This window comes from Ruditapes philippinarum, unplaced genomic scaffold (assembly GCF_026571515.1).
Source record: "Ruditapes philippinarum isolate M1 unplaced genomic scaffold, ASM2657151v2 ctg5430_1_1_1_1, whole genome shotgun sequence".
Classification (NCBI taxonomy): Eukaryota; Metazoa; Mollusca; class Bivalvia; order Venerida; family Veneridae; genus Ruditapes; species Ruditapes philippinarum.
Genome location: NW_026859273.1, coordinates 6,226 through 78,314, shown reverse-complemented (window position 1 = coordinate 78,314; position 72,089 = coordinate 6,226). Strand labels below are relative to the sequence as shown.

General features: G+C 31.6%; 1 protein-coding gene across 1 annotated transcript; it reads left to right on the top strand.

Annotated features, from left to right (window-relative positions):
- The first annotated feature begins 48,338 nt into the window (after positions 1–48,338).
- Positions 48,339–53,741, top strand: LOC132755936 (uncharacterized). Its single transcript, XM_060746876.1, has 3 exons — positions 48,339–48,873; positions 52,238–52,354; positions 53,479–53,741. The coding sequence occupies exons 1-3, from the start codon at positions 48,342–48,344 to the stop codon at positions 53,658–53,660; spliced, it is 831 nt and encodes a 276-aa protein (XP_060602859.1). The 5' UTR covers positions 48,339–48,341; the 3' UTR covers positions 53,661–53,741.
- The last annotated feature ends 18,348 nt before the right edge of the window (positions 53,742–72,089 follow it).

The window sequence follows — 72,089 nt, the reverse complement described above, 5'->3', positions numbered from 1 at the left end:
TGTCCTAGTATCACATCTTAATTTCATTTTCCGAGCATTATTTCAGGCAAGAAGAACCATCAACTTTCCGTGAGCGAGCCGGGTAGCTTCTTCACATAAAACGTTTATATCACTTCCATTAGATATTTTTTAAACTGATATGGTTTCTTACTTGTTTATTAAACCGAACTATTGGTGATATTAATTTTTATAGTATTCTAAATAAAGACTTGTAGATTGCTTAACACAAAACTGGTATCATCAGATTTCCTATTTGACCTGATAAGATACGTATAAACAATTTAAAATGATGAAAAATCCTTAGAGTTATTTTTCTATTAATGTACTATTTCATGTCAAAAAGCATTAATTTTACTAAATTTCGTTGATCAAGTCTTTAAGTTGTTCAAGTTTTTAATTGAAAGTGGTCGTTATCTTGGTCTTCAAAGGAAAGATCGTTATTTATTTCTCAGTATTGTTATGTTAAATTAAATATACGAAGTACTGAAGATGAGATGTACGTCTTAAATACAGACATGAACAACAGTAATATCTTTAAGCTGTTATAATAGTAGATGTGAATACGAAGATTTTTGTATTTAATGGAATGTTCGAATGACGATAAAATAAGATCGGTTGCTTTTTTTATATGCCGCTACGACACATGAAATGTATAATAACATGACACAACAATAAATGTATGATGTTAATATATCAAATTTGCTGTATTGTGGGCTGGAGGCTTTTATTGACAAATAAAATAGTTGTTGTTGTTGTTGTTGTAAAAATGTATATATATTTTTATACATTTATCGTTCTATCTTAATTACAATTCATTTGATATCCATGATATTTTATGACCCTGGCACACCTATAATCTGCATTCAAATATATCAAATGTCTATCAGATATGCTGTGAGGAGTCATGTGTGGTGACTGTTACTGTATACCCAGGGGATGCAATTCCATTATCAGGGTTGGTGTTATAATTCTGGAAAATCTAATCGCTATCCCTCATGTCCTATACACGAACGACATATAAGTAATTAAACGCATATTTCAGAGTCTGCAGCTGCAAAAATCTAGGAAATCCGACGCATGTTCGTAAACAACCATCAACACATTCAACCTTTGTACCTTTTTCAATCTTTTATGCATATTTCCAGAAATGTTGTCCCGCTATCGTTACCCAAGTCGTTGACAGTTACATATTCAAATTGTTTTGTAAGTAAGTGAAATAAGAATAAATAATCTGATAATACTTCCTCCTGTGCTCCTGACCGCTGGTCCTTGCTGCTTGGTCGTGTGGGGGTTGCGTTAATTGAACACCACCTTTCCTTGTTGATCTTGATTACCATATTTTAGCAAAGCATTTCAGCGAGAAACAATAAAACTGTCCAGCTTATGCTCGAGATAGGTTTTAGTCCAAGATATGAAATATCGATATAAAGGGCCAAAACATTACCTTCTAAAAGTGTAAATACTTTATGCAACACCATGTTAAAATTTAAATGCAAATTTTCATTTCCGCTTAACACTACAGTGCACAGCGTCCCATAGTTTTATTGAAGTCCATCCGTATCCCCTTACTATCTTTATTCTATGTCAATACCCTGACATCTTTGCTATGGAAATAAATTACCCTTTTAGTGTTAATTTTATGGTTACGAATTTCTACAATATAATTATTTTCTTCGATTGTGATTGTTTTTGTTCCCTGGTGCGTACTTGTGGTGATCTAAATGTGCTCCTGACATTCTAAGGCAAATCTTTATAACAAAAAAAAAGCATAGATGCATCGAAAACTTGCTTTTATTAAGTAATCAATATTGCGTTTATAATGTGATTATTTCTAGTTGGAGTATATGTCATTTTGTAACCTGCAATTTTCCTGCCATATAACGTGACATATGTGTTGATTTGGCATAACCTCAGATCTCCTTTCAAAATTCCATTTTATTTAGTTCCGCCCATTGTTTTCTCGTTTAGAGCACACGCATTCTTTTACTTGGGGACCATACGCCGCTTTTCATGGAATGACGCTACTGTGTCACATTGAAAGTTCCATGATAACCGCCGTATGAACACATCTGCGGATGTTTCTAAATTCAAAATTATCACCATTTTTGTGTTGAAGTATATTGAATTCTACCTAAGCCGGTGCTAGGGGGCGTGGGCGGTAACTTGCACTTTCCAGTATCGTACATGAACAGGTTCAGTCAAACCGAGCCTGCAACATTTTACAATTTTGCCGTGTTGGACTTTCTTTAGGGATTCGTTTTTTTCTCTATTTAATAAAAACAATAATTTTTAGAGGTTTTTCAGAGGTTATCAAGCAGGGTGTAACAGCTGTCTACAGACAAATTTAAAAAGCAAGGAACATATCCTGGGTGTGATGTTACAGTATTTAACCAAGGAAATTCTTGAACCATCCGACAAGAGAAAAACCAAACATAAGGAACTAAACTTACTGAAAAACACAACAATTACATCAAACTAAACGATGTTAAAGGCTCAGCATTATCTCTGATTGAATATTCGGTCTCTACAGGGCACAGTCAACGCTGATGTGGCGCGAAAATAGAAAAGAGAATGCCTGCAGAGCATTCAATACGGCACAATTATCAGACTCTGTTAGATGTGCCTCATAATGGCTTGTTTTAGAAATTGCAAGCTACCGGCCACGCCCCTAGCATTTGTTTAAGCAAAATTTAAAATGTTTTGGTATTTTATATATATTTTTTGAATTCCTGAACATCAGCATGTGTTCATACTACGGGTGTCGTGGAATCTTTAATGTGAAGCGGCATATGATAGTCATCTAAATAAACGTGCATGCCTTAACGAGAAAACAATGGATAAAACTAAATAAAATGCAAATTTGGAAGGGGTTTGAGCTTTAAACACACTTTTATTTAGTTGAGAATTGTTTAATTTCTATGGATAAATATGCAAAACAAACGCATCAGAAAACATATAAAGCTTTCTAACTAGTATCTGTAAATACTTTCAATAATATGTTATGCATAATTATTATCTTACATTTACATACATTCAGAAACGGTTTACTTTTGCACTTTCACAAATTGATAATACCATATATCGAACAATTATTGGATACTTCTTATCTTTTGATAAAATTCAGAAATGAACTCTAATTAAGTTATAAAAAATACAGAATGCAAAAGTACATCAAAAAGCAATCTTTCTTATTTGTTAAAAACATTGTATATAGATATTAGAAATAAAAGTGCACCTATACATGTTCAATTCGAATTTATTCTGGTGAATTTATCTTGTTTCCATTAATTCCATACGCTTTTTGTTACAAATATTCAAATATTGTGAAATGTTTTCCATCATTCATACTTACAAATCGGATCTTATAATTTCTAAAGCTGACAATAATCTTACATAATACAATGTAATTTAAATATACCCCTTTGAATAGATATGTCTAATTATAAACGAATAAATTTGTTTTAATTTTTGAAAAACTTACAAGGGAAAAGAAAATGAAATAAATCTAGCGGCACCAGGAATATATTTTTGCATGTTGTTATATCTGTCCATTGAAACAGTATGAAACAAATGGAATAGCATAGACTCCTCTAAGAATTAGCGAAGCTCTAAAAAAGCCGACAGGAAAACATACGATAATCATAAACGGTTTATTCACTGAAGCTAATAATACCTAGCAAAATTACTTAAAAAAGAAAGAAAAATTCTGGATCGTTCAAAAGTAGGGAATAAAGTAATTTAGTTTTAGCATTGTATTACATATATTTAATGCGCGGGTTCGACAAATTATACAATCGTAACTCGTTAAAGTAAAATAATAATAACACTTATTGTAGGTATTATTTCGTTATTGGGTAAAATATCTGGTTCATTATCTAGATTCCAAGAAACTACAGCTGTCTTGTATTTGTCAGAACTACATAAATGTGTACCATCAGCTTTAAACTGACGACTATAAAACAGCTTATCTATCATAATTACTTTTATTTTCATTTAGAAAAATGCAGTCATTTTTGCGTTTACAAAAAAGAAGAGAAAAAAACCAAAACAAATCAAGACATGCAACATGCAACTTTAACTTTGAATTGCTCAATGTCGCCATTCATTACAAGCGTCATATTGCATCACAATGTAACTCCCCATTGTCACTATGTCACTTTGCATTGCCGCTCTGCCACTCTGCTTGTATTTCTGCTAAACACGAAACTCAGTAATTCGATGCGACGCTCGACAATGGGAAACAAATGTTACTTTCACAATTCGTAACTTCCGCGTTCATAAACGTTTCTCCTCAATTAGTTTTAAATTTTTCTACCCTTAACTATCTAATGAATATAAAAACATCACCATCTTACTGAAAATGAGTTGCTTCTTAAAACTAAACATGATTTATAAGACTGTCTATTACTAGTATTGTCATATTTGTATCAGGCACAAGGAAAATCAACTCGTGAAATACTGATCAGCTGCACATGTCCTTTATTTTAATCCCGCCATGAAAAATAAAAGTTAACGGTTCAACCTATTGTCTACCTTTGTCTTAAATAAAGCTTGTTGGAAATCTGAGATATTCTTTAATCATTAAACTGGAAACTTCGCTTTGAATTAAACACACAACAGATTTTAAGATAAATATGTTTAACAAACGATAACGCAAAGTGGTATAATTAAATTATTGCTTTGCATTGTCGTGGTCACTTCGCACTGCTGAGTGTCGCTTTGCATTTTCAAGCTTGGTTTGTCAAGTATTGCAGTTTAGGGAGAAAATGTCGCATTGATTTGTCTTTTGTCTCTGCACATTGGCGAGCGTCTTATCTAATTGTGGAGTGTCGGGTTTTAAATCTGCAACGTACGACATTATAAATAGTACGCTGTTTTAATATACACTACAAAACACTCACGGAAAGATCATTTTGTCACTTGACTTGAATTATTATTAAATCAGAGATATATTATTATGTTGCAGTTAAAAATGAAATCATATCATATGCAAATAGAATTGAGGAAAAGGGAATCTCTATAAAGAACGCACAACACGGAAAAAAAAGAAAATGTTGCAGGCTCGTTTTGATCTAACCAGCTCATGGACGGTAATGAAATGTTACCATGCACGCCTCCTGTCACCGGCTTAGGCATTCTTATACGTGAAAATATTGAAAGTTTTATATTTATACATGAAAATGTTGAATGTTTGAATTTAGAAACATTAGCAGATGTGTTTCAAACAGGTTTGAACTATATGTTTTAAATTGACTCATTTTGAATCATTTTCAGTCTTTTCAGCTTCTAGGTGCTTTATTCTGTTTGCCATTTGCATTTTATGTGCAACTATATCTTCAGATTCATCACGTGTATCAAGGTATACATCAGACTTATATCTATTTTTTACGAGTTTTATTTCTAGAAATGCATTCGGAGACATTACCGTTTTAATTTTTACGAAATTATCAAAATGTATCAATATTGATAAGGATTATTTTATATTTATATACATTCCTGAACACAAATGTGCTTAATATTAAAAGAATGGGTTTTTAGTGAATTATCAGTGTTGATGCAAAAGTTTTAAATCACCAGTGCTAGAATATATTTACAACGTGGTTAAACATGACTCGCGTGCTTTAAAAAATGATTGTACAGGAATACTTTAAACAACTTTTACTCGTTGAGTTTAAATTCATACAGAATATAATAAAGAGCGTTAGGCGAAAATTATATACAGTGTACAAACAATCGCTTTCATCACAGACGAAAATATATAGATAAGCATTTAAATGTTGGCCACAATGTGTTTAAATATCATCAACAACAAAAAAACAAGAAAGAAAACAAATACAAATACATTCAAACGCATAGTTGTCTTCTTAGATTAACGAAGGTAATTCAGTTCTAATTCTCATATTATTTAAATTAAGGTAATGAATTGAAACATAAGTTATTTACTACAAGAATAACAATAAATTACGTACCCAATTAGTAATGATAAATGAATGAGCATTGATGTCTTTATTACTTTCGCTGTAAATTGAAACATTTTTGCATTTTCATAATGACGCATTGTCATGAAAGAGACTAAAACATTGTATGTTAGAAAAGTAAAAGACAAACTAATAAACGTGACGTGCAATTTAAAACATTTAACGATACGATAACAGGTAAAATATATATATCACTGAATTCTATATACTACACACAAGTTGCTTTTTTTCAGCGAGTGTTTAGTATTTAATTGACGTCCTGGAATATAATAACGTTTTGTGATGCTCAAATTATTAATACAGAAATTGACAAAAGTGACTGACATCAACGAAACGCGGCATTTATTGTTTATATAATGTATGGCAAACATTTAGAATGTGATACTTTGTATATTTAAACAGTCATGAAAGTCACCACTTGAAACAGCACTTTTAAAATAATTAATACATTTACAGATATTCAATGGTGAGCGATATCACTCATTTTTTCTGATGAGGGTTGTACGTTAATAGATAAATAAACGATCACATTTCAAGATAAACTTTATTCAAAGAGACATTATTTTCATGTTCATTTTGTTTGTTTTAAGTAAGGTGAACACAAGCGCTACCATTCATACACTTAATGTTAGCAAGAGTTCTAAAATAACTTACTAATTGTGCGATAGGAGTAGAAAAAAAAAATTTAATAAGGTTGAGTTTGATTTAGCTTGTTATAATTTGTTAAAGGGATAAAATGAAAGCAGCTCATGAAGAATACTGGTCATGTCCCTTAAAATTAGACTTTAGCAGTGTGATGTAGAACATAGTAGATCTGAAATTTTAGTGCAGTTCATTCGACGTTTATTATAGATTATCAAATCACCAAAATATTACACTTTCATGGCAGATTAGAAAACTGTATGTGCTCTAAATTTGGAGAATGGAAGATAAAGTATAACTTGAATACGCAGCCTCCGCCCCCTTCACTATTATATCGGAGAATATGCTTAAAGGAGCAGCAATCAATATATAACAGTTTTAGAACGTTTAAGAAGGGCAAAGATCACTGTATCATGCAAATGAAAAACACAAACCTTTTTTTGTAAAGCATACAACCTATCAAAACAGTGATTAATTTTTGTTAAGGGTAAAAATAATATTTCTAGGGCCACAAAAACACAAAAGCGAAAATGCCATGTTCTTTTGTTTACTTTTTACTTTTAAAAATATAATTTAGCTTTATTATTGTTTTGTTTATTTGGTGGGTTTGCTACATTTATACTTTAAAAAATCAAATATTTATGAATTCATATTACTATAAGCAATAAAAGATTCCTGTTCCAGGCATATGCTTACTTCAAATCAGTAGTAAAATGTCATGTAAAGTCCGAGTCATAATGAACATTATCATAATTATCATCAGGTTTAAAATTTAAAATCATATGTAAATGTATATAGAAGAAGCGAACTGCTTTCGACGCCTTGTTTTACAATATCCATTTAGTGACTCCTTTAAACATGTTTTGTGTATTCCATTTGACAATTATTAAGACAGTCCCTATCGACAGCTACATATTATAAGGCACTTGAATTCAATTTTGATTTCCAAGAGCATTTTAAAAGGTTTCAATGTTTTCATGATGGAAAAATATGAAACGAATCCGAATAAAGCATATTTTCCCTGCACAGATGCACTCAAATCAATACATTTAATAATTATTAATATCCTGTAAATTTTAATTAAAAACAAAGGTTTCCGATCAGCTGCATTGCATTCAATACCTGTGATTAATTAAATTATTGTAAATTTCATTTTTAATGTTGTTGATTCGTTTGATTAAACATGAAACGCATGCAAAAGCAAAAAGGAAAGGAAGAAAAATGAGAAAAAGTGATGTTCACAGGATGCAACCTCCGACGCAATCTACTGTCATCGGAAGGGTACCTAAAAAGGCAATGAATAAAAAGTTATAAAGGGTGCAGAAGGAGGGAGAACTTGCCAGTAATAACTATTAACAACTAGTGAGACTATTGTCAATATAAGTAGAAGCATATTGTTTGTAGATATTAAGATATTTTCAAAGATATGGTTAAAGTACGAGTATGTCAGAGTTTAACATTTCAAAATATCATCTTTCTCTTTAAAGGAATAATATAGAGAAAACGGAAACTCTAAACAACGACAAAAACGGCACAACACGTTGCTAATGAACTTATTTTACCTGTTTTAGTATGACTTATAAAATACTGATACACGTTTCCACAAGTCTTAGAATTAAAAGGGGCAATGGGTTTTGTAACCAATTTCATTATTTTGTTAATATCAATATCTCATTTCCTGAATAAAATACCATGTTCTTGTTATTATTCATCATAGGTCGACATATTTTCTTTGATGTTTTATAAGATGTAGAATTGCATTCTTCATTAACTTTACATTTTCTTATTGTTTTATCAATCCTGCAGATGTTAGGGAGTGGTAGCATATTTTAATAGAAGCAATAAAACATGTTAAATGATTAGTTCATTAAACGTAGTTGAATGTCTGATGTGATGCACATCACCTGGCATATGTATGTCTAGTAAAATATTTTGACGTTTTACCAAATCATGTCAAAAACGATTGACAGATAATTATTGGAATCATTGAAAATCATGTATGATATTTATGCATAATATTATATTGATGGATCAGAATTTGAATATAATTTCTATGGATCTTTTACCAATCTGAAGGAAAAGAAATCAAATTGATAATGAACTTACATTTAACTGCACGAGAATGACAACATTAAATTATGTACTGACATAAATTACAGTTAACGGAATGAATAAGTTATGTCTAGTTTGATAAATGAATCAGAGCTTCGTTAATTCATTTCCCTACAGAATTATCCCTTTATTGGACTTTTGCGTACCGTTGACATCGCTTTCATTTTTGCTAAACTAATGTGTTAATATTTGAATTGATATTTAGAGGTTCAAAATCGTCTAACATTGAGAGAGAAATAGCTCTATTTACAGATTGTTACAATATTTAAAATCAACAAATTCTAATAAAGTTCACGGACACAGTCAATTATTAAGCAAACACGACTCTATTATTCAGTGAAATAGCACAACAGGTGTATGTTTGCCACAATTCCGAATTGTAACAATAATCCTGTCAGTTATTTATATAATAATAGCTGTTTTAGAAAAGTTCAAAGCCACGTATTCACATCAGATTAAAATTTTTGTGTTCTCTTCGAACAAAAAGTTGCAATGCCCTTGAAGAATCTGCTAATCAAAGGTTACTTGATGCGACAGCAAATTCGCCTTTATCGTGAGTGGGAATTTCTTTCTCTGGTAATTATAATGATCGTAATTTGCTTCTGACAATCAGAAGCCAAAAAGAATGCAACGGATCATCTCAAATGCATTTAAATGATGCCATTCTTAAAGAAAGGATTATGTTGAAAATAAGACACTTTTTAATCGAAATAGGATTTAAAAGCAATCGTTTTATCTAATAATGAGTAATTTCATTTCTAAAGTTGAATTGTATATTATTACATCACATAATCTGATAGATTATTAAGCTCTATGAAGTTTGCTAAACCCCTTGATTTATTTTTATTGTTTTCAATCAAATTAAACTTTAATGTAAAACGTCAAAAAGCAGTTTGTATTTGGGGTTGTTTCTGTCTCTAGAACCTGAAATCATCGTTTTTACGCAAATGGTAGATATTATTCAGTCAATCAATATAACACTCAAATAATCAAATCAATGTTTAATGTTGCAATTATCGGTTATTCAATTTCTTTCAGAATGGCATGGAAATGGCCAACCTTTTAAAACTCCTAAATTGGCCAATGAGGGAAACCTGATGAATCATATAACTAAGAATTACGGTCTGTATTCAAGTGTTGTATTGCTTTAAAAATTGTACAGTCATCATAGCTTTTGTGAATGTTGTACAAATAAATCCTACCGTTGAGATTTTTACATCGCTTTATTTTTTATCAATAGATACTCTATGTAGTTACGATACAAAGGACTATATTTTTTCAACAAAAAAAAATCAATATTTCTTTAAGTTGCCATGACCCGAGTGTCATATAATATTATGCAATTGAACGTACATGGTTCTTTCGTTGCAGGTTTGGATTTTCGCTAACATTAATGGCAACCTGACTTTGTACGATCACCTGAGGCAGGGATTATTTCTCATAGCATCTTACAAAGTCAGGTTGCCACTAATATTAGTGAAAATTAAAACTTACAACGAGAGAAGCAATACCTTTTCATTACAAGATAAACCTATATCAAAAGAGCATCATTCTTGTATGTCACCAATATGATCATATTTTAAAGTATCTCGACTGTAGAAAGTCGTACTTAATGTAAAAATGGACAAATAACCTTTTTTGTGGACGTTTCATTGTGTTTCGTTGTTAGCATTAAATTCTATTGATTACTGAAAATTATCCAAATTAATTCATATTGTTTGTATATGTAAGGCTTCTGAAATACGAGTCACGTCAACTGGTAATCGTCTTTTGTATAACTGTACTTCAGTTCTAAAGATAAATGTATTTAATCAATCATTATAATTATGATATATTTAAACTAAGGATTAGAATTTCATTAATTAATACTGTCTTTTGATGACTTTAGTCAAGTTTTGATTTACAGTGAAGTGATATTTGCTTTTAAGTAAATGAGTTGAAATTTACACGGATTGTGTTTGAAGTTTCGTTCAAATAAGATCTACCAAATCCTTTGTGGAGTGTAGAGCTTGGAAGTTCGTCAGATATTTTATCATTTTAAAAAGAAATTTTACAATAATGATAATGAAACATTTTATTTTTCTGAAAAAAACCCATAAAACTATTGGATATCTAAATTGGCATTTCACTAGTACATTAATTTTATAAAAGTTGTCATCAAATGTTCTTCCTGCTAATACGTGATAATTGAAAATGATATGCTGACAGTCAGTAAATTTTGATTTACATTTTTAATCCTGTTTATTTGCATGATAATAAAGAAAAGTTGTATTGTATACATTATATTATCTACAATGCAGAAAAAAGGGAAAAATAACCAAAGGCTCCAATAAAATGAGATCGCTTTTTTGACAGGTCTAAGTTTTGCGACATTATAAATATTTGAGTATATGTTTGACAGTATCGTCTATTTTTGTGAGAAGAAGTCATATTAATGCTTAAGTTACAATTGAGTGCAAAAGTAAATTATGAAACATTTAATCACTTAAACCTAACAAAAAATAAAATATCAAACTGGTCGGAGATCGAAGAAGTGTGTACATATAAGGAAAGCAAACACCATTTTAATTGTATCTTCTACCAATATACACGATTTTACAAACACGTTTTGTTTTCGAAACAGAATGAGTAAAACAATCATATCTCATTGCTTTAAATGAAATTGCTAAATTATTTTATTCAGTGATTATCATCTTAGAATATGCTGGATTCGAATGTCAATATTTAAATTCAATTCACATATTATAAAATTTAAACCTGATCGTCATTGCCACATTGTTGGTTAAGTATTTCACGTGGACGACATGCGACTTGTTACTAAGTGGACGTTTTGTTAGTAAAAACAATACGCCATTATCTATGACACAGATTAAATAATGTACTAACTTTTAAACATTGACTTTCGTTGCTAAGGATGAGTAACTTGCAATGCAGTCTAGTAAACAATGTTGTTTGAAAATAAGCAATCAAAATAAAATATAGTAATTATCTTACAAAATGTAACTAATCAAATAAATGTGCTATACCATAAAAAACATTCAAGAATCGTTTATAATTCTGATTAGTGTGAGTAAACATTGCTCGCGAGGAGGACAAACGAAAACGGATGATGACACAAGCGCAAAGGAATGAAGGGGTGGACCTACTAGTTAACACATGGCATTTTGTTCTGTCAATACTTGTGCAACTAGGGGAGATGTAAGATGGTTCCTTAAAATAATATTATACCATGCATTTAAACTATTTCCTCCGGCGTTTCCAATATGTACGATCATAATTGCGTTGAACTATAAAGTTACAGTTCAAAACGAATAATGGGTCACTTTTCTGTTTGTATGTTTGCACAAATACCAATATAGAAACATTCATTTACTATTAGCGATGGTATTAACGTCAACTCTTTTGACAGTATAGTGTAAATTGCGTTTGAGTAGTTATGTCGAAATGTAACTCTTTGTCAATTTGCGCTTTTACTTCTCAAAGCTTTCAAGTGTGTACTTATGGTAACCGAAGCTATGAAAGGAAATTTAATTAATATCTTTTTCTTTTTCATAATTGCTGTTCGTTATAATTATAGCATTATTCAAATAAATCACTTGTTATTACATTCCCTGAATGATTCTAGAGATTTTTTAAAAAAAGTGCAAATTCGTGATGTATTTGTATCATTTGAAGCATTTGTATGAAAACTGGAATTAATCAATTTTTATCATTTCAAGAATGTTATTACCTGCCCTTTTCATAATTGATGGTATTGTAATTACAATAATTTCTTGATTCTTGTATGCTATCTGTTTTTGTTTTCGCTTGTTACAGTTTTTGTTTTAGTTCGAATGTGTTGGAAGCTATACGCTGATAGACACACTCTCGAAATCTATTCCTGGAACCAACCAATGTTAAGCAAATGATTTTGCTCATGGAAACGAGTTTGAACCTATGCGCCCAGCATCAGTTAGATTGATTGTCCTAGTGTTAACCAATGTCTTACCTTACTTTATGTCTGCTACACAAAACACTTAGTATACAAACTATAATAGAACGTCCCAAAGATCAAAGTCATCTACTAAATCAGTGATTTCAGTTTACGTAACTATTTCAACAATGCTTTTTATTAGAATTGTAATCATTCATTACTGGAGGGACATTAGAACTAACCATTTAATACGAATACAAACAAGTTTGTTCAAAATTACGATTTTTTTATTTCCGTATAAAATGACATTTAACTATCGGCTTTAATCTTCAAAATTTAATCTTCCAAATATGGTGAATTTCACTCATTTACATTCAGCTGTATATTTCATGTAATAAAGTTATGCCAAACAAAAGATTGCCTTGTTATTAAAGTCAAGTTCATGAAATTTTTAACTTTTCATCTGCGTTGTGAAATACATTTTGGAATTCAATGTTTCTTTTGCATGGGTATCCGTTCTTCAACAGACATTTGTGAATTGTTTGATTGTGTATTGATAACGAAATACAAAGTTATATTTCCGTATTGCATTTGTCAATACTACAGATGTTTAGAAGTGGAAACATATTTTTATAGTAACAATAAAACATAATTGAAATGATGAAGTTAATTAGGCCCATCAAAGTGCTTAAGCACCTGGCTCAAAGTGATTATGCGAGAAAGACTAACAATAAAAGTGATCTTTTATTTTATATAAGCAATAATTAAATGATAATAAGAGATCAATTCCATTCAGTTCATTGTGCAAAGTTAATAATGCTTGTTCTCAAATTAATTTTGATAATATATGCAAATTTATAATGATGATAACATTTTGTTTTAATTGGTTTGTATTTTTTTTAAAGTTGATAAGTTACTGCGAGTCCCTTTAGAAGAAACTGATAATTTATATAGTGTCCTCAATGTGTATAATCACACGTTTGAAAATTCTTTCAAACAAGATATATAAGTTCATTTTATGAGTGCTGAATAAAAGGAAAATCATTATTGATTGTTAATTGCAATTCTAACACGACCCGCATTTTTCCCTATTGAACATAGAAGAACAGAAAGTGTGTGTTATTATGCAACAGATGCACAGTTTGACGTTCTATATTTAGACATGTGACGTAATCATTATACATGTGACGATAAACCACTAAAAATCCGACGCGCTGAAAATAAGTACGAAACAAATCAGGCGAAATTTTGCTTAACTATCAAGTACGGCAACATTTATTTGTTGATGTCGTGTTAGAATCGAAATAATATATCCCAAACAGTGATTTTATCGCTTGATAACATCACTGTTTGTCGTTCGGATGCGCATCATTATATCACTCGGGCTACGCCTTCGTGATATAATTCCTCGCATACGAACTCCAAACAGTGATGTTATTGAGCGGTAAAATCACTGTTTGGGATATATTATTTCTTAATTAACGAATAAACTGTTTTTTATGCAATGCCGTTGGGGACATTTCAACTTCATGAATTCCCGACTTCATCCTTCATAAATTCACAATCATAACTTCGTGAATTCACGTTTTCAAGATACAAATTCACGGATCACACTGATCTAAAATAAGAGAAAAGGCATTCTTGATTAATCTCGCCATGTTATGAATAAGCATTGAATAAAAATGACGGCAACTGTTTTTTGTTTGTTTCTTTGTTTATATCAAAAAAGGTAAATATTTTACAAGACTGAATAATCAGAACACAAATAAACATATGAAAACTTGTCATTGAGTAATTAAACTATAGAAGAAGAGATATGATAGTTCATCTGCGTAAAAAAGGATCAAAATTTCTTTAACTGTATCATATGCGATATTAAACGATTTCAAAACAATATATAAACCAATAATGCATACCTTTTGCGAGGTAAAAAGTAAAAATGAAATAAACACAATATCTTTGTTGTATTCTGTCTTAGCTGGATTTAACTGCGAGCTGACATTAACTAGTTTCTGGTCAAGATGTGCTAATCATAGGCCTTTTACCAACCTAATCAACCACATGTCATTTCACATGGGTCTGCATGTGAACTATTTCATTGTTATTCTGAAAAGTATTGAAAAATTCTTATTACCTTTTTTACAATGACACAAAACCCAAGCACTAAATATACGCTTAAAACATAAATCAATTATATTTAATCTTTATGAGTAAAGTAGTAGAAATTAATCTTATTCAATCTTGGATTTATGTGTGTGTGTTTTCTTTTCTTTTTTCCCTTTATATATTTGTTCGCCAATTTTGATTTGCGTTTACTGCAATAATAGACTGCATTCAGCCTAGTAAAAGTTAATATCATGCTATTTTATGCTATTATAATTTGACACACATTAAGTTTTATAGAATTCTGCCCCACTGAACAGAATAATAGCGCTGTAAGATAATTTTTTGGTTGCGTTTCATAAACGTTGCTATCCCATATAGATGTTTAGTCTCGTATTTAAAGAAAGCAAAACTTAATAATTATAGTTTCCATGTATTTATTGATTAAATAAACCAACAAAAATGCAATGCACTTTAAGGCAAATTAATTTTTTTTAAAAGTAAAGATTGGTTCTTAAACCGTTCTGTCTTACGATTTTTTTAATGTTTACTCTCTTAAAACATACTTACCTTACGTTTGCCGATAAGATAAATATACAGTTTGAAACAGAATTCGGTTTGTTTGTATAAGGTCTGTGGAATCTGTAAATTTACTTTGGCGGAAGGAAATCTTCACAGGTCTGGTTGCGGAATAACAATGCGTTTGTACCTCATTTCAATACAAAAAATTTGATAAAACAATAAAAAAAAACACATTGTTATGTCTATCTCAATGCGTCCATAGTCTGTGTAATATTGAACTGACATTCATTATTTTGCTTAAGGTACAAACCTTAATTAAAAACTTACACAAAATCCGTCTACGACAAATAAAAGAAATAAGTTTAGTCTTTCTATATAATATAAAACGTTGACTAAATAGATAAAAGAGCTGACATAATATCGCAGTATTATGAAAAACATTAATAAACCATAACAATTAAAGGGCTTATTTGATAAAAAATAATTAGTATAAAAACGTAGTTTCAAGAAATATACTATTTTGAAATCGCACTTGATTAGGATATTTTAGATGAAAGAGTATAATTGATTACAATCAATCACTTTTAGTGTGTTTGTATGTTGACTTTTATACACTTTCCCAATTTTGGGTTTCAGATTTCGCTTTTGAAAAAATTGTTTTCTTGTGATTTTAACTTAAAAATTTTTGAAAGTGTATTTTTAAAAGTTGTTTTTGGGCCCAAATTTTTAGAAAATGAAACCCATATAATTTTCAATTTTGCTTTTCTGAAAAGCTATAAGTTTTTTACGTTTTTTATTAAATGGAAACAGTAGGGTGAACTTTTTTCGGTTGCCCAAAAATAGCTTTTTTTCGTGCGTCCTTTTTTTCGTGTAACGTGCTTTTGGCGTATACCCGTGCAACGTGCGTTTGTTTGAAACGCTTTCTCAAGCGTGCATCGTTTACAAGCGTTTAACGTTTATCGTTTTCCGTGTATCGTTTTTCGTTTATCGTGCGTCTGAAAGCGTGCGTTTCTTATTCCCAGAAACGTTTAGCGTGCGTCTGCGTTCGTCTAAGCGCTTAAGTACTGTGTTTTGCGTCTGTTTCTCTTGAAAAGTAAAAGAATTTCTTAGATAGATATATTATGTAAATTTGTTGTTTCTTAAACATGTAAGAGATGTTCTGTGTCCCTGTCAAAGAATAGAAATATTATATAAAGAAGTATTATTGTGATATTTACATTAAAATACTGGTCAGATTTCTACATGCTTAAAGCCGAAGATCAATTAGTTTTAATCCTATTTTACATACGCATAAGATATAATTACTAATTAATTGCAACATTTTTGATATTCAATTTCAGCAAACAGATGTTTATATGCGTACCAATATATATTAGATACGAGGTTCGTCAGACATCAAATGATGTGATCAGACTAGCACCCCACCCCCTTTACAAGTTCATCTTCTGACTTTTCATCAAAGACTGTCCGAACCCTATCCGAATACTATTTAGGGTGATAATTATTTTAGACAGTTCCTTCCTATTTTTCTTGACGGATTTATATTGATATGTAACAGCCTGGCAGGCACTCGAACCCCTGACACTCGGAATACGATTCCGCGGCTCTTGAGTTCCTCTGAGCTATTCGGCCGCTTACACGTTTTACTTGTTTAAATACTGAATAGTTATAAACCTACTGTGTATGCAAATATTGTTTCGAATTTCCCATGCTTACTTAGCATTGTGAATTAATTTCTAGCTGGGCTATACAAATGTTTGTCAGTCACAGGGTGAGAAAAAAGTGCACCCTGACATGTACTCGAACCCGTGACCATCTAAATACTGTACCGCAGCTGTACCGACATTTGTTAATAGTTTCATTATTTGTACATGTATAGTGAACATTTTACTAATTATACATTGTACATTGTACTATTTCTATATTTTTGTACAAATAAAAATAACTAGATATTTTTCTAGATAAAAAAATCTATGGTGGCTAAAATATAGCATGTTGAACTTTTTAGACATGTAATCACAACAGACAGGCTAAGCCACCCTTTACAAAATTCCCCTATCTGTCAGCTCATAATCAAGCCATAGACTACTATTTTTGTATGTGGCCTGGGCTTTTACTGGTCACTTACAAACCATATAACACTGATAGCGAACTGATGCCCAGGCTGGTCTGGATCCATGCTGGTCGCAAACCCATTATGTTGCTTTTATCGTGACAGGGCTCAAATATATCTTAATCTTATATGAGGTCCATAATATAACCCACTTTGATAAACATATATAGCTTTCTTGATTCTGTATATTATCTAAAATCACTTTTAAGGTTTATCAATCCGTTACAATCATTACTTAACATAATACCCCTTTGAGGTACCCAAGATGAGCCAGTGTCGCCCTTTGCTAACTTAAAAGTATATAACCTATCCATATATAACCATATAATTCTTTGAAGATTTTTCTCAGCTGAGTAAGATAGGTATGCTGTAGTCCCAAGTCACTTGTTTAAGCCTCGGTCTCACTTACTCCCGGCAGAGCCCAGGACCATCCCGGTAAGTTAGATGAATTTATTGTTGCGGTCACACTTACCCCGGCAGCACTAAGGTAGTTCCCTACTAACCACCCAGGATGCGCTCCGGATCATCCAGGCAGAGCCCAGGTGAAGCTACGGTTCATGCCAGTGCTTCCCCGGTCGTTCCCGGATGACGCCGGAAGAGCCCCGGTTGACCCAGGCAGAGCCCCGGTCGATCCAGGCAGAGCCCAGGCAGAGCCAAGGACGATCCAGGCAGAGCCCCGGTAGAACCCGGTGGATTGAAAACACCCGAAAATGATAACATTGATACATATTTTTTATTTAATATAATATCTAGTGTTCCAGAATAGTAATTCTTGATGATTTTCTGAAAAATCCTTATGCCATACTGGATAGAAAGGAAATGGGAAGGCTTTTGATACAAACAAGTTCAATCATCGCAAATTGTCCTTATTCTTTTGAAATGATCCGGGCTTTGCCGGGGCTCTACCGGGATCAACCGTAGCTCTACCTTTATCCTCCGGGGCTCTGCCTGTTACAGTTACCGGGGCTCTGCCGGCATATACCGGGGCTCTACCGTAGCTCTACCGGCTATATCATACCCCGGATCATCCCCGGTTTGTGCCGGCAGAGCTACGGTGCTTTCCCGGTATAACCCCGGTCGTTCCCGGCTGAGCTAAGGATGAAGCCGGCAAAGCTATACCTTCCCGGATCATCCCGGACCACCCTGGTGATATTAGATATTTTATTCCATCCGGGGTCGAATGCCGGATGTTCCCGGATCATCCCGGATCATCCAAGACGTTGCCGGCAGAGTTACGGATGTACCCCGGTTGTTCCCGGTCGTACCCCGGTCGTTCCAGGATCACCCCGGACGTCTAACGGGGCTCTGCCTGGATGTAAGTGAGACTGTAGCTTTAACTTCCCTCAAGTAAGTTATAAACCTAGACATAACTGATAAAATTCTAACTATAATATTCTTAATATATAAATTTACATAAACCCTTTTTGCATACTAATATATCTTTTGGGACCTGTACAATTTCAATTGATTGTAATTTTAATTTTCCTACAATATCAATTTTATGCTTCATAGGTAGGTCAGTTCATTAAAAAAAGGCATAATACAAGATCCCTATGAAAAGTAATGTAATTGATAACTCAATCCAAATCAACTTTATTAATTAAAAGCTTTCATTAGATGACTTAAAAAAGAATATTTCAATAATTGTCCAGGAAAAACATAAATGTTATAGTAAATTTTATCTGGACCCCAACTATTAAAGAAAGCAGTGCCACATAAAATGTTGATACACCGGGTAATTTTACCTTAAACTTAACCTCTTAGGAAATGATACAGAATTTTTTATATAACATAAATCTATTATATTAATTAACAAACATATGTAATTGACTAAAATAAGGTAGTCCTAACAAATTTCATTACAAAATATGAGAATTATGGCAAATCTCCTAAGAAGCCTAAATGTCCAAGATAGTGCACTAAATCACAACAAAATATGAAAATTTTACCTAATTAAAAGAGCCTTAGAAATTAAACAAAGCTACAAGAGGAACATTAATCTATCATATTAATTAACAAACGTATCTAATTGACTAAAGTAAGATAGTCCAACCAAATTTCATTACAAAATATAAGAGTTATTGCAAATTTCCTAAGATACCTTACTGTCTAAGATAGAACTGCACCAATTCACTACAAAATGGGGATTTTTACCTTATTATATCAGCCTAGGAAATGAAACAGAATTATAAATGCAACATAAATCTATTATATTAATTAACAAGCATATCTAATTGATTAAAATAAGAATATCTCAATAAATTACATTGAATATTCAAAAAATTATGGCTTATTTCCTATGATGTATAACTATACAAGCTAACACACTAATTCATTAAAAATGGGAGTAATATTACCTGATTATAACCTCATGGTAAATGAATCAAAGTTATATAAGCAACATAGTATTATTATATTAAGTTAAACCTACATCAAATTGACTTATATAAAAAAATCTCAACAAATTTCATTGCAAATTAAGAAATAATGGCTAATTTTCTATAATGCCTTATTAATAACTTTACCACACTAAATCATTGAAAATTTGGGTAAGTTTACCTTGTTATAACCTTTTGGTCACTGAAACAAAGTAAGTAAAGCCAAATAATGTTATACTATCAAGTAACTACTACATCTAATTGACTAAAATAAGAAAACCCCATTGAATTATATTGACAATGAAGAGAGATAAGGTAAATTTTCTATGATGCCTATTTGTTCAAGCAAATACATTACATATTTAAAAATAGGGGTAATTTTCCCTTATTATAACCTCCTAGGAAATGAAACCAAGTTAGTAAGGCAACATATCGCTATAATATTGAGTAACAATTACATCTGTTTGATTGATATTGAAAAAATCCACCAAATTTCATTGAAAAATAAAAAAAAGGTATGGCAAATGTCCTATAATGCAGACAGAGGTGTTCAGATCCACTATCAGTAAGGAAGTGTTCCCTTCCCTGTCAGGGACCATTACTGACATGGTATATGGAATCACAAAAAAGATACTGTAAAACTGATTTTTTCATTTTTACAGCTCTGAACTATTCACTAATGAGGGGACATAAGATATGTTAGTTAACATAAACCCGTTTAAAATACATGAATGGCTAGCTATCATTTAACCCTTTCGCTGCCAGAGGGTTATTGTTTTATTGTTCACCTATTTGCCAGAGGATTGTTCTAAGAAATTACTATATTATTAATTAATATAATTATTATTATTTGTTATAAGTATTATAATAATTATATATGTTTCCAAATCTGTTAGTATAATAATAATTATTGTCGATGGTATAATTTTCTTAATATTTATTATTATTTCTATTATCATTATTATTAATTTATTATTATAACTATTATTTTTATAGAAACGGCTAAAGATGTCCATATGGCAAATACGCCGAAAATAACAGGGACGGCTTAAGCCGTCCCTATGGCAGTGAAAGGGTTAATCAAATCACTAAACGATCTAGCTTAGAAGTTGTTAAAAATTTATATGATAAGGATATTTTATTAACGTTTAGAAACGATTTCTATTTTGCATGAGTGTTAGCGTGCGTATATCGTGTAGCGTATTTCGTTTTGCATGCGTTTGCGTATTTCGTTTCATAAAGGGTGTGTGTAACGTGTGTTCGTACAGCATGTAACGTGCATGCGTTTTTTTCGCAACGTGCGTTTTGCGTGTAAACTGAAACGTTCACCCTACTGTATCACATACACAAAATAAAGACCGTTTAAAGTGAAATAAGAGTAGTTGTTTTTCATTTACACACCTATAGTATAACGCTACCATTTAGCCATCTTTACATAATGTTTTTATAACGCTAATGAGGTCATGTCAAATTATATGCATGGATGTGCAATACCATATTTACTGAGTGGCAAAATCAGCACTGGTGTGTGATAAAGCATATTGATACGGGGAAGTCAAAAACCCGAGGGCCGGCCGGGTTTTGACTAAAATGCCCGGCTATAGACTACATGTGTATATTTAAAAGAAAATCAAATAAAAAACAATTAAAAAATATGTAGAATTCTATACCTATCAATGAAATTTTCAGTGTCAGTTCTAGTCGGGGGCCACCATTTACAATGTAACTCAATGATAAAAGGCGGGGTATTCTGATAACGGAACAAATCTCAACTTTTCGGATAAATAATAAACGTCGAGTGTTCCGGGTGAAAAGGGAAGCGGTGCATGTAATACCGAATGACAATTTTAAAACGGAAAGAAAGAAAGGAATTTTTAACGACTTCCCTGTTCATAGGCTTTGCCTAATTTCATATTACATATTAAGCGCAGGTCAATAAGTTTCAATTCTAAGTGATATGAAAAATATTTTCTGTTGTGCTGTCTTTGTAAATCCAATAATTTTCCTCATTTTTTTCCTGTTGATTACAGTTTCAGACCTAAAATAAAATTGCGTTCTTAATATTTATATAGATCTATACTAATATATTGTAATGTCCTAGAAATTTTACCTTTTTTAGTGATTTCGCTGATTATTTCTACTTTCACTTTCGTTTTGAGAAGCTTTTACTGGCGACAAGACAGTAAATCATATGCGGTGTCCTAATGGAACATACAGGACATCAACTTAAATCTACGTATTGTGCCAGCAATTTAATCATTCTTGATTCTGGAAGCTTTTCCTTTAAATTAATGTTATCCATTTCCCTCAATGTTATCCGTGGTAGAATCCTGTGTTTTTAATCTGTTTTCGTGACTTCTGTCAAAATAGTTAATTCCTTTATTTTACACTCAAGATTATATAGTTCGATTGTTTATGATGCAGCCTCACTTAATATATAGATTTGCCACATAAATCCATCTGAATTTAATTGTTACCACTGTATATTTATAAAAATTTGCAATGAATTTTTCAATGTCGGCCATTTTGGACTATTACGTAGAGATTACGTAGTGAATGCAAGGGATAGTTCTTTATCCGATTGCGCATAAGAAGGAACACTTTACATTAACTTTTTTACTTTCGATATTAGCGCATGATAGCTTATAAATATATCTAAAAATCATTTGTTGAGGCTGTGACAAAACTTTATTTCGGTGCTAGGTTGAGTGCATTTCAGTTCTTACATAAACTCGTTTAAAATACATTTCTAGCTACCTTACAGTATAGATCTATATGATAATCAAAATTTATGGCTTAAACGTTCTAGCTAAAGTTGTTAAAAACTTAAAATGATTACGATGTTTTAATAAAGGTTTAGAAACGTTTTCATTTTGCGTGCGTTTTAGCGTGCGTATATCGTTTAGCGTATTTCGTTTAGCGTATATCGTTTTGCGTGCGTCTGCGTATTTCGTTTCGTTTTGCGTGCGTATAACGTGCGTTCGTATAGCGTGTAACGTGCGTTCGTATAGCGTGTAACGTGCGTTTTGCGTGTAAACTGACACGTTCACCCTACTGTAACTAGAGTTCTGGAAGTACAGATAAAAGGTTATTATCAGATTGAATTCCATCCCTCTTTCTATTAGTTTTTTTTTAAATTTAAAATAGAGTAGCAGGTATACTTAGTGAATGTAGAGTGACTTAAACTAGATGTGAATAAATATTCAAGATACCTTATTCGGGTTGGATTACTCTGTTTGAATCAATTACACAATTTTGTCGTTTTGTTTGTTCTTTAGGGATTCTTTATTTATCTTTATTCTATGTAACGATTAAACATCTCCTGGATGAAAACCATACAGTTATTGTACCTCGGTCAATGAATAACAAGCAAAAGAATAACCGTAGTTTCAAACTTAAAATATATTCATACTAATCTTATTAACATACAAAAAATATGTTAGTTTTGCTTAGATAGCAATGAAGAAACATGCTTTCTTAACATTTATCTCGTACGTAAACAGTTAAATTGAAATAAAACATGGTTGTATATAAGATATTGGATTTTGTTGAACACAGAGATTGATTTCACGTGTTTTCTGACAAAAAAAACTTTGATAGACTAAGTGCAATACGTTTTATATATTACACAGTGCAATTTTGATTGCTGATTGAAACTGTTGTAAATGAATGCACTTTCGTCCTAATTCTAGGAATTTCAAAAGTGTATCTTTGAAATTAAAATTCATTTAAAACACATTCTCCCTTAAAATACACATATTTGTATTTATATACAACTTGAAATGCTGATTTGCTATCGAAATTATTTATTTGTGTAATTTGTCAATATAATTGCAACATATAATAGAAATACATTTCAAATACATGTTATTGAATAGCATACATGCTTGATTTCATTTTTCATACAGTCATACTTAACTCAATTTACAAAATAAAAATACTTACAATTACAGGTATAAAATTTTAATCTTTCGTAGTATTCATATGTTTTAAAATGATCATCTATTATACCGTTATATAATTATTTGAAATTAAGCTTTACTTCAACTATCCGAATAAAGGATTATTTCGAAACAAGGAAGAAATCAGTAAAAAAATATAAACTAGATATAAACTAGAAAATGGTTTCATACAGGTATACAATTGATAACATCTATTCAAAATGATTTATGTCATACGATGATTGTCAATTTACTTGCCTGGAACTGATATAGCAAATGATGTTTTTTTTTCAAGTCCTACTGCACCCTTGGGTTTTCTGATGCAACGCCCTCGATTAATTCTGGCACGCTATATGGTTTGATGTTGTTGCAGTCAAAGTACTGCTAATCGTGAGACGGAAATGTATCAAAAACTACCTTAAGAAATATTTTGACTAGTAATTAAATAACAATTTCTTATCAAAATTGAATATACTATTATACTATATTTTAGTAACGGTATATATTCAATTTATGGTTAAATACAATTATTTTAAGAATAGCAAAGTTTTCATCAGTATTGCTTTGAATTATATGTTTTTTAACAAAATGATTTTATTATATGTATTGCTAGACAGAACAATATTAAATACTGTTCCTTATTTTTTAAATACCATTATATTTCAAAATAAGATATATTCTTTGTTCCTGTTCTATATCTTATAATTTCGTTCAATTCAACACTTGTTATATAAGTATCAGAATATTACATTTGCCACTTTTATAATTTTAATTTTTTTTAATTTTCTGCATTTTCCAAAAACTTATTTTTTACAGATCTTCTATTGTATTATTATTTCATACAAGTCAAGTACATAAAAACATACAAATACCTTAAAGAAACCCAAAACGCACGAATATCAGAAATAAGCTGGTTCTGATTTAACTTGTATTAATTTGTATTTCGTTTTAAAATAATTGACAATATTGACAAGTTTTGGAATTTTGATGCGAAAGGAGAAGGTCAAACATTGAATTTTTTTCGAGATGTGCCACTATTGTACTACATTATTATATTAAATGCAAGGGATTATATGTCTCAAAGGCAAACTAATTTTGATTAAAAGCTGCAACACGTAAATATAAAAAGGAAACAAGCAAATATTAATAGAAATATGATACTGTGAAAATTACAAGGAAAATTTAAGACCCAAAGGAGTAATTTTGTTGCATCTGTTAAGAAAGTGAAAATTAAAATTGATTGAATAATTTTAGAAGATGATTCAACATCATGTCATGATGCAGCTTAAACGTCCTGAACTTTATGTTTTCATATCTGAAGCTTTGATGCAGAGAACGAATTATACCAACGGATTTCGTTAATATTATATAATTCTATTTATAGAATAAATAAAATAGTAACTTTATATTCTTTACTTCTTTTAAAAAATGTTCAACTAGATTGCATATCCTAGAATCTCTGTTACAGTAGCATTTTCTTCTTTATGAACAAGCGTTAAAAACGGGGGAAAACAAGAAATTATTAAAGTCATATCCTACTGGAACCGGAAGTAGTAAATAATTGACACTTGCGGTCACATTCACATATGCAGTTATATCTTGCTTTGTATTTGAATAATAAAATTTGTTTTGAATTCAAACTGGGATAAATTATGAAAATGAGACTTTATGTATAAATCGAAAGATAAACGAAAAATGTTTATAATGAATTTACTTGTTACATTATTACTTTTATAATGTATGAACGTCAACAGATCACTATTTAGGACCATAATCTTGAACTTGAAATAAATCAAGCATACACGTACTTCATATTATTCGGGGGAAAAATGACAATCTGCAATTCTGTATTGATTTACATTCAACCCACCTACGCTATTTGATGGATCTTTATTATTCTATGATATGATCAAAAATTAACAACTATCTGAAATAATACTTTTGCACCTGGCTCGCATCATTCATTCTTTATCATTTAGATATCATCACCAATAGTATTTAAAATTAGCTAGCACTCGTGAAGATTCATTCTGTCATAATGTCAAGAATTCGAATGACCTTGGAACACTTAATGTTTCATTTTTGTTTAAGTTTTACATGTATGACGAGGATTTTAAACTTAAGTATTTTAATATTTCCAAATATTTTAGTTATTTACGATAATACACCATTTGAATATATAGATGAGGCGTCTATAGCTGGGTGTTAAAAGGTTTTGACTTCAAACCATTTGCCCCTCTACCGGCAGGGACATTGAAGTTTTTCGTGTGAGGTGACCTTTTATGAAAACAAAATGGTTCTACACAGAAAGCTTTTGTATGAAGACAATTTGACGGAGGGGCATCTGAGGTTGTCTTCCTCTGTGATTTAAGATAGAAAGTAGCAAATGACTATAACCGTGTTTGTGCGATGTAAAACCCAAGCAATCATTTGTTAAATTCATCTTAACATATACTTTACGAAGTAATTTTTTTTTCAAGTCAAAGTGTTCTATATGATTCGTGCATGACATAGTGAGATAAAGTGTCGTAATCTGAATATCTGGAAGTTGATTGAGTGCTCAGGAAATAGTGTGAAAAGACTATCTTGGTACTCAGTTCCTTAGTACAAATCATACCTGAGGTTGACTACTGTGTGAATTGATTTTAAAAAGAAAACGATATTAGTTTTGTACGTAATCACGTTAACCTTCACATGAGGCTATGTTTTTATAATTATTTTTCATTCAACTACGACGTTGACCCTTGGTAACAATAAAAACATTCTATAAGTCGGTAGTATGTTTTAATTAAAAGCTTTGATTATTAACCATCATTTATGCATGCAGACGTACGAGAAGAGTGTGTTATGATTATTGAATGTGTCAGCTCAATACCAGTCGATGTTTTTAAGCAAACTATTAGCATTCAAATAATATATTTGTAGTAAATGATATAAATTATTGCAGTTGCTTGAGGTTTATAATATCTAAATAAGGGTTACAATTTCTTTAAATTTCATTATCGATATTACATGCGTTTCTTTTGATAATTAAGTGCTGTTTGTTTCTAAGTACATGATATGCAATTAGCACTTGTTGTCTTTAGTATGTACAATGTACATTATCCTTAAATCTTTATTCTAATTTATTTATTTTTTAAAACTGATCGTAAAGTGCTCTTACTGTTGACGAGTATGTGATTGAACTTTAATTTGAAAATAATCTGCTGTCAATATTCTAATTAAAGACATATTTTATTCTTTTCAATTTATATGCTAATGATTAGACAATTAACAATAAGCCTTATTTTGTTGGCGTCCGCGCCGAAGCGCGGCGCCTATTGGAATGAAATGAGATTTTGTGAAAGGGCGACAGCAACTTCTCGAGCCTTTTATAGTTGCCAATAATAAAAGCCGATCATTCCGATCGGTATGAGGGTGCTTGATTATTAATTAGTCGCGATATATACAATGAATGGCGAACTGGAGAATTTCGCAATGCAAACATTTTCAAATGAAATAACCTTTTCCGTCAATAAATTAAATCGCGCTCTTCGGGGTATTTTTGCTTATCATTTTGTAGTACACAGTGGGTTATTATGGTATGTTATTCCGAAAATGTTATATATGTATACCGACAATAAATAAATTTTGATTTGATTTGATTTGATTTGAAAGCTGTTAAAAGAATGATGAGTTGATGACCTAAATATTCCGAAAATCTATTTATAGAGGGATGTACTCCTATCGGTAATTCCTGGTCTCTCCCGGGATTTACTAATGACCGGCGAATAGTACCACACGTTTATTGTCCGGTCTCTCCCGGTCTTGGAGTAGATGTTTGATATCGTTACAGAACAGAACAAATATTTTACAGATAAATAAGCTTTTTGTCAAAATGAATGTTTGTCACTTAGTTTGGTTACAATAATTAATAAACACAGATCAACTCTCGAATTGATTGATTATTATTATACATAAAAAAACCAACAACACAAATCGCATGTTATATTTTATCTATATGAGATAAAAACAATAAATATGTACAATAATTGAGAAAAAATGTACATTTTTATGGCATTAATATGACACTATCAACTTTAAAACATTTTATTTAATTTGTTATTCGTGTTTAGTAAAGATTCAGAGGAATTATTCAAAGTTACAAATCAGATTTTATGAATTATTCAATTGATTGATAATTTAAAAAATGATAAAGAAAAATACAAATGTACATGTATATGGTTTAAGAATAAACAATATTATATATTGAAAGATTAACCATGATTTACTGACTTTTTCCAGTTAAGTTTTGACTTAAATATATCGTCGATCATTATGACAATTGAATTCTTAAAATAGTAGTAAACGTAAAAAACTCAGTATTAAAATTGCGCATAAAACACACACAAAAGAAGAAAGAAAACAATATTCATAAAATCTGTATTTTTTTTATTAAAATAGAAATTACATTTATTGTATAATAAACAATTATGCTCAACATGATCAACATGGTAATATAACAAGTGTCATATTGTTACTTAGTGTGAACAGATTCTTTAAGAGGGGGTCCTCGCTAATAGCGATAACATAATAAGGGACAATTACACAAGTATGGTGTTGATCATGCGTTACACATATGGATTATAAATGATTGTATACATGTATATCCGTTGCTATTAATAACCACGATCATAAAGAAATAACAAGTAATATTCTAATTTCTAGCATGCCGATCAAATTTATAAATAATGAACAATGTCTTTCGTCCGTTCATTCAAAAGTGATATACAATTCTGGTAAAACCCAATGAACCATTGAACAGTTTATAAGAATATCTTGTCATCATATATCTACTAGTTCATCTGCACCTGCTGTTTGGACGCCCTTTGATGCTTTGCATCAATGCTTTTCTTGTATATTAATTAGGATAATAAAACACAAGTCTCCATGAGATAAAGTCCAATCCTTGCTAAGCTATAAATTTGCGTAAATAATGCATGATGACAACTTTTAATTTTCGAAATCAACAGGAGGACAAAATAAGCAAACAATATCAAATACGAGTAAATACATAAATTTATTGATAAAACATTTTATTCTTTGTCATTAAAATGAGACACTAGTCTTTGCATGTTCGTCTATGAAAGTCTAAATTGTATGTTCGTCTATGTTAAATATCAAAACGATCAAACATATGATAATTTTATATTGTACCATCATACGAAATTTATGTCTGTGTGCTCGAAAACCAAGATATAATAACGATAATCTTTTGAACCCTCATCATAATCATTCACGTATTGTTTCTCACATCCCTGCATGTCAAATAGTTTAGTTATTCTGAATATAATGTATTAATTTCGATTTCCTTAATAGACAATTTATGTTATGGGAGCTCAAACGTACGCTTAGAACCGTGCCATGTCAGAAAGAATAATGTTATAACATTTGCCTATAAAAATAGAACTAAATTATATGTGATATTGGAATAAATAAAGTTACGTTTACAAATTTGTAAGTTTACACAACTGGTTGCGTAAAAATGTGTCTGTACCTCAATTTAATATAAATAGTTGAAGAAACAATACAAAATGTCTATTGCAATGACTTTACGGTCTGTTTAAAATGAAGTTGACACTTATTTGTTTGTCAAGGTACACACCTTAAATTAAAGACAGACATAAAATCAATTGATCCCAAATTTAATAATGTTTAAGTTGAAATGTTTCTGTATGTCTAACATAACATGTTTTATTGTGATCATTTCTGCATATCAATTACTTAAAAGCTTTCCAACAATTAAAACAATAAATCATTGTTTCGAAACAAGACTTAACACGAATTCAAGACATGACAGTTGTATGCTTGTATCATTTGATATATTTGATTACATCTGTTTCATGATTTGTTTCATGCAATAATATTTAAATAACGTTACCGGAACTGATTACACAAATGATGCACTAGTTGTACGCCCACATGCACACTAAAGTTTTCCTCATCTCGACACTTGTATTTTAAATAATAGTCCGAATGTGCTTTTATTGATCCAATTATGTCTATTAATACTAAAAAGCTTTTACAATTAACTTTTTTGCAGTCATTTGTCTTCTTATGTTAAGAGTTCTTGTAATCAAGTGTTAGTTCTTAAGTCAAAACATACAAATTCCGGCCATATTATGGTAACTTATATACCGCTTTATTGTTCTGAAGTAGGCAATTGAGAAATGATAATTACAGTGATTTAAGGTCAACATTGCAGTTGTCCGATTTTCTCATATATTTTTTTTCATACAATCCTTGTAAGTTTAAGTAATAATCAAATTTATATTTATGTCAGTGAATCGAGAGCCTTTGTGTTAACACATCATTGCATTTGTAGATATTCAAAATTAAAAGTTTACCCGGCTCTTATAGAATATTTAGATTGACAAAGACAAAGGAACTACCCATCACATGAAAACGAACTTTTGAAATCGATCAGTTTTTCTTTTGATATTGCTTGTGACAAGTATGCTCTTTTTTACATATATTTTAATCATATTTACAATTTAAAAACGCCTTATGTGTCTTCTTTATCAAATATTTTCCAAAATGTGTATATTTCATGTATCATGACCAATTTACAAATCAGTACAATAAACACGAATGTGTTTAATTTCTGTTGCTATGATGATTATTCTGTCCTGATAAATTACTGATATCACGCTCCTAAATTGATGATACTACATGTGCTTTTAAACATTCGATCAGGTTTTTTTTCTTTCCACACTATATTCTATAAAATTATTACAGATATTTGAAACATAAGGGAGTTTTGATCTCAAGGCATCTTAAGAAACAAAATCGCTTTTCGATTGAAAAATTTGATATTTTTTTGTTGAAAATGCTAGTTTATTTTAGTCTTGTATTTAATATGTGATATTAATTCCTTAATTTAACGCATACTGTTTATCAGATATGCTAGATTAGTTATTACTCATGTACTGTTAAAACTTTTAGAATGGTATTCATAGATAAGAAAGAGACGGAAAATAAAAGCACACCGTACTTTGTACAATTAAGCACATATCAAAATTTCTAGTAAACTAAACAACATAAAGTATAGCACAAATCATCTTAACTGTAATACTGATTATAACCTTTATTTTTGCTGTCAATGACTTTTTTGCAAATTAAAAATTTATATAAAATGTGTTCTATGTGTTAGTCGATTATATTTTATTATTTTATCAACAATGATATATAATGAAAATAATAAGACCTTCTTAAAATAATGTTCTTTACAATTGGAATATAATTAAATGTGCCGATATATTTTTTTATTTTATATTCAACAACATTAAATTTTCCAATTTAAGGTTAAAATTTTCAAACTTAGAATTTGTTTTTTCATACATTTCTTTTATTTCAATAACACGTTTCAATTGTCTATAACAGTATTTCACAATTACCAAATTATTGACATCGACTGTCTTTGAGACTGTGTAAAAAGTAAATTCTGTCAGAAAACTCATTTCAACAGTCAAAGTTTTAAACCGCATTTAAAAAATAATACTGTTTAAAACAGTGTATTATGGTATTGAACTGCATGCTCTATTGAAATCCTCCGAGAGTATCTCGAACTTTCAAGAAAACCTTACCTTGTACTTTAAAAGACTTTCCTGCATCTTGCAAAGAGACTTGCCAATTGTTTTGTAATGTTTAAGGAATAAATGTTCTTTCTTTTTTATGTACCAGCGGCATAGGGTTTATACAAAAAGAACACTTTATAATGAAAAGTATATCCTAGAAAAGAATTACCTCATTTTGAACACCTTGTGTGCACGTGTTACTACAAAGAATGTTTGTGTTATAAACTATAAGGTGTTACCATTAACTTGAATATACATTCGACACTTTTGCCAATTGATAGCTCCCTACTCTGACATTTTATTTGAATAACAATAGATTTAACCACAAACAAGAACACGTGCTATGTTGTTAACAAATATGTTGAGGTAGAATTCTTATCGTTTTCACTTATATGATAATTAGAATTAGACAGGTCAGGGATCTATGTACAACCGACGAAAGAAGAATCTTGTATTTGTAAAACGTGCAAGCTATCTATCAGTGATGCCTAGTTACAAAAAGTAATTTTAATTTTGTTTAGATAACATGGAAATATCATGCTTACTTAACATTTATTTCGTATATTGGATGTTGTGTATCGCAGAAATTGATTTCGTGTGCTTGTCGATAAAATATTACCTGTAATAGTTTAACATTTACAACAGTACGTTTTGTTTTTCTAATTCAAATTGTTGTAAATAAATGCACCTTTGTGGTATATCTTGAAATTTCTAAACTCTATTTTTCAAATTAAAGTCATCTTTTTTAACCATGTTTGTGTTGTTAACTCGTCTATATCTTAAAGTAATACTATCATTGCTATCACATTTTATTATCTTTAATTAATGAATAGAATTTCAAAATCAAATGCCTGTAGTACAACTGTGTTAATCTATATTATAAGTTTTACAAATGTCACGTGACTTAAATAAGCATGGCATATCTAATGGAAACTGAAAAACGATGTCAATTATGTAGACATTGTTCTGATTATATATTTCATTTCACAAAAGTGACATGTTGTTATTCTCTTTCTAAGTGCGATAGTAATGTTTTTAAATCTTCCAGACGTTAGTTTCAAAATGAACAAGCAAATATTAATACACAATTAAATACTCTAAAATAATAAAAGGAGCGTCTGTTGCGAAAGTGAAAATTAAAGTTCATTAAACAATTTGGAAGCTGATTCTGCAGTATGCAGTTTAATCGTTCTCTTTTTATAATTATATATATTTCTGAAATGCTGAAGAACGAATTATACATAATTAATGGATTCTGTTTATTTGAACATATAAATATCATTTAAAAGAAAAACAAATCAAAGCATATTTTTCTAGTTTGTGAATAAATGATCAAGTAGACTTCACTTTCCAGATTTCATGCTGCAGCCTATCGTATATTAAATGTATGTATATTTATTCAGAATTTCGCATAAAAATATTGTTTTATCAAATGTAAAACCTTTAAAATCAAGTCTTATTTTGCATAAATATAAAATAATATGAATTGATTTTTAAATTGTTTTGAATTTATTGAAGACTAATACATTTGTTTTAAGTTTTAAACATTTAACAACAACCACAATGATTGATTATTTTCAAACAAACAAGGAATTGTATGTTATCGTGTGCTACTTTTAAGAAACCAATAGTACTAAACTGAATATTTTACACTTAGACATACTATTCTACTTCTTATAATGTCTTATTTACTGTAAAAAAGGGGGGTTTATATCATATTCTTATAAATTATGACTAGTATATGGTACAATACAAGAAAATGATATGGATTTTGAAGCGCTTTGAAACTGAATTACAATATAATGTTAGATTGAATTGAATCAATCATTTGTGCGTGTGTACCGTTATAATGATATTGAAAGCATATGCATATGCTCTTGTAAATACACGTCTTAATCTATTTTTATTGTTTTAGCTAATAATCTACTAGAACCGAAATTCATAAGTTTTTGTTTCTGACTCTGTGATGCTCATTTTTTGTGTTTGATTAAAATCCATTTTACTCTGAATGAACCGTGTTAAATGCAAACCAGAGCAAAACCACTACATGACTTATGACATGAAGTAGTGTATGATAAAAGTCAGAATCAAATCTGACTAATCAATTTTGTTCATTCTTCTTATTAAAGATTGTTACTTATAAAAAAAAATCAAAGTTTGTTATTTTTTCACCTTTATAATGCATGAGAATGGCATCGACAGAATGACAGTTTTAAACAATATCAGGAAATGCTAATATAACGGGCATGCAGTCAGAAATGAGAGGAAACAAGTATCATTGCCCATAAAGCGACCTTCAAAACACCCCCTTGTCGTGTTTGTTGTTTTGTTTTCACTGTTCATTCGGGAAGTATGTTTAGATACTTTCTATGAAAGGACATAAAATATACAATTGATTATTTATTAACGACTATCGGTATTGTATTTACATTCTGCCCACCAATGCTATTTGATAGATCTTTACTTTTCTATATGAGCGGTATATGATTAATATTACTAGACCTACCTCAAGTTATACGTTTGCACCTGGCTCGTCGTAGTCATTTAATAAAACAATCATAACGATATCATCACCAAGGGTATATTAATATCGCAGTTAGCTTACTCGCATAAAGATTTTGTCTATGGTATGCTAAGAATGTATTTTACCTTGAAACAAATTTCATTTTCTCACGTTAATTATATTGTTTTTAAGATATATAAACACACTTGCAGATGTTTCTAAAGTGTACATTCTCTCTTTGCCTAAATGTTGGATTCTACTTCCATCAAGCTGGCATGACACTACTACATACATCACTGAGCAGACCCATCCACATCATGTCTTCAACAATTTCATTATAATTTTGTTGTTTATTGATTTCGCCTTTTTAATTGAATTATTTAAGAATTAGCTCATTACTTTATCAGTTATTTCGGCATTTTAATTACTTTTGAGAATGTCTCATATCATTTCTTTCACAAAGTCTTAACCATTTCTGGGATGTGATGTAGAGTTCCTACAACTGAGCCAACGATAGTGCTAATTAGTGTTCATTTCTCTCTATTTTAAAAAGCTACGCTTGTATTAAGTTGAATAGTCCACATTTCACCCGAGGTTGACTGGTGTATGAGATCATCTAAACAAAGAAACGTTGTTAGTTGTGTATCTAATCATGTCACACGTCACATGACACCGTGTGTTTTATGATTAATTTCTTTCATGTACAGAGTTAACTGATGATAACAATAAAACGAAATTCACTTGGCTTCTGTAAAGATAAGTTCCATGATCTAATGAAATGCTGACGAATTATAGGGTTGTTCTTTATCAGCAACTGTTCTTGAAGTTTATTTACAGCGTGGCCATTCATAGTACAACAAGACACTGTTATGTTCGAAACAGAGTTTATAGTGCTATTTATAACGCGTCAAAAGGCGTCAAAGACGTTATTTGATCGGGAGCATGACTAAACTAAATATAGAGAGCGGATCTGTAGATTAAAGGTATCGAAGGATTTCCTCACTGTTTATGTGTTTGATCGTCGGTAAATTTTATTTACCAAATTATTTTCTTTTGATTTGACAATTATATGAAACATATTCAACCTTTAGCAAAGCTGAAGAGAAAATAGATATTATCGAGAAAAGTGTGTTATGTCAAATTCAATACAATTGTCAACTTAAGTTTGATGCAAAACATACATGTATTAACATTGATCCGTTGCCGAGTAATTAAGAAAATTGATTTCAAACCAATTGCACCTCACTGCTGTGGGTTCAAATCCCGACAGGGACTTTGGATTCTTTCATGTGAAGAAGCTATTCAACGCCGGTTATTCTACTCAGGTGTCTGTTTGTGCTTGAAATGATGCACGAAAGGGTACCTGAGGTATAATTCCATCAGTAAAGCTAGTACGACCATTGCCATATGACGTTTGACGCGCGTGTCGGTGTGACGTAAAACCAAATCAAAACAAACAGACAAACAAAATATCATTAAATCAGACAATTTTCAAACATTATTTACATTAATTTTGTAAAATACTCAAAATCAAAAGTATAAAACGGACGAATATTATCTGGTTAAATTGTACTAGTGATTTATATGACTTGCTGATTTTCCTAACATACAATAATAAATAATAGCTAGTTTACATAAAGTTTGAATTTACAATGTAAGGCAGCAACAAATTAGAATAATTAAACATGAGCATAAATGTACAACATACGTTTATAAATATATTTAGATGTTTTGATTATAATGAAAATCAAATGCATTCAGAAATAGGGACATACTTACGCACTGAATATTCAAAAGATCACAAAATCATAAATAAGCTTAATTATTTGTTGCGAATTGAAAACGAACAATTTCAAAGACAGCTATATTTGGTTTTTTATCTTAAAATTACGGTTTCTAAGAAAACTTGTTTGATTGACAATAGATAAAGTTGTACGCATCGCGCAGAATTTCATAATTAATACATTAACTATTTGTTTTGATTTGACAGGTATTTTATATTGCATATATAGAGACCAAACAATAGAAAATGATATAACTGTCCTATATTTATTGATATTCATAACGTGTTTGTTGTCGAAAGGTCAGTTTGATACTATATTGTGTGTATGATTTGGTGCCATGTCCTCATCTTTTATTTTTGTTTGAAACATAGTGAGCTCTCAAAGTATGTACTACATTTACCACAAAGATTCTATTTTGCATTAACCAATTTTCGAAATTCTTTGAGTGTTGGGTTACGCCGACAATAATTTATGGTTTTCATTTGACTAAGAAACACCTTTCGTGCTTTTGCAGGTCATGATGCCATTATACAGACACTTCGTTTGAACAAACCGTTGCATTGGTAAAATAAAATAATAGATATCTAGTACATTCTCATGAACGAAATATTGAGAAATATTGATAAAACAAAATGCCTATTTTCCTTTTTTCGTATGTTTCACTGCAGTGAAACATATTTGCCGTATTTTACTGGTGTCTTGCCGGAATACTTTGAAATAAATCTAGTTTAAAACACACACTTTAAGGGGAGGTCTTTCAGAATAAAATGTCAAAAAAAGAGAAAAAGATATATGGTTAACAAAATATTCAAGTTTTTACTATAAACTTAGGTTCTATTTTCATCACGTGATATATAAATTATCATTGATTTAATTGACTGTCGCTTTATTTTGCTTTTCATTCTTAAACATAGTCTAAAACATTTCAAATCATAAATCATTCAAAACATTAAACATGGCCATTTAGAACTTAAATGTTCGTACTTTTATAAAAATGCGTTTATTTATTTATAAGTGAACAAAAATATAAAACAAAAACCATTAGTAACGTAACAATAAAGCCTTGTCACTAATACCAAATATAATGTACATAAATAAAAAGTAACGTTCCAGCTTTACTGATGGAGAAAGACCTCGTAAATTTAAATGATTACTGCAGTAGTTGTTTTAATCATAGTTTATTTCAAAGAGTAACTCCTTCTAATACATGTAAATCATTCACTTCACAGCTTTCTATGTGTGTCAATGCCAAATGCAATGTTCATATACTTGCTATAGACCTGTTCCCAATTTCAACTTATCTATTTTATTACCCGTCACTTTTTATATGAAAACATATTGTTTGCAGTGATGAAATACATCTTAAAAATTGTACATTATACTTACGAGTAGTATGTGTATTCAGTATGTAAAACTAGATAATATATATTCATAATGGAAGAAATTGATTATTGATTTGTTTTATTCAACCTTGATGAAAGGGGGTTGTTCTTATTTTCATTACCTAAAGAAATGTGACAATGTTAAAATAATTTTACACCGGTTTACCGGTTCATACGGCTATTGGGTAACTGTGGAATGCGTTAACGATTGTGTCGACATCAAGTGGCTGAGACTTTTTACGCATACTGTATATTAATCTACATTAAGATAAAATCACGAATGTTATATTTTCAGCAAGCATTTGCTTTATCGGAAACTGACATGTGTAAACTTACTGTGCTCATAATTCCGGATTACGTCATACTAAGCAAGAAGCTTATTCACTATAAGGCTATGGAATGACGTTATTTAAAGCACACGTTAGTTTATCAGAAATAGTAAGATGGAAATGGGTAACCTTTTTATACTTATGCATGCCTTGCATAGTTGATTACCTCCAGGATCAACATAAGTGTATTTTAAGTTAATGTTTCTGTCTTTCTGATATCGAAGACGTTAAAGATTGCAATTGTAACACAACAAATATGTGATTTAAATCGGTGTCTCCTTATGTTTTGAAACTTGATGTTTCTGAAACAATATCAATAAACATTTCATTGCTTTTATCTTGTGAGATGCTTACAATTCACCACAAGATTCTGTTTTACAAGTCTCCTTAGAGAGGCAATAAATTCCAGATGCATCAATTTTCTCAATATTTGAAAAACAGGTTTGTTGATTATTCTGTACTGATAAAGTACAGGTGCGATGATGATTAGGGGAATTCTTCTAACATACTAAAATAAATTATACAATTTATATCGCTTTTATTTGAGATTGAAAGCTATATAATTACATACCTGACGGAACTTATGCTGCATAGTAACGTGTTACTTAAAACCGAGGGTAAAATCCGATGAATACGAGTCTCAGTATAATAATATAAGTTGTTCGTAGTCCAACAGAGGAAAATATAATTTTTTTTTATATATTTTTAGAAGGTTTCAAACTTGTTCATTTTATGGTTTTTATGTTGACTAGCTGAGGTATTCAAAACAAAATAATGATTCGTATAGTTGTTTTATATTTCAGTATCATCGATTAACAATAAAATTATTGATTGAAAAACGTTTAGAACATTAAATTATTAATGTACCTTATAAATTGTTTTACCTTTTTTGTTCGTTGCCCTGCTGGATGCGCTGTGGTAAATTATTGTAAAACTCTAAGGGTTGCAAAATGTAGTTATTTTGACTTTTACCTAGTTTCAACATTTTATGAACTCTATTTCTACGATATAGCTTTACTTTACCATAAATCACCCTTGTTTACAGTGATCAGAATCTGACATACTCATTTAAATATGAGTTAGACAAAATCATTTATAAAATGGAGGTAGCACATCTATTTGTAGTGTACTCGTACGTATGAGGGCAACTGCTGGTAAACAATCGAGTGTATAATTATCCTAAATAATTGGCTATGATTTAGTACTGATATATTTACATACATGTGTCAGATATCCATTGGTGTTGAATATTAGCCATATAAAAATATTTCAATGAAGGTGATTTCGTTTTCAAATGTTAAAACCACTAATGCTATAGACGTAATATCCTATAAATGGATTAGAGTTTTTTTGTTTGTATCTATTTATTTCATACGACGTGCTTTTTAAGTGTTTTTGTTTCAGTTTTACTTAATACAGCTCTTCCAAGTTTCGAGAGTAATCATTAATGTGATTTTCATCATTGAAAGTCCTACAATGGCAAGAAAATTATGTCTGAAAAATAGCCTGTTGTGTGTCATTAATGTCGCTGTTACTTCAAGACCAACCATATTCTTGTCTAGACATTCATAAAAAGTAATGCAATTGCTCGGACAATAAAAGTATGTCTTACTATCACAAAACATCATTTCCTTGAAATAACGCTGAAGTTTTATGCAAAAAACTTTTAATCTAGGGAATTGAACCAAGGCATAAAGTGCAGATACAATCACCAAATTTTAAGCTTTTACGAAACTATAATATGAATTTACCATGAAGCTTTGCGAAATACAGAACACAATATAGGATCTTTGGTTGAAAATACGTTAGGAACAATCGAACTCTGAAAATAAATTCAAATAGATACTGACCTTTTCCCTAAAAAAGAATTAAAAAAAAAACAAACAAAAACAACACATTGACATATCGTTTTTACTAATATCACACACTATAAATATTACCTAAATGTATAGTACTAAACACTTCAACTTAGGTAATTACTAACAATTATATATGTGTAAATTATATATTTAATTCTGTAACAACTCAGTGGAAAGTTCTTTTTATCTGATAGATACAAGACGGCATAGTGGTGACATTTTAGTAAATGTCAATAACTCAAAGTAGATATGTAATATACGTGACTTATACGTTAATATATAAATCACATGTCTGAACAATATGTATTTTCAAATAACCAAAGAGACATTAAACGTGTCTTCTAGATGTTATACAGCTAAGGAATATATTTTGGAAGAACGTGTAGAATATTGATTTAGATATTTAATCTTAAATTGTTTCAGTATGTTAACAAAAGCTTTGCATAACACTGAAAGTAATTTTAACTAGATCTCTACTAGATAATTACATCTTGTTGTAATGTGATAAAAGTTATGCATATTAAGTATATATCATAGTCAATTTTTTTAACACTTCGTATAATTATATAAGCATTTCCGTTTATTATGCCCCCACAATGTGGAAGCATATAGCGTTGCACTTGTCCGTCCGTCAGTCAGTCAGTCCGTCCGTACGTCCCGAAATCTTGTGAACGCAACTCCTCTTAAACCGCCTGGCAGATTTTGCTTAAACTTACAGGGATGAACAACCTTAATGTGTAGATGGTAGTAAAGGAAGGAATTTTCGCTGCAACCAAATTTAACAGAATTATGGCCCTTTGTTGATTTTTTCACTAGATACTATGTAGAAATTTTGTGAACGCAACTCCTCTTTAACCGCATGGCAGATTTTGCTTAAACTTCCAGGGATGAACAACCTTAATGTGTAGATAGTAGTAAAGGAAGGAATTTTCGCTGCGACCAAATTTAACAGAATTATGGCCCTTTGTTGATTTTTTCACTATATACTATGTAGAAATTTTGTGAATGCAACTCCTCTTAAACCGCATGGCAGATTTTGCTTAAACTTACAGGGATGAACAACCTTAATGTGTAGATGGTAGTAAAGGAAGGAATTTTTGCTGCAACTAAATTTAACAGAATTATGGCCCTTTGTTGATTTTTTCACTATATACTATGTAGAAATTTTGTGAATGTAACTCCTCTTAAACCGGTTGGCAGATTTTGCTTAAACTTCCAAGGATGAACAACCTTTATGTGTAGATGGCAGTAAAGGAAGGAATTTTCGCTACAACCAAATTTAACAGAATTATGGCCCTTTGTTGTTTTTTTCATTATATACTATGTAGAAATTTTGTGAACGCAACTCCTCTTAAACCGGATGGCAGATTTTGCTTAAACTTCCAGGGATTAACAACCTTAATGTGTAGATGGTAGTAAAGGTAGGAATTTTTGCTGCAACCAAATTAAACAGAATTATGGCCCTTTGTTGATTTTTTTGTTTTCAACTTGTGGCACATGTAGTCCAAAAAATATTTGACCTAGAGTCATAAGATTGACAAAACAGTGGCGTGTGGGGGCATCAGTGTCCTATGGACACATTTCTAGTTTTTTGTGTAAGTATTTAGTTCTTTAGTTTTAAAATGGATTGCTATACAATGGCCACATCGTGATTGGATATCTAAAACAACAAAATTATGCATCTTTTGGATATTTTTTTTATTAAAGCTAATGTTTCGTGGGGGAAAAAATAAAATGTTGATTTATTAGAACACGTTATCTGCTATATATAGATATATAATATCGGACTATGTATCTCACACTTAGCACCAACATCCGTATTTATTTATTTAATTTATTCATTGTTGGCAAGTATGATACTGAATATTATCAGGTTGATTATTTATGGCATTACAAACCTTACATTATGGACCAATTCACTTTAAAAGCCATCATCAGCAGAACAAAAACTGTCTGATCGAAAGAGTACATTGTACTTGATGATTTATTTTCAAATATGATAAACAAGATCAACAAGTAAAGGCGGCGTTCAATGAACGCAACCCCCCAAAGATATAGCAACAAGAACCAGCGGCAAAACAGACCCCAAACAGAAATCGGACTGGGCGCAAGGCAGAACATGGACAGTATAATCACATATTAAAATGAAATAATAGTAACCGACAAGGAAATTAAGGATAACAAATAATTGATAGATTAATAACCCCACAAAGTAAAAGGGCACAGGAGACGGCGACTCGAGATGCGGGGAAAGAAGGGGCAAATAAATAAATAAATAAAACTACGGGCAAAAGGGAAATTCAATATACTTACCGTAAACGAGAAAACAACAACTGGTACAAACAAAAGTGTCACCAAACCAGTGTGAAACAACAAAGACATACATCTGAGGAACACGAAGGGGTGCCGCTTTGAAACGGTCAAGTTATTGTTTATTTTATATAATAACTTACACGAAAGTTATGACAATTTTTAATGCCAACAGTTCTTGAAATTTATATGGTATAAATAAGATTAGATATGTATATAAAAGATTTAAACAAAATGTTTGAGACAGGTTGAATAAGAATATAACCCATGAAATCAATACATTATCTTGTTAAAAAGTATATAATGAAGTTAACGTAGTTTGATATTTACAATCTTAATTTTAATCTCTTTCCTAACCACTTCTTTTACAAACACAGATGTTCAGTGAGGGGCTAGATCGGAAATTATATATACCTCCGATTTTCACATTATTTACATGAAACATTAAATTTTCATTAAAGTAACAGTGCCTCATTTTTTATTTCCAACTCCAATTTGATAATTCCTTACGTAGCAATTAATGTCAATCACGACTGAAAAGAAGGTTATGTAATTATATGTTGCTAGCGCAGAGTGAGTGTTCTAATTCCAATAAATGTGCATGTAAGATAATTGTGTATGCTTCTTTTATGGTTATGAAAAGCTATTTCATGTAATCCGATTTTTAATCTTAATCGTTAATATTGAAACATTACCTTTGATGCATTAAGTATTCTGAGCTAAAGTGATCATCGAACCTAGGAAAAATAAACAACCATTTCAATATATGTCAATACTATAGCATCTTAACTTTGGAATTAAATCGACCCATTAGTGTTAACTTTATGGTTATGCATTTCTACAATATGATTATATTCTTCAATTTAGATTTGTTTTTGATGTTGTTTTTCTCTCCGTGATGCGTTATCTTAAACTAAATTTTGACATTGTCATGAAAGTATTTATATTAAAACAAGATCAATGCAAGTATTTTATTTCAAGTATCATCATTGCGCTTGAAGTGTTATTGTAGCTAGTTGAGATTTCACTCTGTAATCTGCAATTTTCTAATCTCGTAAACATGAGAATTTTGTACACAATTTTGTACATACGAGGTATGTTCGAAATGTATTGCTTATTTCTATCTAAAGACTTCAAATTTCAAGTTAGCTCAAAAGTGTTCATTTCAGTCACTCGAAGTAGTCCCCGTGGCTAGAAATGCAAAGTTTCAGCCGATGTATCCACTTCTTGAAGGCGTCACGGTACGCCGATTCGGGCACAGTAATAAGGTACTGATGAATGCCAGATCCAAGTGCCTGTCGGAACTTGTATTTCCGCCCAGCAAGGAAGGAATTCAAAAAGAAATCACGTGGGGCAAGGTTTGAAGAATACGGGGGTGAGGCAATACAGTTACTGTTTTCTTTTTTCAAAAACGCCAAAACTATGGACCTTTCCGGTGTTTTCAGTTTTATATAAATTGGCTAACTTGTTATAAAATCGCTACACAGAGATAATACATGGTCACTGGTTGACCTGGTTTGCACAAAAGAACACGCCGTGCTTATGTTTGTGATACTGTTTGTGAGCAGTTGACCTAGCAATGAATCAAAAATGTGTGGCTAAATGTTCCGCTACGAAAAACCGGAAAGGTCCATTGCGGAGGTATGAGCGGGGGTATTGTCAAATAGAAGATGGATATGCTTAAAACCAGTGACAGGCCGTCCTTTCTTATAATACTTTTTTAGTTTCTTAAGTACTACGTCTTTGTAGTACTTTCCTATGATACTTTTGCCTCTTTTCACCGGCACTTTTATTGCGACTCCTTCACCAGAGAAGAAAATTACATACAAAACCTTCTTTGCACTCAAAGACCGTTTGGCTTGTTTGTTTGTTTGTTTGGATTTTTACGGCACGTCAATAAAGTTTGGCAATTATTTGGCGTTTGTTGTGTTTAGTGGTCCAGATTTTGTTTTTTGATGATCTTGTTTATCATATTTTGTTGCTTACTTTCCTGACGGGCTCAAAATAATGGACCCAAGTTTCATCACCTGTGACGACATTGGCAAACTGTTTTTTGTCATATTTTGGAAAAAATGGAATCAGCTTTTTGGCCACCTTAACCCGTTGCCTCTTTTGCTCATCGATCAACAGATGTGGCACCCATCTAGCAGATATCTTTCTGACTTTCAAATGTTTTTTTTTGCTCCGTGATGCGTAATCTTAAACTTGCTTATGACTTTGTCAGGAAAGTATTTATATTAAAACAAAATCAATGCATTGCATGTATTTTATTTTTAAAGAAATCATCATTGCGCTTTAAGAATTATTGTAGCTAGTTGAGATATCACTTTGTAATCTGCAATTTTCTTATCTCGTAACCATGACAATTTTCTAAATATATCAATTTCTAGTTCGGAGAAACCTTCCTTCAATTGCTCAAATATCTGTAGCATTAAATTGTGTTTTTAAATAATGTGTTTATTTGGAATTTTTCTTTCAGTTGCATTTATTATTTAAGTATTTGTAATGCATTTGACAAAATGTACGTCAAAATTTATATGTCCCATGATAAAAAAAAAACATGAAATGTTTCAAACTGAAATACTATTTTAATATTATTTGATTTCGAACACACACACAATAGCCCCAAGTCTAACGACAACTTACATAGAGCGTTACTCAATATAAAATAAATTGACATTAATAATCAGGCACTTAATATTGATAACTAATCCACACACACGCACACACATAGTCTGTTATAGGGTATATTTTGGGTCCAATCTATAACTTCTTCATAGTTCAAGGGATTTTGAATATACTTGGCACAAATAGTCTCAATAATAAGACGTTATGTCATGCACAACACCTGCTCCCCTACCTCCAAGGTCAAGGTCACATTTAGAGGTCAAAGCTTAACATGATAGCTTTTTAAGTTCCGTGTTTCATTTTATTTTTTTAACAAATTTATTGTTGCATTTGCAGATCTAGCATTGATCATAATTTTGGACTGAATGTCCTGAGATCCATACCTCAATCTTTTGAAATAGCACAATTTTATACTTCATATAAAACTTCCCGAGGCGGGGGACGTTGGTAACTCTGTTATAAATGCTTGTCTTAATAATTTGTGTGGTTATCTTTATTGAAATGATGTATTTTTCATAGCTATGCTTCCTTGACTGTTCATCCTTAAATTTTAGCTCACCTGTCACCCAGGGTGAAATTTAGGATTGTCTATGACCATCATCATTTGCCAGTCAAGTTAAGTCTTTAAAGAACATCTCCTCTGAAACCACTGCTTGGATTTTGATATGATTTCACCAGAATGATTTCAATTGGCGACCCTTCCCTAAAATTGCAGTACCCATTTCCCATGGAACCAAATGGGCACAGTGTTAAAAATAGAGGGGAAGAAATAGAAAATACATAGTTGATGTCGGGATGGAGAAGGTTTATCCAGTGGGCCAGAAAGTGTATCTTGGCGAGCTTTAGCGAGGATAAACCTTCTCCATCCCGACATCAACCATGTATTTGAATTTTCCTGCTTTTAATTAGTTTTTAGAATAATTAAATGGTTTCATTCTTCTTTTTTCCCAATAAAATAGCATCTCTATGTAGTTTTGTTTTGCTGCTAAACGTGTGACGTCATCATGTGATATGACATAATGACTGGAAATGGTCACTAATGCTAATAATAGAAAATAACCGTAAACAACATATTCACTATGTAACGCTTGACAATCAGATTTCTATTACATTTAATGTGAAACACAGGTGAGCGACTAAGGGTAGTCATGTTCTTCTTGTATATTGTACACGTACTGAACGAATATCAAGTTCTGTATTTATCTATTTTATTGAAATTGTAGATTATTAAGAAACATACGATTGTTCAAGTTTATGTAAAACATTTAGACCAAATTTATGTAAAATGCAGCATGTTAAGAAAATGCCAATAAGTATATTTACTGTTTTTTCAGATATGTGTGTCAATAAGGAATGGCTGTTCCAAAGTATAGTTAATGGAGAAATTTTGCCTGTAAATTTCTTTGATAAGCCTGCTAGTGAATCGGAGTCAGAAACTGTAGAAGGAACCGAAGAGAAAATGAGAAGTGTGCAGACTTCAGGCAATAAGTTTGGAAAACGGTCTCAGAAAAAAATGAGCTGTCTTTTATGTGAAAAACTGAATTCTAAAATGTCACGACATTTACAAACACATCACTCTGATGAAGTTGAAGTAACAAGAGTACTGAGCTTTCCAAAAAGGTCTAAAAGGAGAAAAGAAGCATGGGCTCTTTTAAGTGCAAAAGGCAATTATTTGCACAATATAAAGGTTGAAGAATGTGGCACAGGGGAAATCATTCCTAAGTATCGACCCAAAAATGATGCTGGTAAGATACGCTACGCTCCTTGTGAATTTTGTAAAGCTTACTTTGTTTTATCTGATTTATGGAAACATCAAAAAAGTTGTCCTGGTCGTGAAGTAGGTCAAAAAAGTGACGGATCAGTGAAAAATGCGAAGTTGTTGCTTCCAGTGGATAAGAATATTTCTAAGGAACTCCAAAATATTGTTTTAGTGGAGATGAGAGATGATTGCCTTTCAGCCAGGATAAAAAATGACCCATTAATATTGGAATTTGGTCAAAGAAAATTTGATAAGACTGGAAAACACCGTCATACACACCAGTATATTTGTCAATCACCGAGGGAGTTAGCAAGGTTTAGCATTGCTATGTCGTCAATAGATAATAATCTACAAACCTTATCACAGTGCCTATCAGCATTTTAATGGCAGAATGTCCTTAAGGCTGTAAAAGTTGTTGCAGAATTTGACAATAGCCAACAGACTTTCAACAAACCAACCTTGGCTCAAAAGCTTGGACAAAAACTTAAAAAATGTGCAAAAATTCAGAGAAATATTTCTTTACAAAAACATGACAATGAAAGCTACAAGTTAGCTGACGGATTTTTAGAAATGTATGAAGAAGAATGGACTGAAAGAATAGGATCACATGCTTGATACAAAATATAATAAGAGACATTATCTTCCCCCTTGTTGAAGATGTATCAAGAATGACTACAAGTGTAAAATCAAAAATTGAAGAAATGCGTTTGACCAATCCAGATATTGGAAAATTTGCTCGCCTTTGCCTTGCAGATATAATTCTATTTAATAGAAAGAGGTCAGGGGAGGCTTCGAGGCTTAAAACAGAGTCATACAATAGATAAATACAGAATCCCTAAAGAAGGCCCAACACGGCAAAATTGATAATGTTGCAGGCTCGGTTTGATTGAGCCTGTTCATGGACGGTATTGGAAAGTGCAAGTTACCGTCCACGCCCCCTAGCACCGGCTTAAGCAGAATTCAACATTTAAACATGAAATAGTAAAAATTTTGAATTTAGAAACATCCGAAGATGTGTTATACGGCGGTTATCATGGAACCTTCAATGTGACACTTCCGTGCCATTCCATGAAAAGCGGCGTATGGTCCCCAAGTAATAAAAAGCGTGTGCCCTAAACGAGAAAACAATGGGCGGAACTAAATAAAATGGAATTTTGAAAGGGGATCAGAGGTTATGAAGCCTGCGTATCACAGATAAGACGTCAAAAGACAAATTTAAAAAGCAGGCAACATATCTTAAAGGTGATTCAACATTATTCAAGTAGGAATATTGGAACCACCTACCTAGAAAATGACGAAAAGTTGAAACTAAAATACCACAAGCACAACAATAATGTCGTGCTGAACGATCTTCAAGGATGGAAAATATAACATCATTGATTAAATGTACGGGGAGACTTTTTACAGCCGCCACACGGCACAAATAACACGGATGTGATCATAAAATAGATAAATACAGAATCCCTAAAGAAGGCCCAACACGGCAAAATTAAAAATGTTGCAGGCTCGGTTTGATTGAGCCTGTTCATGGACGGTATTGGAAGGTGCGAGTTACCGTCCACGCCCCCTAGCACCGGCTTAAGCAGAATTCAACATTTAAACATGAAATAGTAAAAATTTTGAATTTAGAAACATCCGAAGATGTGTTCATACGGCGGTTATCATGGAACCTTCAATGTGACACTTCCGTGCCATTCCATGAAAAGCGGCGTATGGTCCCCAAGTAATAAAAAGCGTGTGCCCTAAACGAGAAAACAATGAGCTGAACTAAATAAAATGGAATTTTGAAAGGGGATAAGAAGTTATGAAGCCTGCGTATCACAGATAAGACGTCAAAAGACAAATTTAAAAAGCAGGCAACATATCCTAAAGGTGATTCAACATTATTCAAGTAGGAATATTGGAACCACCCACCTAGAAAATGCCGAAAAGTTGAAACTAAAATACCACAAGCACAACAATAATGTCGTGCTGAACGATCTTCAAGGATGGAAAATATAACATCATTGATTAAATGTACGGGGAGACTTTTTACAGCCGCCACACGGCACAAATAACACGGATGTGATCATAAAATAGATAAATACAGAATCCCTAAAGAAGGCCCAACACGGCAAAATTGAAAATGTTGCAGGCTCGGTTTGATTGAGCCTGTTCATGGACGGTATTGGAAAGTGCAAGTTACCGTCCACGCCCCCTAGCACCGGCTTAAGCAGAATTCAACATTTAAACATGAAATAGTAAAAATTTTGAATTTAGAAACATCCGAAGATGTGTTCATACGGCGGTTATCATGGAACCTTCAATGTGACACTTCCGTGCCATTCCATGAAAAGCGGCGTATGGTCCCCAAGTAATAAAAAGCGTGTGCCCTAAACGAGAAAACAATGGGCGGAACTAAATAAAATGGAATTTTGAAAGGGGATCAGAGGTTATGAAGCCTGCGTATCACAGATAAGAAAGACAGCAATGCTAATTGAGACACCTGTCGATCATGATATTAAAAAGACATTGTCAAAATTTGAGCAAGCTCTTTGTGAGAAATACATTAGAATCGAGACCAAAGGGAAAAAGGGAAGGAAAGTTGCCATATTACTTACAAAAGAAATGAAGAGAAACATTGACTTTCTGTTGTCGTTGAAGCCAAAATCCACTGAATACATATTTCAGAAGTCTGAGCTGCTAGAACCGCTTCGTGGACATGATGCGTTGAAATATGCAGCAAGTGAATCTTGTCTAAAACACCCTGAGAGAATCACATCAACAAATCTAAGAAAACAACTTGCTACTCTATCACAGGTTTTGCATCTTACAGAATCAGATCAAGATATTTTGGCCAAGTTCATGGGGCATGATATTCAAGTTCATCGTCAATATTACAGACTCCCACAGGGAACTTTGGAAATAGCAAAAGTTTCTAAAGTTCTACATGCTTTGAATACTGGAAATATTACATCTGTAACAGACAAAGATTTAAACGAAATCAGCTTAGATATATTAGGTAAATATATTTACATGCATTCACTTGTGGACTTCCTCCGTGGTCAAGGGGTTAGAGTCGATGACTTCTAATCCAGTTACCTCTCTGGGGTGGGTTCGATCCCGGCGAGATGCTTTGGTAGTTTAGTACGGAGGAGGGTAGTCTAGTACTGGTGTTACTCTCCAGGAACGATGGTTAGGAAACTGCCCGCCCATATGACTGAAATACTGTTGGAAAAAGGCGTAAAATGAAACAAACAAAAGCATTCGCTAGTCAATAATTGTTTTATTATATGTATATACTATAGGCTAAGAAATAAAAAAAAATCACAAAAAGTGCAACATTATATACATGTACAAATTTTGCCTTGTTGAAACGCGGGAAAAAAGATGCATGTCGTGTTAGGTGTGCGAACACTACGCATACAAAATAATTCAAGTTTATACTCGTCTGATTGCGGTGTAGCCTTTATGTATAATAGTAATGATATTAAAATCAAGAAATATGCCATAAAGAACAAAATGCAACAATTATTTTTTAATTAACATGCATACTTAACAGTCTACGGTGCATGGTCGAATATGATCTATTTTTGGACTGGGAAAATCCAATTCAGCCAGTATTAATATGATTTGATAAAAAGTTCTGTTAACTACTGTTTGGACCAATGAGATTGCAGCTATATTTAGATCATATAATAAATGTCAATATTGAATGGAATTTTCAGTGGAAATATATTTAATCATAATCAAAGCTGTGCACAAGAACTGAACGCTTATATTTCACTGAATGCGAAATTTGTACTAAAATATTATATAACTCTTAAAACTTGATATGGAATTTTATTTATTTTTACCCATGAAATATGGTGCTATATCAGTCAAGTATATTTCATATTTGTTAAAAAATAGATATGAAATATAAATATGAAAGTGGGCGAAGTCAAAACTTACATTTATTTTAAGGGACTTCTTTCGCCATTTTGTACATTTATTTTAAGGGACTTCTTTCGCAATTTTGTTTGAAACATTTGATAAATAAAAAACAATTTTTTATCAAGTTTTGTTTTGAAAACTATCTAGAATTATAGAAAATGGTCTAACTAAGAAAACAAATCCGAACACCAATAACTTTAATTCAGTCCTTAAAGCTGTACAGACATTTGAAGAGTTGTTTATGTTGCGTTACAATGTACTTATCGCCAAACAAAAAATAGTCAAAACAAGACCACTATTTTAATGCCACAAACCAATGAAATTTCAATTTATTTCAAAATAAATACATTGTTTTTGCTTGAAAAAAAAGAAATAAAATAAACAAAAATTTAATGTGTATTGCACTGTGTCACACATAATCAATATATTACTGTGTGCTGTACAATTGCAGTTGCATTGTAAGCTAGCAAGGGGATTCATAACAGTTTTTCTTGGATAATGAAATTAAATAAAATGATTTTTATTTTCGTTATTCATTAAATATTGTATATATTTTCTCTCAACATGATTAAATGCCGCATATGTATCATGTTTCATGAAAATATATACCATATTTCACGAAAAAATGAAAAAAAATATCCTCTTAGTTATACACTTAAACGCTGTGACATCAGAGTAATTGATTTACTTTAAATGGAATAATTCATAGATGGGCAATTTAAAGCTGCATGCCTCCAAAATATTTCAAAAAAAATGAAACTTCAGAAAAATTTTCTAAGATTTTAAGAAAAATAAACACATTAAATATTCAAATGATGATTTATATCATATACCGGTATGCACTTATTGACTGATTTTTGCAGTATTTATAACCATATTTCTACTGTGTTAATAACCCAGTAGGTTAAGTGGATTGTAAGTGCCAATTGCATTGTGTCAATTCCTTTCTTTGTTCACTTCACAACATTTATACCCCCACCATAAAATGTGGAGGGGGCTATAATGGATTCGCTTTGTCGTGTCAGTCAAAGATTTTCTTCAAACTTAGCTCAAATGTTCACCTCAACAAGGGGATGTGCAGAACCCATAAGCCGGTGCTATGGGGCGTGGACGGTAACTTGCACTTTCCAGTACCGTCCATGAACAGGCTCAATCAAACCGAGCCTGCAACATTTTCAATTTTGCCGTGTTGGGCTTTCTTTAAGGATTCTCTATTTATCTATTTCATAGGTGGATAGATCTAATTGAGGAGGAATGCTGTGTGCAAGAATGATAACTCTACCCTTGATGTTTTTTTAGTTATAGCCCTTTGTTATTTTTCAAACCTAATTTTTGTTGAGAGCATAACTGAAAATGCCTTTAAGATATCATCATGAAACTTCATAGGTGGATAGATCTTACTCAGTAGGTGCGTAGTGCATAAGAATGATAACTTTACCCTTTATATTTTTTTAGTTATTGCCCTTTGTTATTTTTCATACTTATTTTTTTCCTGAGTGGAGCATAATGCAAAAAATCTTTGAGAGATGTCAACATATGAAATTTTATAGGTGGATAGATCTTATTGAGGAGATGTGCAGCACACAAGAATGATAACTCTACCTTGCATAATTTTTCAGTCGTTGCCCTTTGTTATTTTCAGCCGTCAGTATTCACATAGGTTTCAAATCTGTAATCACTTCAGCCATCAGTTTTCATTACCAAAAGTCCTCTTATTGACTTATTCTGCTCTACTGCATATACATTCTTTCAATGAGCAAACTTATTTGGCCGGGGATGGTCATGTTAACATGGCACTTGTTCAGATTAAAAGCAAAGTAAATTATTTCACCTAAATACTTTTAGTTTTCATAACTTTTAAGACAGTTGTCTTTATTAAGCAACCATTGAGATATTTGATAAATGCCATAGAGGAAATACCCACTTTGAGATGGGACTAGGTATTGATGTACAAGAAAATAAAGATTACTTTTGGTTTTGCTTTTGAAACTGTTCAAATGTCATTGTCATGGAAATACAAGAACACAACTTTACTCACTAGGCATTGGATTAGTGTTAATTGCCATATTGTGTACATAATTGTTTACATGCAAACATTAAATGGAATAAAGTATGATGTCAACATATTTTCCCGAATTTTATTCTTCTAACTTTTGTTATCTCTGTTGAACAGTTAAGTACCACAGAAATATGAGGAACCAGTATACCACTTCTTTGCTTTGATACTGTTTCATTGACAAATAATTTATTTTCACTATGGTATATGATTTATCAACAAGTAGTAATTGCACTGACTTTTTTGTAGGCCATTTAATAGAATGACTTTTCAACTGACTATTTGTATTTTATCTTGATAAATATTTCTTACTTATATTTTGAAAATTTGTTCATTTTACTGTCAAGATTATGAAAGATGGAAATTAAATATTATTAATGATTCAAAATTTTAGATGAAGATCAGTCAAGTGAGGAAGAGCCTGATAAAGAGGAGGGTATTTTGGCAGAGGACAATACCAGAGAATGCATACCAGAGACAGACTCAGACCAGCCAATTAGAAAAACGCCTGGTAAGTCGGCATGGTAACCATACAACTAATATTTTAAAATAGAATTATCTAACCAAATAGTTATCTAAGATAGGAATCCCATATTATGCTACCTCATTTTGAAGATTACTCAGGTTACTTTAATTTATGTGTTTGCTTTACTATAAAAATTGAAATAGATAAATACAGAATCCCTAAAGAAAGCCCAACACGGCAAAATTGAAAATGTTGCAGGCTCGGTTTGATTGAGCCTGTTCATGGACGGTACTGGAAAGTGCAAGTTACCGTCCACGCCCCCTAGCACCGGCTTAAGCAGAATTCAACATTTAAACATGAAATAGTAAAATTTTGAATTTAGAAACATCCGCAGATGTGTTCATACGGCGGTCATCATGGAACCTTCAATGTGACACTTCCGTGCCATTCCATGAAAAGCGGCGTATGGTCCCCAAGTAATAAAAAGCGTGTGCCCTAAACGAGAAAACAATGGGCGGAACTAAATAAAATGGAATTTTGAAAGGGGATCAGAGGTTATGAAGCCTACGTATCACAGATAAGACGTCAAAAGACAAATTTAAAAAGCAGGCAACATATCCTAAGGGTGATTCAACATTATTCAAGTAGGAATATTGGAACCACCCAACTAGAAAATGCCGAAAAGTTGAAACTAAAAATACCACAAGCACAACAATAATGTCGTGCTGAACGATCTTCAAGGATCGAAAATATAACATCATTGATTAAATGTACGGGGAGACTTTTTACAGCCGCCACACGGCACAAATAACACGGATGTGATCACAACGGATGTGAAGACAACAGTTTCAGTGATGCGTGTCCTATAAAAATTGAAATATTGAAATAAATATATGTAAAGGAATGTTAGCTGATAACTATTGTATTGTTGTACATTAATTTACATGTTATTTTCCCAGAATTATTCAGGTAACAAAGACATTTATTAATAAATATTCCCTACATGATGCATATTTTATAACAGTATTGTTTGGTATGTGTATTTCAATACTAAAATAATCTACTTAACATTGAAAATAAAAAATCAGTTGCAATAAAAACCTTTTACAAATTTGTTTACTTTTAACCATCAGGTTCATCATCATATAACTTATTTAATTACATTTTAGGCAAGTACAAGAAGAAAGGGATAAGGACTCCATGGTCCTCTCAGGAGAAAGAGTACCAAACAGCACTAAAAAAATGTTTTATCATGAAAAAATTGCCATCTAAGCTTCAATGCGAAGAGGTTATAAACAAAAATCCAGTTCTAAAAAAAAAGGTCTTGGACAATGGTAAAAGGATTTGTTAGAACTTCTCTTGTTGCACAGGAACGGTTTGAAAACAAGAAAAAGTAAAAACGTTCGGAACTCAACTGTATAGGTTTTTATTAGCTTGACATTATTGTTGTGCTTGTGGTATTTTTAGTTTCAACTTTTCGGCATTTTCTATATGGGTGGTTCCAATATTCCTACTTGAATAATGTTGAATCACCCTTAGGATATGTTGCCTGCTTTTTAAATTTGTCTTTTGACGTCTTATCTGTGATACGCAGGCTTCATAACCTCTGATCCCCTTTCAAAATTCCATTTTATTTAGTTCCGCCCATTGTTTTCTCGTTTAGGGCACACGCTTTTTATTACTTGGGGACCATACGCCGCTTTTCATGGAATGGCACGGAAGTGTCACATTGAAGGTTCCATGATAACCGCCGTATAAAACACATCTGCGGATGTTTCTTAATTCAAAATTTTACTATTTCACGTTTAAATGTTGAATTCTGCTTAAGCCGGTGCTAGGGGGCGTGGACGGTAATTTGCACTTTCCAGTACCGTTCATGAACAGGCTCAATCAAACTGAGCCTGCAACATTTTCAATACTGCGGTGTTGGGCTTTCTTTAGGGATTCTGTATTTATCTATTTGACTATACAAAGTATATGGAGAGCTGTCCTACTCACGTCGGCTTTTCATACCATACATCACCAGGGTTTACGTTTAGCTTTAGGTGCTTTTCGCACTTCACCTGTAGAAAGTCTATATGCGGAAGCTGGGGAACCATCGCTTTATCTTCGACGTAAAAAACTATCACTTCAATATGCAACTAGAATTTCATCTAATAGGAAAAATCCAGCTAAAAATATTATTTTCAAACCAAGTTATACTGAAAAATTTGTTAACAAACCAAAGGAAATTAAACCATTAGGCCTTCGTTTAAAAGATGATTTAGATAAACTTAAAATTAATCCAGACAGTATCCTTCAAAATGACGATGAGGATGTTCCACCTTGGACTTATAATTCCCCGGAAATAAATATTAACCTTTCAAATATAAAAAAGGCATCAAATTCACCTGAATATTTCAAAGAGAAGTTTCTAGCAATTAAGGAAGAACATGAAGATTTTATACATATTTATACGGACGGTTCAAAAGAAGGTTGCAAAGTAGGTGCGGCTGTGTTTGAAAATAATTTTACATCTAGTACAAGGTTACCAGATAATGCATCAATTTTTACTGCTGAAGCAAAAGCTATCGATTTAGCATTGTCATACATAGCACAGCATACCCACGATAAATTTGTGATATTTTCTGACTCGCTTTCTGTTTTAATATCCATTAAAAATAAAAAAATCTGACAATATCATGGTAAAGAAACTTCTTTTACGATTTCATGATATACTAAAAACAAAATATGTTAAATTATATTGGATTCCAAGCCATGTAGGAATACGAGGAAATGAAAAAAGTAGATGCTTTAGCTAAACAATCATTAAATTTTCAAAAAACTGACTTATTGTTACCTGCTTGTGATTTTAGACCGGCTATAAATAAACTCGTATCAGCTGAATGGAAAGCAAATTGGGACAATGCCGTTTTTAATAAACTTCACGATATAAACCCATCTCTTGATATGTCACCATCTCTATCTCTGTCAAACCGCCGTGATCAAACAGTTCTTCTTCGATGCCGAATTGGACACACTAAAATTACCCACTCTTATCTCCTCACAAATGACAATGCCCCTTTCTGTGTAGGTTGTAATGAAAATTTTACTGTCAAGCATTTTCTTCTTGAATGTCATGATTTTTCACAGGCCCGTAATAGATTTTATTCTGTAAATTCACTCAAAGAACTTTTTAATACAATTCCATCAAAAAACATAATTGATTATTTAAAAGAGATAAACTTGTATTCTAAGATCTAATTGGCTCATTTTTATTGTCATTTACAATGTTTTACATAATATTTTAAGCCTATTATAGCATTCGGCACGATATGGCCAGTTATGTGTTGACGTGCCGTAAAATCCAAACAAACAATCATACGCCGCTTTTCATGGAATGGCACGGAAGTGACACATTGAAGGTTCCATGATAACCGCCGTATGAACACATCTGCGGATGTTTCTTAATTCAAAATTTTACTATTTCATGTTAAAATGTTGAATTCTGCTTAAGCCGGTGCTAGGGGGCGTGGACGAAAACTTGCAGTTTCCATTACCGTCCATGAACGAGCTCAATCAAACCGAGCCTGCAACATTTTCAATTTTGCCGTGTTGGGCTTTCTTTAGGGATTTTGTATTTATCTATTTTAATATTACATCCGTGTTATTTGTGCCGTGTGGCGGCTGTAAAAAGTCTCCCCGTACATTTAATCAATGATGTTATGTTTTCGATCCTTGAAGATCGTTCAGCACGACATTATTGTTGTGCTTATGGTATTTTTAGTTTCAACTTTTCGGCATTTTCTAGTTGGGTGGTTCCAATATTCCTACTTGAATAATGTTGAATCACCCTTAGGATATGTTGCCTGCTTTTTAAATTTGTCTTTTGACGTCTTATCTGTGACAGGCAGGCTTCATAACCTCTGATCCCCTTTCAAAATTCCATTTTATTTAGTTCCGCCCATTGTTTTCTCGTTTAGGGCACACGCTTTTTATTACTTGGGGACCATACGCCGCTTTTCATGGAATGGCACGGAAGTTTCACATTGAAGGTTTCATGATAACCGCCGTATGAACACATTTGCGGATGTTTCTAAATTCAAAATTTTACTATTTCATGTTAAAATGTTGAATTCTGCTTAAACCGGTGCTAGGGCGCGTGGACGGTAAAATAGATAAATACAGAATCCCTAAAGAAAGCCCAACACGGCAAAATTGAAAATTTTCAATTGCACTTTCCAGTACCGTCCATGAACAGGCTCAATCAGACCGAGCCTGCAACATTTTCAATTTTGCCGTGTTGGGCTTTCTTTAGGGTTTCTGTATTTATCTATTTCAGATTTCTGATTGAAGTTTTGGTGCAGTCAAGTATTTTTCACTATAACTTTTTCATTTCTTAAGGTATCAACTTCAAATATATGTTCCTTATCATCAACCACATCTTATGTGACAAGGTTCATAACTCTAGCACCAATATTTTAATATTTATCTCCCATTGAACTCAAGAAATACTATATTTCACTGTTACTTCTTTATTTCTTGAGGATCTTGTTTTTCATATTTTATACTACGAATAAATGTTCCTTATCATCAACCACATCTTATGTGACAAGGTTCATAACTCTAGCACCAATATTTTCAGTTTTATCTCCCCTTGAACTTTGAATTGTCCTTAAGAAATTACATTTTTTACTGTTACTTCTTTATTTCATAAGGGATTAACATCACACTTCAAATATATGTTTCTTATCATTAACCACATGCTATATGACAAGGTCATAGCTCTAGCACCAATATTGCAAGAAGTATCTACCCATAAACTTAGATTTTTTTTTTACTTGAAAAATATTTTTTTTTACTATAACTTCTTTAGTTGTAAAGGTATCTCCCTCAAACTTCAAATACTTATTCCTTTTATCAATTACATCTTAAATGACAAGGTTCATAACTCTTGAAGCAATATTTTCAGATTTATCTCTCTTTGAACTTAGAAATTTCTTTAAGAAATATAATATCTTCTTTACCCTTTTAAGGTATCTACTTCAAATATATATTTCTTATCATTACACATATGTTGTGTGACAAGGTTCATAACTCTAGCATGACTATTTCCAGAATAAATCCCCCTTGAAATTTATGTTAACAAATGTTGTTTTTATGCTCCACAAAGTGGGAGCATATAGCGTTGCACTTGTCCGTCCATCGGTCCGTACGTCCCGAAATCTTGTGAATGCAACTCCTCTTAATCCGGATGGCAGATTTTGCTTAAACTTCCAGGGATGAAAACCTTAATGTGTAGATGGTAGTAAAGGAAGGAATTTTCGTTGCAACCAAATTTAACAGAATTATGGCCCTTTGTTGATTTGTTCACTATATACTAGGTAGAAATTTTGTGAACGCAACTCCTCTTAAACCGGATAGCAGATTTTGCTTAAACTTCCAGGGATGAACAACCTTTATGTGTAGATGGTAGTAATGGAAGGAATTTTTGCTGAAACCAAATTGAACAGAATTATGGCCCTTTGTTGATTTTTAGTTTTCAACTTGTGGCACGTGTAGTCCAAAAAATATTTGACCTAGAGTCATAAAATTGACAGAACAGTAGTGTGTGGGGGCATCGGTATCCTATGGACACATTTCTAGTTTTTTACTATAACTTAAGGGGCGTCCATGGGCGAGTGGTTAAGGTAGTTGACTTTAAACCACTTGCCCCTCACTGATGTGGGTTCAAATCCTGACAGGGACATTGGATTCTTTTATGTGAGGAAGCTATCCAGCTAGCTTACGAAAAGTCTGTGGCTCTACTCGTCGGTGGTTCTACTCGGGTTCCCATTCGTGCCTGAAAGGGCACCAGATGTCTTTCTCTACCAGTAAAGCTGGAACGTCGCCATATGACCTATAATGTGTCAGTGTGATGTAAAAACCCAAACAAACAAATTTACTCTAACTTACTACATAATTATACATAATTGATTTTTCTTTCATAGTTCCGGCTTTCTTACTGTGTCCAGTATTTTATTAGTCGAGCTTTGCTGTCTCCTGTGACAGCTCTTGTTTAATTCAATTCAAATATCTTTATTCTTAAGATATTTAGCATGAAACATTTTCTAATGGGTGTCTACCAAGTTTGTTCAAATAAAAGCCCTGGGGTAAAAATTGGCCCCGCCCCATGGGGTCATTGATTTTCCCTATATGCATATAGTAAAAACTTATAAAATCTTCTTTTAAAGAACCCAAAGAGCTAAAGCTAAGATATTTAGCATGAAACATGTTCTAATAGGTATCTACCAAATTTGTTAAAATAAGAGCCCTGGGTTCAAAATTGGCCCTGCCCCGGGGGTCATTGTTTTTCCATATATGTGTATAGCAAAAAATTTAAAATAAATCTTCTTTTAAAAAACCCAATACTAAGAATGAAACATCTTCTAGTGAGTGTCTACAAAGTTTGTTCAAATAAAAGTCTTTGGGTCAAAATTGGCCCCGCCCCGGGGGTCAATGATTTTTTTATGTGTATTATAGCAAAAACTTAAAAGATATTCTTTGAAAAGACCCAAATAGCTAGAGTTTAGACTTTATTAAGCATGAAACATCTTCTAGTGAGTGTCTACAAAGTTTGTTCAAATAAAAGTCTTTGGGTCAAAATTGGCCCCGCCCCGGGGGTCAATGATTTTTTTATGTGTATTATAGCAAAAACTTAAAAGATATTCTTTGAAAAGACCCAAATAGCTAGAGTTTAGACTTTATTAAGCATGAAACATCTTCTAGTGAGTGTCTACAAAGTTTGTTCAAATAGTTTGTTCAAATAATAGCCCTGGGGTCAAAACTGGCCCCGTCCTAGGGGTGTCCTTAGATGTTTAGCATGAAACAACTTCTAATGTGTGTTTACCAAGTTTGTTCAAATAAAAGCCCTGGGGCACTCTGGGGGCCTATATACAGGTGAGCGACTTCAGGGCCATCATTGCCCTCTTGTTTTCAATATTGTTACTATATTTCTTATGCCTTACTAATGCAGGAAGGCCTTTTCAGAACATTTTTACCTCATTTTAGTAAATTATGTAAGTTGTAAGTGTCACGATATAGCCAGTTATGTGTTGACGTGCCGTAACAATCCAAACAAACAAGTTGCAAGTGCAATTAATGAGATGTAAATTGCTTCTTTTGTGTCGCTACACGTATTTTAAAATTTAACGAAAATTAGCATAAATCTGGAGGCGTGCTGTTTTAATAAAATGCATTATCACATAAACCGTGACACAAGAGTGTAATAAAGCCATTTAATCAAAACGATATTACACTAGTGTAATAACACTTTGAATTGACATCATTTGCTCTATATATAAACATAGCGTTAAAGCGCGCTAATGTTAGCGTTACACTATAGGCGCATCATTGAAAAAGTACTCATTTTAACAGTTTACTGTTCTTAATTTATATATGTAATAAATAGAATATTATATTTGTGTAAATTCAATAATAAATTTATTGAACTCGTTAAAAAACACAATATTATGCTCGCCAAAGGCTCGCATAATATGATTTTATTCAACTCGTTCAATAAATCTAGTATTGAACTACACTCATTCAATATTCTCTATTAAAGGGTTAAGAAAATAATATTTTACAATATATATGTTCCGGCTGCAAGAAAATGCAGTATTAATAGACATTTAGTTACTATTAGACAGAAATGAAAAATAACAGACATGTTCAATGTTTTAAATAAAGAAATGGGGGGTTAAGGTGAGGATATATTAGCACCTTATATAAGATAGGAAGTACACAATGCCTTATTGCACACTCTAGTAATTTTATTTACTATGACGTTTTTTTGTTGTTTTTGGTGTAAAATTTGATGTTTTGTTTGTGTGAATGAATGCCCGGTGTTGACCATGTCAACAGTATGCAAATGACAGGTAAATGAAATCAAATAAAATGTTATAAAGTATGCGTTTTTAAGACTCATTACGTTAATTTATACTTTGCAACACACTAAAACACGCACTGGTGTGAAAACATGACTTTCCAACGGCAACTGAGACCATCGGGTGCGTGGGTAAATTCGATGAAAATCCGATAATCACGCACTCATCCGACACACTCGGACAAAGTGACCGTCGATTGAGACAAGACTTTTAAATCGATTTTTAGCCATTTCAGCTCAAAATACGATGTATAAGAATGATTTATATTTTTGTCAAATGAGACCGTCCTCAGTTTTTTGAAATGTCCTCACTTGTTGCTGTTATTATTGGAAAATTCCTTCAGTAGGAGGCCCTTACAACCCCCCCCCCCCCACACACACACACATGGTTGTGAAACCAGCATAAATATACTCCTAGTTATATTTCGAGTACGAAATCAATACATAAGAATGATATAAGGTGGCCTTAAGTAAATAGATATGATAAATATCTGCTGTGGTGTGAGGTGTCATGTGGGGTGACGCATATTGTTTACACAGGGTTTACTTATTTTATTATCAGTCTGAGTACAATACTTCTGGCAAAGCTTATCTGATCACTATCATTCTTGCCTATAACAGGCAACATAGAACTTAAAGTAATTAAACTAATATGTCTATGGTTCCAGCGACACGAAGTAAGTAAATTAAATTATAAATAATGGCACGAATTTTGTTATCCACAACAGAGGCTTTTTCAATAACTGGTGTTCGTTATGTATTTTTAGAGAGATATAGCGATAAGTTAAATTAATTATAAATTTTGAGTTAAGTTAAAATTTTCTCTAAGAAAGTAAAATTCATATTCATTTATTTAATTGACTCTATTGAATAAATTTTCTATTCTATAACATGTGCTTACATTTTTTTTTGTTGAAATAAAAACAGTTCATAATATTAACACACAACATATCGACACATTATGTACAATATTTGTAGAATATCGAGAGCTAAACGTTCTGAGACTGGTGCGTCTTCAAGGAACACCAATAAAAAAACTTCAAGAATAACTGTTTGCAAACGTTCGAAAAGTAGCTGAACGAAACTGAATAAAATAACTATAATATGTCTGTTCCATAACAAAATATTGTCTACAATTTTAATTATTTTTCTCACATTGCTTAAGATACATATTTAGGAAGGAGACAATCTGCTCGTTATCATAACAAAAACAACACTATGATACAATTATTGAGACTGTATTTTGAGAATTTGTATGTAAATAGTCAATTCAATTTCAAAAGAGTTTTGGACTACTTTTTTATTACGTTTCGTAAATGGATATTTCTTGGTCTTACGAAAATACGGTACTTTTTAATCAATCAAGCGATTCATATTTGAATATTTTCTCTTTATTTCACGCATAATACAAAACATCGACGTAACCAAAATTCGACACAAGATATCATACATAATTTAGTTTTAAGTATGTGAACAATTCCGGGTATTACTCATTGAATTGGATAAATGTCAGACAGCATAGTGGTGACATTTCAGTCAAAGTCAAGAATCCGAAGAAGATAATTTATCATGTAATATATACGTAATTTATTACGTTAATATAAAATACATGTCTGAACGAGATCTATTAAGAACAACTATATTGCATAAATATTGCAAACTACAATCCTTGAGTACTACTGGGATATTTGTCTCTAAATGAACTTCTATATATTGAAAACATTATATAATATTACATGTAAACTTAAGATAAAGTTCTTACTATACAGATAATATATAGGGTATCAACTATTTACCACGCTTGCATCGAAGTGAGAATCATATATAAATATAATTTACCACCAATAAATGATAAGTTACTTTTATCTTAATCAATACAGCAAGTCTTAAATCGGGAAAATGCTTATCATATAATTAAAATAAATAAATATAGTTTGTACATAATAATATGTGCAGCACTTACATTTAAAAACAAAAAGTAGGGTCAAGTAAAGACATCAATAGATAAAAGCTGTCCATTTAATCGGGCCGTTTTGATATCAATAATAATAAAAAACATATATTATCAATAGAATTTTCTAGTAAAATATTTTAAGGAAAAATATACTGTTTTTATATACCTGTACTTCCATATAATAATCAGAAGTCGAGTAAATGTATATTGTATTATATGTCAATAGATAAGTTGTAACTATAATTGTGTCTGAAATAGTAATCATGTGTTTTCTTCAATAACGTTTGAGTGATTCAAATGTCTACTACATAGACGTTAAACATTTATCTTTTAATTGCTTAACTCTTGAAAACAATGTTCAGTCGTAGAAATGAGTATCAAATATCTTCTTAAGCACAATGTAACGCCATTATTCTATGTCAATACTGTAGCATCTTAACCATGGAATTTAATTACCCTATTAGTGTTAACTTTATGGTTACGCTTTTCTACTGTTTGTATTCTCTGATGCGTAATGTTAATGATCAAATGTGCTTTCTTACATTCTAAAGAAAGATTTAATGAGAAAAAACGGGATAAATGCATTGAAGGCATCATTTTCTATGAGTAGTCAATATTGCCCTTTCGGGTTTCTTTCGAAGCATTAGAAAAAAAAAACCTTTAGTTTGCCACGTATAATTTATATCTTTTAACAACATTTTTAATCGATTAAATATGACAATTTAATACCATTAAAACCGAACACGTGTTCAAATTATTGAAAAAAAATCTTAAATTACTTGTAAATACTTGATTCAAACTTGTAAATACTTGATTTAAAGGAAGTAAAAAATATTTTTTGAATTTATTACATACAACCTCTTATGTTTACATTAAAAGATTGACCGTTTAGAAACATTACTCACACAACGCAATATTCTTTTGAAATGTCAATACTTTGAGCTTTATAGTTTATTGTTCGAATTATTTTATTATAATAATACAGCTACTAGATAACACGTTTTAAGATACTCTTAAACATATCGCATAACATCAATTCCCCCCCTGCTGCTAATGTGGTGCTGTAAAAAATAGCATCATAACTACTTGTGAATTGTATGGTTTAATCGGCATCAATGCAATTTAAAGAAAATGCTGCTGCAGTCTTAAGATAAAAGCAGGAAACATCTTCACTGGGAACAGGAAATGTTCAACTAGTCTTAAAAACACTGATTGGGAAATTGTTGACATGTTAATGCTTGATCAAGCAAGTGTGAAGTGCCAGTTTATTCTTCTTTATCGCAAGTATCATTTGAATCAATGTGAACAGAGATCAACAAAGAAAGGCGACGTTCACAGAATGTCCCAGACAACCATCGATAAGGTACTGTGCAGTGCACCAAACTATACATTTGGAGGGAATACAGCATAAGATAAAGGCCGAGGGAATCCGGTTTGTATCGCAGCGAATGTCAACTATTAGAATGATCTTTTAGAATAGAAACATTTATACATTTTATAATCTAAAAATAGATGATTGGATGGTAATCTTAATTAATTCAAGATATATATTAGTTATTAGTAATATATCACATTTAATGGAATTAATTGCGAGCGAAGGCCTCGTGAAACAATAAATTCCGTAAAATATTATATTGATAGTGAGGAGCCATGTGTGATGACTGATACTGTTTACCCAGGGGAAGCAATTCCATTATCAGGGTGGGTGTTATAATTCTGGAAAATCTAATCGCTATCCCTCTTGTCCTATACACGAACGACATATTACCTCTTTAACGCATATTTCAGAGTCTGCAGCAGCAAAAATATAGGAAAACCGACGCATGTTGGTAAACCAGCATCAACACATGCAACCGTTGTACATTTTTTTAATATTTAATGCATATTGCCAGAAGTGTTGATTCGCTACCTATACCACAATATCTGACAGATACATTTTCAGATTATTTTGTAAGTAAGTAAAATAATTATAAATAATCTGATAATACTTCCTGCTGTGCTCCTGGCCGCTGGTCCTTGCTGCTGGTTCGTGTGTGAGTTGCGTTAATTAAAACATCACCTTTTCTTGTTGATCTTGATTTCCATTTTTTAGCAAAGCATTTCAGCGAGAAACAATAAAACTGTCCATGTTTGAGATAGCTTTTAGTCAAACATATGAAAGATCGACATAAACCTTCCAACATCACCTTCCAAAAGTGTAAATACATTATGCAACACCATGTAAAAACCTATATGCAAATCTTCATATCGGCTTAACGCTACAGTGCACAGCGTCCCATAGTTTTATTGAAGTTCGTCTGTATCCCTTAACTATCATTATTCCATGTCAATACCCTAACATCTTTTCCATGGAAATAAATTACCCTTTTAGTGTTAATTTTATGGTTACGAATTTCTACAATATAATTATTTTCTTCGATTGTGATTGTTTTTGTTCCCTGGTGCGTAATCTTTGTGATCTTAATGTGCTCCTGACATTTTAAGGCAATCTTTATAACAAAAATTATAGATGCATCGAAAACTTGCTTTTCTTAAGTAATCAATATTGCGTTTATTATGTGATTATTTCCAATTGGAGTATATGTCATTTTGTAACCAGCAATTTTCCTGCCTTATAGCGTGACAGGCGAGACTAAATAAAAAAATATTTATGAATGTTTTTTTAGAGGCTACGAAGCAGGTTGTCACAGCTGTCAACAGACACATTTAAATGCAAAGAACATATCCTGAATGTGATGTTACAGTATTAAAAAAAAAGAATACCTACAGAACATTCAATACGGCAAAAGTATCAGGCCCTGTAAGATGTGCCTAATTATGGTTTTAGAAAAGGCAAGTTACCGGTCACACCTCCAGCAGAATTTAAAATATTTATGTATTGTTTTTATATATTTTTTGAATTCGTGTACATCCGTATTACGGATGTCGAGGAAGCTTTAATGTGAAGCGACATATGATAGTCATTTAAATAAACGTGCATGTCTTAACGAGAAAACAATGGGCAAAACTAAATAGAATGGAAATTTGGAAGGGGCTTTGGGGTTTATACACACTTTTATTAACAATTGAGTATTGTTTTATTTCTATGGACAGATATGCAAAACAAACGCATAAGAATACATATTTAGACTTCTAATTAGTATATGAAAATAGTTTCAACAATTTTTTATGCATATGTAAATCTCTTACATTTATAGAAATTCAAAAACGGCTTACCTCTTACAAATTGATAATAATATACTAAATTATATCGAACAATTATTATTCGATTCTTCTAATATTTTTATTTATTCAGAAATGAAATTTATTAATTCAAAAGAATACAGCAAGCAAAAGTACACCCAAACCAATATTTATGTTTTGTTAATACATTGTATATTGATATTGAATAAAAGTGCAATTACATATTAACAATTTGAATTTTATTTTGGTGAGTTTATCTTTGTTTCCATTGACGGTGATAAATTTAATGAAATGTTTTGTTTGATTATTGATATCTAAATGGCATTGGGCCAATCCAAATGTAAATGCTGAGTGTACAAGTCAAAGTCAAATTATTTTACATTTTTTGCCATAATCGATCGATGTCAATTTTATATTCTACTTTACATTTATAACCAACTAACCTACTTAATTTACCATACAAGTTCTTCGGAATGTATCAAATACATTCAACCTATAGACAAAATTGGGCATTTGTTTCAATCAAACAATTGTTTGTATTGTAATTTTGCTAATTGTAGTGCTTCCGAGGGATCACTTTTTTCAGATATTAATACATCGAAACAGTCGGTCTTAAGTGCCGTGTGGCAACCCCGTAATTCTGCATGGTTGTTACATTTTTCTCTGGTCTTTCGGGATCAGATCATTATTACAGCACTTTGAAGGGTTGAAAATTGAGTACCGCTCAAGCGGTGCTATGGGGCATGAGGGATGTTGCACATTTACATTATTCCTCATAAACATAACCAATCAAACTGATTTTGCAATTTTCATGTTATTTTTCTGATGTTAGTGCTTCTGAGGAATCACTTTTTTCATATATTTATTTTTAGGCATTTTTTTTATAATTGGGCAGTTCTTTTATTTCTTTAATTTACACTGAACAAATTAAAATTAAAAAAATACTTTAAAAATTTAATATAAAATCACTTTTTTGATTTGTATATGGCAACATTAAACCCTTTTACATGTAAGAAAGTCGATAGTAGTAAAATTGAATGCAGTTAAAGATGTTTAGCAATTCAAATTCCATGCGCTTTTTGTAAGTAATATTTAAGTATTATGAAATGTTTTTCATCATTCATACTTACAAAACGGATCTTATAATGTCTTAAGCTTACACTAATCTTACATAATACAATGTAATTTAAATTTACCCTTTGAATAGATATGTCTTATTATAAACGGATAAATTTGTTTTAATTTTTGAAAAACAAACTTACAATGCAATAGAAAATGAATTAAATCTAGCGGCACCAGGAATATATTTTGGCATGTGGTTATATCTGTCCTTTGATACAAAATGAAACGAATGGAATAGCCTAGGCTCCTCTTAGAATTAGCGAAGCTTTAAGAAAAGCTGACTGGAAAATATACGATAATCATAAACAGTTTATTGACTGAAGCTTATAATACCTAGCAAAATTGCATAAAAGGAAAAAAATTCTGGATTGTTCAAAAGAAGGGAATAAAGTAATTTAGTTTTAGCATTGCATTGTCAAGCTGGGTTTGTCAAGTATTGCCGTGTAGGGTGAAAATGCCGCATTGATCTGTCTTTTGTCTCTGCACATTGGTGAGCGTCGTATCTAATTGTCGAGTGTCGTGTTTTATATATCTGAAACGTACGACATTATAAATAGTACGCTGTTTTAATATACGCTATATGTTTCTATATAATTACAACAAAACACTCGCGGAAAGGTCATTTTATCACTTGGCTTGAGTTTTTATTAAATCAAAGATATATTATTATGTTACAGCTAAAGTGAAATCATATCATATGCAAATAGAATTTAGAAAAGGCAATCCCTAAAGAACGCACAACACGGCAAAATTAAAAATGTTGCAGGCTCGTTTTGATTTAGCTTCCTCATGGACGGTAATGAAAAGATACCGTCCACGCCTCCTAGCACTGGCGTAAGCATTATTATACATGAACATATTGAAAGTTGTATACATATGCATGAAAATGTTGAAAGTTTGAATTAAGAAACACCCGCAGATGTGTTCAAACAGGTTTTACCTATATGTTTTTGATTTACTCATTTTGGATAGTTTTCAGCCTTACTGTAGCTTTTAGGTGCTTAAATACGTTTGCCATTTCCATTTGATGTGCAACTATATCTTCAGATTCATCACGAGTATCTGGGTAAACATCAGACTTATATCTTTTTTTACGAGTTTTATTTTTAGAAATTCATTCGGAGACATTACCGTTTTAATTTTTACGATGTTATCAAAATGTATCAACATTGATAAGGATTCTTTTAAATTTATTTACATTTCTGAACACAAATAGCTTTTACCGTGTGCTAAAAATTAAATGAATGGGAATTTAGTGCATTATCAGAGTTGATGCGAAAATTTTAAATCAGCTGATATAAATGTTGCAGGAAAACGAATTTCCGCCACAAATAACAGAAATAACTCATAACTAAGTGCGAATATTTATGTTTTGAAAAAAAATGGATATGTGAATTCAACAGTGCTAGAAGATATTTACAACCCTGGTAAAACAGGAATCGCGTGCTTTAAAAACCAATGATTGTATAGGAAGACTTTAGCAACTGTTACTGACTTTTAAATTCATACAAAACAATTAGAAACAGAGTCAATGTAAATGATATGCAGTGTACAATAAAATAAATCAAACCATTGCTTTTGTCGCAGACGAACATGTACAGATAAGCATTTAAATATTTGCCACTTTTGTGTTTTGTGTGTGTGTTTTTTTAACCCATTCAAAACGAAAAAGGCACAATTTTATTCCTAGAATATCAAAGGTAATTCAGTTTTAATTCTCATTCAATTAAAATTAAGGTAATGAATTGTAAAATCATTTATTAACTAGAGAAAAACAATGAATTACGTACCCAATTAGAATGATAGATAATTGAACATAGATGTCTTTATAACGTTCGCTGTAAATTGAAACAATTTTGCATTTTCATAACGATGCATTGTCATGAAAGAGACTCAAACATTGTATGTTAGAAAAGTAAAAGACAAACTAATAAACGTGACGTAAAATTTAAAATATTTAACGATAACAGTTAAAATTTATCACTGGATTCTATATACTAGACAGTTTGCTGTTTTCAGCGAGTGTTTAGTATTGAATTGACGTCCTTGAATATATTTTTGTTCTGTGATGCTTAAATTATTAATATAAAAATGGACAAAAGTGACTGACATCAACGAAACGCGGCATTTATTGTTTATATAATGTATGGCAAACAAGTAGAATGTGATACTTTGTATATTTAAACAGTCAGGAATGTCACCACTTGAAACAGGACTTTTAAAATAATTGATACATTTACAGATATTCAATGGTGAGCGATATCACTCATTTATTTCTGATGAGGGTTGTACGTTAAAAAATAAATAAACGATCACATTTCAAGGTAAACTTTAACCAAAGAGAAATTATGTTTATGTTAACTTTGTTTTAAGTGAGGTGAATACAAGCGCTACCATTCATACACTTAATGCTAACAAGAGTTCTAAAATTATTTACTAATTGTGGGATAGGAGTAGAAATAAAATCAAGATTTCATAAGGTTTAATTTGATTTAGTTTGTTATAACCTGTTAATGGGCTAAAATGAAAGCAGCTCATGTAGGATACTGGTCACATCCCTCAAAATTAGATTTCAGTCTGATTTAAAACATAGTAGATCTGAAATTTTAGTGATGTCAATGGTGCAGTTCTTACGATGTTTATTATAGATTATCAAATCACCATAATATTACACGTTCATGAATACTTGAATACGCAGCCCCAAGCCCCCTTCACTATCATGTCGGAGAATATGTTCAAAGGATCAGCAATCAATATATTACATTTTTAGAACGTTTAAGATGGGTAAAGATCACTGTATCATGCAAATAAAAACACAAACTTTTTTTGTAAAGCATACAACCTTCCATAACAGTGATTACGTTTTGTTAAACGTAAAAACAATATTTCTAGGGTCACAAAAACACAAAAGCGCAAACACAATGTTCTTGTGTTTTTGTTTTTTTTGCCTCTTTCTTTTAAAATATAATTTAGCTTTATTATTGTTTTGTTTATATGGTGGGTTTGCGACATTTATATTTTAAATAATCCAATATTTATAAATTGATATTACTATAAGCAATAAAGGATTCCTGTTGCAGGCATATGCTTACTTCAAATCAGTAGTAAAATGTCAGGTAAAGTCCGAGCCATAATGGACATTATCATTTTTATCATCAGGTTTAAAATTCAAAAGCATATGTAAATGTATATAGAAGATGTGAACTACTTTCGACGCCATGTTTTAAAATATCCATTTACTGATCCGTCAAACTTGTTTTGTGTATTCAATTTGACAATTATTTAGACAGCCCCCGTCGACAGCACTATATTAGAAGTCACTTGAAATCAATTTTGATTTCCAAGAGCTATTTAAAAGGTTTCAATGTTTTCATGATGAAAAATATGAATGAATCCGATAAAAGCATATTTTCCTGCACAGATGCACTCAAGTCAATTCATTTAATAATTATTAATATCCTGTCATTTTTATATAAAAACAAAGGTTTTTGATCAGCTGCATTGCATTCAATACCTGTGATTATTTTTTTTTAAATTTCATTTGTTATGTTGTTTATCCGTTTGATTAAACCTGAAACGCATTCGAGAGCAAAAAGATAAGGAAGAAAAATGAGAGAAAAAAGTTATGTTCACAGGATGCAACCCCCAACAAAGCTACTGTCACCGGAAGAGCACCTAGTAAGGCAATGAATAAAAAAAGTTCGAAAGGGCACAAAAGGAGGAAGAACTTGCCAAAAATTACAATTAACAACTAGTGAAACTATTGTCAATATAAGTACATTGTAGAAGCATATTATTTGTACATATTAAGATATTTTCAAAAGACATTGTTAAAATATGTCAGCGGAGAAACATTTCCTTTAACATTTCAAAATATTATCTTTCTCATTAATAAAATAATATAGAGAAAAAAGGATACTCTAAACAACGACAAGAACGGCACAACACATTGCTAATGAATTTATTCTACCTGTTTAGTATGACTTATAAAATACTGTTACACGTTTACACAAGTCGTTAGAATTAAAAGGGGCAATGGGTTTTGTAACCAATTTCATTATATGTTAATATCCCATTTCCTGAATGAAATACCATGTTCTTGTTAGTATTCATCATAGGTATACATATTTTCTTTGATGATTTATAAGATGTAGAATTGAATTCTTCATTAACTTTATATTATACTATTGTTTATCAATCATTCAGATGTTAGCAAGTGGAAGCATATTTTCATAGAAGCAACATGTTAAATGATTAGTTAATTAAACGCAGTTGAATGTCTGATGTGATGCACATCACCTGGTATATATATAAAAGAAAACAAGAATAAAGATCAACAAGGCAAAGGCAACGTTCACAGGACGCGGCCCCCAACACACTCGAGTAGGGCACCCAAAAGGCACCAAACAAAAACCTGGAGTGGACATAAGGGTAAAAGGAGTGGGGCATGTAATGTAATATGTCTCGTAAAATATTTTGACGTTTTACCACATCATGTCAAGAAAACGATTGACAGATAATTATAGAAATTATTGAAAAGCATTGTATATAATGTACAATATTATATTTTCAAATTGTCATGTAAGAATTCGTACAAAGGTTAAACAGAGCTTTTCCAAAGGAAGGACATGATCAGCTTAATTCGTACATTTTAAACATCACTCCTCATTATCATGTATCTTCCTATCTCAACACCTTTATAGCAACGTTTGTTTTTTATTTATTTAGTACTAGCACTGATAATTATTTTTAAAACCTATATATAATATGAAAATCATGTATGATACTTATGCATAATATGATATTGATGGATCAAAATTGGAATATAATTTCTCTGGATCTTTTACCAATTTGAAGGAAAATGAAAACAAATTGATAATGAAATAACGTTTAACATATCAACTGCACGACAACATTAAATTATGAACTTACATTAATTACAGTCAACGGAATGAATACGTTATGTCTAGTTTGATAAATGGATCAGAGCTTAGTTAATTAATTTCTCTACTGAATTATCTCTTTATTGTACGTTTGCGTACCGTGGACATCCCTTTCTTTTTGTTAAACTAATGTGTTAATATTTGTATTAATATTTAGAGGTTCACAATCGTCTAACATTGTAAGAGAAATAGGACTATTAACAGATTGTTACAATATTTAAAATCAACAAATAATAATAAAGCTCACGGACACAGTCAACTTTTAAGCAAACACGACTCTATTACTCAGTGAAATAGCACAACAGGTGTATGTTTGCCACAAATCCAAATTGGAACAAAAATCCTGTCAGTTATTTATATAATACTAGCTGTTTTAGAAATGTTCAAAACCACGTATTCACATCAGATTAAAAATTTTGTGTTCTCTTCCAACAAAAAGTTGCAATGCCCTTGAAGAATCTGCTAATCAAAGGTTACTTTGTGCGACAGAAATTTCTCCTTTATCATGAGTGGGAATTTCTTTCTCTGGTAATTATAATGATCGTAATTTGCTTCTGACAATCAGAAGCCAAAAAAAAATGCAACGGATCATCTCAAATGCATTTAGATGATCCCATTCTTAAAGAAAGGATTATGTTGAAAATAACACACTTCTAATCGAAATAAGATTTAAAA

Bases quoted from the DNA above. Each gene is read 5' to 3' on its own strand.
- LOC132755936 (XM_060746876.1), top strand. From the start codon at position 48,342: ATGCTAATTGAGACACCTGTCGATCATGATATTAAAAAGACATTGTCA. The intron at 48,874-52,237 runs GTAAATATATTT...TCAAAATTTTAG, and splicing joins AATCAGCTTAGATATATTAG to ATGAAGATCAGTCAAGTGAG. The intron at 52,355-53,478 runs GTAAGTCGGCAT...ATTACATTTTAG, and splicing joins GCCAATTAGAAAAACGCCTG to GCAAGTACAAGAAGAAAGGG.